The sequence below is a fragment of the Gossypium raimondii genome, chromosome 7, assembly GCF_025698545.1.
Source record: "Gossypium raimondii isolate GPD5lz chromosome 7, ASM2569854v1, whole genome shotgun sequence".
Taxonomy (NCBI): Eukaryota; Viridiplantae; Streptophyta; class Magnoliopsida; order Malvales; family Malvaceae; genus Gossypium; species Gossypium raimondii.
Genome location: NC_068571.1, coordinates 36,202,902 through 36,274,990, shown reverse-complemented (window position 1 = coordinate 36,274,990; position 72,089 = coordinate 36,202,902). Strand labels below are relative to the sequence as shown.

The 72,089-nt window shown below is 33.0% G+C and overlaps 4 protein-coding genes across 6 annotated transcripts in view; 3 read left to right on the top strand and 1 right to left on the bottom strand.

Annotated features, from left to right (window-relative positions):
- Positions 1 to 5,045: 5,045 nt before the first annotated feature.
- LOC105793810 (ABC transporter F family member 4) lies at positions 5,046 to 9,111 on the bottom strand. The gene is made up of 2 exons (XM_012622658.2): positions 8,898 to 9,111; positions 5,046 to 7,531 (listed from the first exon to the last, which is right to left on the bottom strand). Exon 2 carries the CDS (start codon positions 7,518 to 7,520, stop codon positions 5,370 to 5,372), a length of 2,151 nt encoding a protein of 716 aa, XP_012478112.1. The 5' UTR covers positions 7,521 to 7,531; positions 8,898 to 9,111; the 3' UTR covers positions 5,046 to 5,369.
- A 16,599-nt stretch (positions 9,112 to 25,710) lies between these two features.
- LOC105793818 (hypothetical protein) lies at positions 25,711 to 28,833 on the top strand. 2 transcript variants are annotated; one of them, XM_012622677.2, is made up of 4 exons: positions 25,711 to 25,906; positions 26,243 to 26,341; positions 27,526 to 28,149; positions 28,357 to 28,833. In XM_012622677.2, exons 3-4 carry the CDS (start codon positions 27,570 to 27,572, stop codon positions 28,479 to 28,481), a joined length of 705 nt encoding a protein of 234 aa, XP_012478131.1. In that variant the 5' UTR covers positions 25,711 to 25,906; positions 26,243 to 26,341; positions 27,526 to 27,569; the 3' UTR covers positions 28,482 to 28,833. The 2 variants fall into 2 exon arrangements, with proteins under 2 accessions (XP_012478131.1, XP_012478122.1); XM_012622668.2 differs by lacking the exon at positions 26,243 to 26,341.
- A 26,551-nt stretch (positions 28,834 to 55,384) lies between these two features.
- On the top strand, positions 55,385 to 56,095 carry LOC105762190 (spindle pole body component 110-like). The gene is made up of 2 exons (XM_012580088.1): positions 55,385 to 55,652; positions 55,752 to 56,095. The coding sequence occupies exons 1-2, from the start codon at positions 55,385 to 55,387 to the stop codon at positions 56,093 to 56,095; spliced, it is 612 nt and encodes a 203-aa protein (XP_012435542.1).
- A 15,225-nt stretch (positions 56,096 to 71,320) lies between these two features.
- The window catches only part of LOC105793828 (nonsense-mediated mRNA decay factor SMG7), a 6,507-nt gene continuing 5,738 nt past the window's right edge, over positions 71,321 to 72,089 (top strand). The window contains exon 1 of one of the 2 annotated variants that reach the window (XM_012622699.2): positions 71,321 to 71,495. The gene's annotated coding sequence lies outside the window, so the exon portion shown is untranslated. The remainder of the gene's footprint in view (positions 71,496 to 72,089) is intronic. The other variant, XM_012622687.2, reaches the window with a different exon arrangement.

The following is a 72,089-nucleotide window of genomic DNA, read 5'->3' as shown; positions in this document are numbered from 1 at the left end:
AGTACCTACACCCTTCGCCGCAGAGGTGCTAGCCCTTTTGCAAGTAGTACAGGTGGGATTAGATCTAAGACTCCGACAAGTAGTCATCGAAGGAGATTCACTCAGTATTGTACGATGAGTTCAGGCATCAAAAGAGGATCAGTCAGTGTTGTGTTCATACATACAAGATATATAAATACTAAGCAGAATATTTAAAGAGTGTCAGTTTCAGAAAATCTCTAGATCTGGTAACGGAGTTGCACATGAACTTACAAGAGTAAAAATGGAGAGTCTAAGGAACACTGACCTAGAGAACTGATTATCGAGGAATGCACTATTGGCACTGGAGGAAGATGAGAGGAAACTGGCAACGCTTGAAAGAGAAGAAAGGCCTGAAAGGCATGGACACGAAAAAATGAAATGCCAAGGAGCAATCGAAGAAAATATTCACCGAAAGAGTGGTTGCTGAAGGGGTAATATGAAAAATAGGGCATGTGAAATGACAGAAGAGAGGAACTTGAAAGGGATACTGAAAAAGGAAGAGGTAGTCAATGTAAGAGTCTTGGGAATTGATAGTGGGTAATCAAGCATCTAGAAAATGGTAGAGGCTACCTCAGGTAAGATTTTGGGCATTGGGGGTAACGAAATGGGGCCTGGTGGGTTTAGCTGATTTTTAGTTATTGGGTCAGGTTAGGTGTAACAGCCCGTTTACAGTAAAATCAGAACAATAGTTTCTGGACCACAAATCTGAAGTCAAAAAAAATTGTTTTTATTATTATTTTATGTTCTAATATATGATGGAAATATAGTATAAAAATTTCGTTAAGAAATTTCACCGTTTACATACCTAATTTGATGAAAAGGACTAAATTGCATTAAGTGCAAAAGTTGAGTTCTAATAGCTAAAGGTATTAAATAGCTATAGAATTTTAAATTGGAGGTCCTTCTATAGTAAATAGACCATTAAAATGCTTAGTGGTTAAGCATGAATAGTCATCATTGGAAATTTCATGAAACATTAAGGTTAATTTTGGAAATTATCAATTAAAGTGATATTAAATAAAATAAAAAAAATCTATTATCATCATCTACCACCAAATAAAAAAAAAAAGAGAAAACCTAGCCATGGAAGCTTGAGATATTAGCAAAATTGTTTTTGCTTAATTAGGTATGTATTCTTGTCCCGTTTTTGATGATTTCTATGTTTCCAAGATCGTAGTAGCTTAATTTAGCTAGCTCGGGGATTAATTTGCAAAACTGATAAAGTAGTAGGGTTTTTTCCATTAATGATTATGCTTGAATTTTGAAGCTTTATGATAGAAAATGAAAGATTGTTATTAGATAAACAATTTTTGTAAAGAGAATTTTGATGAAATTATCAATTAGGGATTAAATTGAAAAAGATGATAAATTTATGGTAAAATTGTGAAATTGTGAATTATGTGGGCTGCTATTAATATGTATAAAAACTTACTAGGCTTGTGTAAGGATTAAATTGCATGTAAGTCATTTTTCGAGCCTATGGACTAAATTGTAATAAATTAAAAGTATAAGGGCAAAATAGTAATTTTTCCAAAAATGTGTGTTGGACTAAATTGAATATGAATTATATTGAATTGAGTTAAATTCATTCGTATAGATCCGGTTAGACCTAATACGGAGTTAGATCGAAGCAAAGGAAAAATATCGGATCAGTCGCCTTCGTATCTACATAAACTTGTCGAGGTAAGTTCGTGTAATTAAATTGTATATTAATATGTGTTAAATTGAATTATTATTTGTGAATTGTACAATGTTGAATTATTATTTGTGAATTGTACAATTTCCATGAATAAATACCGTTTGTATATTTGATGATTACCGAGTCCCGTGTGAACCTTATGAAATTCGTAGGATACAAATGACATGTCATTAGGGTTACCGATTTGGTTGGGGTCTTGCATGTGTTGCGGACACACCAGAGCTCGTATGAGCTTCCCGTTATACAACTCGCATGAGCTTCCCATTATTTAGCTCACATGAGCTTCCCGTTATTCAGCTCGGAGGAGCTTCCCGTTTACAGCTCGTATGAGCATACATGAATATGAATTGACGGATTACAGTTCAGTACACCTTGTGTGTATGACCCGTGTATCCAACGATATTCTAAATGGTTCAACGGGCACAGTTCTGTTATGAAATCATATGAGTTTGATATAAACTATTACCAGTATATAAATGAAATATGATTATTTGATGAATTCAACCATGTGTGTTGGATTTTATATGTGATTTTCATGGCTAATATGTTGGTGATCATGTGTTTAGGCTTTTGGCCAAATTGTTTGAGATATGCTATGTTTACTTTCCAATTACATGGATATATGGTAAGTTAAATTTTGTATTATACGAACTTACTAAGCTTAAATGCTTACCCTGTGTTATTTTCCATGTTTTATAGTAATTCGGAAGCTCATTTAGATCGGAAGCTCATTTTGGTTAGAAGCTGGCCGGTGCTATTTTACACTATCCATCGACTCTTTTGGTACTTTCAATAAATTAATTCCGGTTATAATGACATGTATAGGATATTTTAGCCAATGTTGATATATGAATGTTTTGTTGAGACAAACCATTTGAATGTCTTGTGTTTAATATATTTTGATGTGTTTTGTAACATATTTAATGTGTGTTTGATATGAACATTATATGATGTGAAATGTTTGAAATTTTTGTCTATTTATTTTGTAAACTCCAATAATGCTCCGTAACCTTATTCTGGCGACGGATTTAGGTTAAGGGTGTTACATTAGGAATGATTTTTCTTAGGAATAGTAGATCAAATTTTTGTAGGCTTAGTTTATTTCTTTTCTTTGTACAAAACTTCTAACCAGGACCATTTTTTAATACAAAGTCTTAGATTCTATTTCATCCACAAATTTCTAACCAGGACCATTTTTTAATTGTCACTGTCAATCATTGTCAGGGCTTCATGCAATTTCATCCACAAATTTCTCATAACCTCCTCTTTCCTATTTTCTATGTTGTACGAAATTTATCTTGATTTGGTTTTAAATGATGGGGTAAAATTGAAAAGGAATTATATGTTATTTGTTATTGAATGGAATAATATGAATATCAACTAAAGAATTCGTTGAGTCAAATTACAGAATAATTATTCCCTTAGGATGAATTGACTACTCATACCAACCAAAAGTACTGTAAATTTCAATGACATTAATCACTAAAACTTAAGTGGCCAATACAGATACACACTAATAATTGGATTAATAGTTATTTTAGAAAAAAATCATTAATTTTTATTATTTATTATTTTGCCAAAAGAAAATGGTTATGTTTAGGGGTGAGCATTCGATCGAATCGAATCGAAAATTTTTGAGTTAATCGAGTTTTCGAATCTCATTTTATCATCCTAACTTTATTTGAAGTTTTCTTGAATCGAGTCGAGTGAGATGGAATTCAAATCGAATCGAATATATTTGTTCGAGTGAAATTTTAAAAAATAATTTTGGGTCCTTGTAACCATTGTCACCCATCGTAATAAAATTTATCCACCTTAATCAAATTTTTTATTAACTTTCATCACCTCATAATTTATTTATTAATTTTTTATATACTAGTTAGCTTCTTTGCTTACTTAGTTGTTTCAATTATCTTGATTCTTGTCACTATATATTTTGGAATTAAAAATATATTAAATATAAAATATGATTTTTAATAAAAATTATTTTAAAAATAAAATGTGAAATTGATACCAATATAAAATTTTAACACGAATATTTTATGTCATAATTAATAATTCAATTTTAATATAAATATTCAATATGACTAAACAATTCAATAATATAAATAATATAAAATGTGAAATTTAATTTAATAATATAAATAGTAGATATAAATAAAATTATTACTATTTATGTTTAGTGATTTTTTTGGGATAATTTTAATTTTTTATTTGAGAGCAAAGGGTGAGAAGTAAAAGTTTAGGGGAAAAATAAAAAATTTTGGAAAATAAAAGTTTGAGGGGAAGTAAATAGAAGCGTAAAATTTTGAAGGGAAAATATAAAAAAAAAATTGGAGGGGAGAGGGTTTGGGATAGATGGGAGGTGGGATGGGAAGGAAATAAAAGTTTTAAGGGAAAAGTGAGAGGGAGTAAAAATTTTGGAGGAAAATAAAATGTTTTGAGGGCTTTTGAGAGTAAAATTTTGAGAAAAAGTAAATGAGAGAGTAAAATTTTGATGAAAAATAGATTTTGGGTAGATTGGGGGGTTGGGAGGGAAGGAGAGGGGAGTAAAAGTTTTGGGAGAAAATGGGAAGGAGTAAAAATTTTGAAAGAAAAGTAAAAAGATTTGAGAGTTTGGGGTAAAATGATAAAATATTATAGTTTGATATTCGAATTATTCGAATTATTCGAGTTATTCGAATTCGAAAACTCAACTCGATTCGAACTCGAAATTCGAAAAAAAAATTCGAGTTGATTCGAATAACTCGATTAACTCGAATAACTCAATTCGTTTAACTCGAAATTCGAATTTTTTTCAATTTTTTCGAGTCAAATCGAGTTTTACTCACCCCTAATTATGTTGTTATGTTGGTGGTTTAGTGAGTATGACATAAGGCAGTACTTTATTGTTTTATCGTGAATGAAAATCAAGGCCAATAGAAGGTTTAGAATTGATAAGCAGTAAGCAGGAACTGTGAGAGTTATAGTTGTAATACAAGTATTTTAACCCCAGATCTATGTATCTATATTCAGTGTAACCTACCCAAATTCGGCTTTTTTCTTTTGAAACAAATCTGAAAAACCTAGTGTAACCAAAATGGCATGCAAATGCAGCGCAAACTTTCTATACCAGTTCGAGCTTCTCCTTGTCAAGAAGCTGTTAGCCTAGTTGAACATGCATGTTACAGATTCAAAGCATTCTATGACAAAAATTCAAGCATCCTAAATATGCATTGCCACTCCATTCTTTACCCACAAAATGCAAAATAGGTAACCAGAATAATGAACCTCCATCCCAACATCAGACAACGAATTTTGACCTACAAACTTATAGAACAGGAAATGACAAGACAGTAAATTGTGCTACATTGTCTGCAAAAAAATACGGTTCTAACATCCCAAAAAGGAATCTCAGAGCAACATCAACTATACAGTCCAATAAAATTTTGTAACTGCTACCAAGCTTGCACTTTTCCTAGTGTACAATGTCATATTCATAGGTAAACAAGCTTGGAATTTCAAATAGATCCGCAATACAGAGAGGTACACTCACATGTTTTTCTAGAAAAAGAAATATAAAGAAAATGTGCAGGTTTCAATGCATTTATACGTCTTAATATATAAAAAAATATTATGGGGGAACTCGATACCTAATTCAACTGCCGCATCATTCATCAACCTCCGCTCTAATCTCTCTTTGGAGCTCGTCTTTGTAGTCTTCGAAAGTACCAGGGAAAGTGTTCACCGTCCCATTATCTACCACCCAAATTTGACTCTTCTCTTCATCCTCGCAGACACGTGATATCAGCCTAGAGTCGTGACTTACGAGGACAACTCCACCAGTAAACTCATCCAATGCATCAGCTAGGGCATCTATGCTTTGCATATCCAAATGGTTTGTGGGCTCATCCAATAGCAATATATGAGGCTTTGACATGGAAATCGAAGTGAAAACAACTCGAGCTTTCTGGCCTCCAGATAATTTTGCAATTGGAGTGAGGTGATTATGGCTGGGAAGTCCAAATTTCCCCAGCTTGGCCCGAACAGCCTCCTGCTTGCTGAGTCCCTCTTGATCTGGATGAAGACGAAGAAGATACTGCACAGGTGTCTCCTCCATTGTTAGCAGATCAACAAAGTGTTGAGAATACCTCCCAATCCTCAACTTCTGACTCCTTCGCACTTCACCCTCTGTTGGAACTAAATCACCAGCAATAAGATTCAAGAGAGTAGATTTACCAGCTCCATTAGGCCCAACAATGGCAACCCGAGTTCCCATATCAATACCCAAATCAACGTCTGAGAGCCTGAAATCCTCCCGATTAGGATAACTGAAGCTTACATTCATTATCTGCAAAAGAGGCGGCGTCAGTTCCGTAGGCTCAGGGAAGTGGAACTCCACACTGTAATCCCTCCACTTCTTCGGGGCCTCAGCTGGACGATCATCCTCATCGATCTTGCCCTTTCCCTTGTTCTTTGCTGCTTCTTTTGCTGCCGCAAACTTAGCTCGATCTTTTACCTTCTCCTGCTGAACTCGATTCCCTGACCTTTTAGCAGCTTTTACCTGCTTCTCATAAATTTCAAACTTCTTATTCATCTCTTTACGACGCTGCTCATACCCTGATTCAAAGTCATCAAAGTTTCCACGGTAGAACTGGAGCTTCATATCATGGAGATGAATAATTTCAGTGCAAACTGTATTGAGAAAATCTCGATCATGAGAAACAACCACCAATGTTTTCTTCCACCGATATAAATATTCCTCCAGCCAAAGTACAGCCCTAAGGTCAAGATGGTTAGTGGGCTCATCCAACAACAGAAGTGTTGGTTGTACAAAAAGTGCCCTGGCCAAAGATATTCTCATCCTCCATCCACCACTAAATGATCGTGTCGGACGACCTTGCATTGCTTTGGTGAAACCCAACCCAGCAAGAATCTTAGATGCCTGAGCTTCAGCAGCATCTGAACCCAAAATCTGCAACTTTTCATACAGTTCTGCAAGCCTTTCTCCTGCATCATCTCCATTGAGGTCATTTTCATCCTCTCCATTAGAAGCAGAAGAATTTTGCAAAGCTGCAACTTCTTCCCGTAGCCTAATTAACTCTTCATTCGCAGAAACAACAGCCTGAAGGGCAGTTCTATCATCACCAACCACTTCCTGTTCAACCAAGAGCACATCAATATTTTTTGGAACTGGAATCTTCCTCCAAGCAAGAAGCTTTAACAAGGTAGACTTCCCCATCCCATTTGGTCCAACCAAACCATATCTTTTACCATGGGATATCTTAACCGAGGCATTCTTAAGAAGTTCTTTCCCACGAGCTGATACAGAGAAATTGTCTATGGTTATATCTTTGACATTAGCATCTGCATCATCCTCACCATCAAGGACAGAAGCCCGACTACCAATAACCACAGTGAAAGCATCATGATCATCTTTAAGGGCCTCTTGTTTTGCCAGCTCAGCAGCTTGGGTAGCAAGCATTTCCTTTTTCTCACGCTTCTTCAATTCCTTTTCACTTATGGAGGTATCAAGTGGCTTCAAGCTCTGCCTTTCTTGTCTGTTAGATTGAGTTTGTTCTTCCCCGGAGGGGAACTCATCCTCCTCATCTGATGGTGGGAGATCGATCCCATCAGTGTAAGATGAAACCTTTGGACCCTTTGCCTTGGGTTTAGTAGAAGTAGCCTTTTTTGGTTTCTCAGGTTTCTGGTCCATGCTAGCAAGCATAGCTGAAACAGAAAGTTTCTCTTTCTTCACATCTTTGCTGCCACCCTTAACTTTTGCGGCAGCACCACTCTCCTCTTGCTTTTTCTTTCCCATTGCAATAAACTCTGCTCATATAAAATGAATTAAAAAAAACCATTTAAACTCCATTAGTTGCTTTGTTGTTGTTTTAACACATCTTATTGGCTTTTTGTGCCTCAGAAGTTGGTGAAAAGGAAAAGCAATTAATAACAAATGAAATCATATTAGATTAGAACTGAATAAAATGTTTCTATACATATGAATCCAGCATCATATCATAATTTATTATTGTGGGGTTGCTATTCTCTTTCTTACTAGTACGACTTATGATGCTTCAATAGAAGTACAATGGCCAAAATTGGATTTTCATAATTCAAACACTATGAACTAGATCCTGTCATTTATTATCGAGTTACTAAAGGAATCATAGGTCCTTCAAAACTTAATGAGTAATTTTTTTCTTTTATGTTCTAGCAGGTTGAAAAAATTTCTCTAAAATATTTATTCCTATAATGATTATAAATCAGATTTGAATCATTCAAATTCTATAATCTTAATCTTCTTATTTACAATTGAGCTAATATAGAATCAGAGGTCCTTCAAAACTCTTGTTAATGGTAATCTTTATTTTTGTGAAGGTTAATTTTAAAAAATTCTTTAAAATCGTTATACTGGTAACTAGTATAAATAGTATTTTCTTTTCATCATTCAATGTCTCAATGAGGCCTTGGCTCAATGGCAAAATTAAGACCTTGGGAGCTTTGAGGTCTCAGGTTCGAGTTTCACTCTCTGATCAAATTTATTCTAGTTAGTTTGAATTGAGTAAGTTGTTTTGTTATTTATTCAGTTCAGTGCTTATAATGTTTGATTCTATTGAGATTGTTGTACCTTGCTATAATTTAATCTTATTAATTACTGTTAAGTTGCTATAAGAATCATAAGCCCTACATAACTTATGGGTAATCCCCTTTTTTGGTTCCAGAAGGTTGATTAATAAGTATCTATAGGAATTCGTACATCCTAATTAGCATCAACAATTGTAAAACATCCTCACTGATGCGAACGGATTAATTAAATTTTCTTGAAGATGAACCACAAACAGGAAACGTACATCTAAAGGTTAAAATCAAAGTGTCAAAGTATTAGATCGCACAATTAAGAAGGGGAAAGAAAAAGAACAATTACGGACTACAAAAAACTAATCTAAAATCAAAGTCAGCTTAGATTCAAACCTTTCAGAATTGATCATAGTTTAGGAAGTACTAGAAACGATTATACCACATTATCTCAAACTATAATATTTTTTTTCTGAGCAACCCAAACAAATTTTCAATCAACATAATTAAAAAAATGAATCGATTCAAGAATATGAATTAGAAAATTCGATTAACGCAGAAAATCTCATGCATAAACAAAAGAAAATATATGAATGAATACAGAGAAAAAAATCACCTGAATTAAATATCTATTAGCTGAACCGAAGAAGGAAAACAGAAATTGAATCTTCAAAATCGAAAGTGATTAAAAATCAAAAGAGATGCCAAGAGAGCTTTGAAAATAATAGAATGAAAGCAGTGGGAAAAAATTGATCGATAATAGGGTTTCTCTGTAGGAGAAAGAGAATTTCTTTTCTTCTCTTTTCTTTTTTGCCCACTTAAATAAAATCGTAGCCGCCCTTTCGGTTTTCAGCCAAAAAAATAAATGATAAATGGATAAAAATAAAAAAGTAAAAATTTGTATCGAACAGAAAATCTAAAAAGTGAGGCCCAAACTTGATAAGTTTAGTTGACAGTTAGGCCCAAATTTAAATTTCTCTCTTTTAGTACTTTTTGTTAGGGGTGTTCATTCGGTTAACCGACCCGAAATAACATTAACCGAATTAACCGACCTTTCAAAATCTTTAACCGTTAACCGAACTGAAATTTTTTCGGTTAATTCGGTCGGTTAACCAAATTAACCGAAAATTATATTTTTTTTTATTTTTGGTTAAAAATTAACCGAATTAACCGAATTAACCGAATTAACCGAATTACCCGAATTAACCGAATTACCCGAATTACCCGAATTAACCAAATTAACCAAATTGAATCACTACATAATTAAATTATTTTTAGACTTTTAGACTTTAGTTTTAGTCTTAGTTTTAAAATTTTATTTTTATTTATTAAATTATTTGTAATTTAATTTTATGATTGGGTTGGGTTGGGTTGAATACTTGAGTTTAGATTGGGTTTAGGTGAATAGTGGGCCTATTTATATATTATAATTTTATTTATTAATTTTTTCGTTAATCAAAAAATTCGGTTAACCGACCGGTTTCGAACCGAATTAACCGTTAACCGAAAGATCAAAAAATAATTAACCGACCCCCGACCGAAAAAATTCAGTTAACCGACGGATTAACCGAATTCGGTCGGTTAACCGAATTTTTTCGGTTTCACCCGAATTTTGCACACCCCTACTTTTTGTTGTTCTTTTGTGCCTTTTAAGATGGTTAAATTCTGCCATTAATCTATGTACTTTGTGAGAGTCGTGGATTTAATCCCTATATTTAAATTTTGTCATTCTTAGTTTATTTATTTTTAAAATTTTTAAATTTTAATATTTACCAAACGATAGTTATTAAATTCATTAAGTTCTACTAACTCCAAAATCTAATGCAGTAAACATATTATGTATAATGCTATGCCACTTGTTATTTCCACATATTACTCTTTAAAATTCAATTAATGGATTAAAATTGTCATTTGCATCAAGACCAAAATTTCAAAATTCAAAAACATAAGGACTTAGAAAGATCCAATTGGAGAATTGGATTAAATCTACAACTATATGCATAGTACAAGACTAATAACCGAATTTAATCAAACGTATTTAATTACTAATATTTGGTTCAAGACTAAAATTTCAAAATTCACTAAAGTATAGGGACTAAAATTAATCATTTCAAAAATTACAAGAACTAAAATTAATCAAATCAAAGTATAGAGACTAAATCCATAACTTTTGTAAAGTATAGAGACTAATAACATAATTTAACCTTTTAAGATCTATTGTTTTCTCTTTTGGGTAAGACCAAGCCATTATAAAACTTAGGGTAAATTACACCAACAGTTACTCAACTTTGGGGTAGCTGAAAAAATAGTCACTCATGTTTCAATTTAGTCACTCAACTTTCGAAAAATAACAAAACAGTCACTACTAACCATTTTCTGTTACGACTATAACGGAGCTACCATTTTCTATTACAAACTTAATGGAAATGCCATTTTCCATCCCTCTCCCTCTTCCCCACCATCCCTCCCCTTATCACAAGCTCCTTTACATTTTTGCAGACCTCCCCACCCTTACCCTCTCCCCCTTTTCCCTTTATTCCTTCTTCGCCATCATCCCCAAGGAAAATGAACCCCAAGAAGGCAACAATATAAAGCGTGGCCACAAAAATACTTAAGGGATTGAACATGGCCACAAAGATCGACCCTTTACATCGTATGCACCATGCTTGCACACTGAATGTTACCAGATTTCGAAATAAAGCCTAAAACGAAATTGGTCTCAGTTACTAAGCTTTAATTTGCCAAAATGAAAAAGGTAACATGGGGAGTTGAAGTCTTCTTACTGAGTAGACTATAGAAATGAGCTCGATATCAGGACTCAACATCCAAGCTTTTGGGTCTCTTTCAAAAATCAAAGTAACCAATGCAGATTGAATGTTCCCAAAGAGGCAATATAAGAAAACCAGTGTTATCTCCGATGGATACCCTTTTAGAACCGCAACCTTCAAATTTAGTAGGGAAAGTATCAGTTTGAAGTAGTCAAAGCATTGTCGATTATGAAATAGCATAAAAGTGGTCTTGCAAAAAACCCAGTTTTATAACGTAATTTTTTCAGCAATAAAGGAATTATTGAACTCTGTTTAGATTTAATTGCATACCCAGCAATGCTTAAGTAGAAAATTTTGCACAAAAAAGATAAAGTAATTGGTGGCCGCTTTTTCCTACATATAAGGAAGTCCCAAAATAGAAATAAATATAATTAATTGCTCATCCATGGATCTAATTAATAGATAGATGAGAACCTTGTGAAGAAAAAAACTGCTGAAAGAAGAATGAGAGAAGCTAGAGCATTTGAGTATACGACAAGGACAAAGTGGCTCATTCCTTCGGACATGGCAGCTTTGCTGAGGGTGAGAGGGATGATGGTGAAGAAGTAATAAGGGGAAGAGGGGGGAGGGCGAAGGTGGGGAGGTCTGCAAAAAAGTAAAGAGGCTTGTGGTAAAAGGATGGATGGTGGAGAAGAGGGAGAGGGATGGAAAATGGCATTTTCTGTTAAGTTTGTAAAGGAAAATGGTAGCTTCATTACAAACGTAACAGAAAATGGATAGTGGTGACTGTTTTGTTATTTTTTAAAAGTTGAGTGACTGAATTGAAACCTGAGTGATTGTTTTCTCAACTACCCCAAATTGAGTAATTGTTGGTGTAATTTAACCTAAAACTTAAATTCTCTTATATGTAACACCAAATCACCTTCAATAATGTTCCAGATACTAGTAAGTGGATTATAAAATATTTATCTTTCGCTCGATAGTGATACTGAAATTCGCATTGAAATTTTTTGCATAGTTTGATTCAAGGGGAAGCCAAATTTAATATTGGAGGGGCCAAAGGTAAAAGTTTGTTTAAAAAAAGTTAAAATGATTTTAACTATAAATATGCCACTTAGTTAAAAGGGGGCCAAAGCCACTGTTGCCCCATCTAGCTACGCCTCTGGTCTGATCCAAAAAAAAAACATGAAATATAATCACCTTCTATTGCCTTTTGAACAACTCATTGATGTTCTTTTTTTCAAGAGTTAACCCATTTCATCATCTTTATCATTCTATATATGTACCATAACTTCACTTTTATGTTATTTACTCTAAAAGTCATATCGTTATAAATTGACCATTATAAATTCATCCTCTTTTTATCTATTAGTGTTACACAATATCTTTTTGTCAAATCCAATGATTAGTTCCAATTTCGCATCAAGTAATTCTATATATTTGTGAAAATCATATTATTCTAAAGATCTTGAATTATCATTTATGTATTTTTTTATTTTGGTTTACATAATATCATGATCTTGAAAATTTACATGTGGCATTATGAGCAAAGTTAAAGAATTTGAAAAAATATATATATGAAAGTTATTGAAAACTTAAATTTTTAATCTTAAAATATATTAATTACAACTTGGGTTATTCTAAAAATGGTTTAATAATAAATGATTGATTATTCTTGTATTATATGAAACTAGTATTGACCCATTGCATCGCTCTAATAATAGTTGATATATTTTGTATTTAAAAGAAATTGAAAGTAGAAGAATAAAAAAAGAACTATAAAAGGAAAATAATAGTCATGTTATATTAGAAATAAAGTTTTAAAGCTAGGAAACAATAGCCATATTGCATTACATAATGTTTTATAGCGGTTGTTGACAAAAGGAGTAGAAACATTGAAAAAAAATGGGCATTGTAGTTATTTACATATACCATGCAACAAAGACTTCTAAAAGTGATTAGGAGTAAAAAGCTTTAGTTTTTTTATGATGATTAAGGAAATAGGTTATATATCCTTCACAGTTCAAACTTTGTTGTATATGCTTCTTCTAAGTATTCTTCTTGTATTTTGACAAAAAGTTGAAGACTTGGCAATGAAGATGTAGTCCAAGATTTCCTACATCCCCAGGTATTTTGAAATTTAAGCATGTTTAATTTTTTTTATTAGCCTTTTTTGAATGAATGAGTTATTGGAAAGTTTAAGATAAGTGAATGGATACCAAAGTCCCTACTAATATTAAGACGACATCAAGTGTAAGCAATTTTGATGGTGATAAAGAAAGTAAGACCAAGTGCAAGCAAATGGATGGAAAAAAGTATGTGAAACTTGGAACAATAGGAGTTTTACCTTATTTGGATGCAAAATTAGTATTTTGTTTAGATGTGTGCATTTTTTATTCAATATTCTTTTCATCTTGCTCTTGAGCAACATTGGTGCTTTGCTTATAAGTGTACATTTTCTATTTAGGATTCACTTCATCTTGTTCTTGAGTTGTTGTGGGTGTGGGTGAAGGTTTTGTTTGGTCTTCTATCATTTTTATTGTAGGACCATTTTGTTTGTTGGCTTCTCTTTTGAGCTTTGTTTCATTACAATTAAAGAGTTTGGAATTTGTAATCCCAAAACAGTATATCGAAACATGCTGGTATCGGTATATATCAATACCAAGACAAAAATAGTACACCCATCGGTACGATACTGTCTACCTTGCTAAAAATGCTTATCTCTCATTCCTAAATGCTTTTTATAGTGACATGACAATTGAACCAACAAAAAACCTATAGCTCCTAAAAAGATCCTAACAATGATGGAAATGTCATCTCTAGAACTAAAATTGTCATAGGTTCATTGTTAATGCATTCTATAGTGACGAGGTAACTATAGCAACATGAAAATGTTACTTAGGGTGATAGGAATTCATATCGATCAATAGTCACCTAAAAGGTAACTGTAGCAGCAAAAAAAATTCTAGTTAAAAGTAGAAATTTGTTGCTATAAATATTAGCTATATTGATGTGCCATTAACCTGATCTAAAAACTATTGTAGTGACAAATTTTAAGTAAAAAAGGTTCGTACACTAATGCTAAAATTTAGTAGACATAAAAGTAACAATTACAATTTAAGAACATATGAATTCTACTTTTTAACTTAAAATTTGTCACTACAATAGTTTTTAGAATAGGTTAATGTCACATTACTATAGCTAATATTTATAGCGGCATATTTCTATTTTTTTAATTTTTTTTGTTGCTACAATTACCTTTTTACGGTGATTTAATTATTTGTCAATAAGAATTCTTGTCACTGTAGGTCATATTTTCATGTTGCTATAGTTACCTCGTCACTCTAAAATGCATTAGCAATGTACCCATGACAATTTTAGCCCTAGAGGTAACAATCATGTTACTATAAAAAGCATTTAACAAAGCGAGATCAACATTTTTAGCAAGGTAGACAGTATTGTACTGATGGGTGTACTATTTTTGTCTTGGTATTGGTACATACAGGTACCAACATGTGGTATATTGTTTTGAGTTTATCGATGTTTTTAAATATTTTTGCGTATATATATATTTATAGTCTAATTTTTAATTTCTTGATATATTATATATACATATTTATAGTCTAATTTTAGTTTCTTAATATATTATACATGCATATTATATATTTTTTCGTATATAAAATTGTCATATAAAATATAAGAAAAATAACAAAGAGTGATAAAAACTATGTTTGCCATTTAAATTTATTTTTGTGACAAATAATATGTAAACTTTTATATATTATAAATATGACAAATATATACTTGTCAAAAATAAAACCTATTAGTAATAATGATATAATGATGAAAAATTATTTTAATAATAATTTGTCACAAATGAGAATTTATTTTATTAAGGTGTCACGAAAACATTTTTCACCAAATTATTTTTAGATGTAAATTTTTGCCAAACATATAATGACATAAACCTACGATGTTTTTAAAATTTTCATATAAGATGTATCATCAATTATTAAACATGATGATTATATGTTTTATTACGCTTATAGTATATTCTATGACGTTATTTTAAGTGTCACATAGAAAATTTGTCACTAATTAATAAATTTGTTGTAGTGTAATATTCATTAATTTTAATATAATAACATTAAAAGTTAGGGTAAATTACACCAATAGTCACTCAACTTTGGGGTAACTGACAAAACAGTCACTTAGGTTTCAATTCAGTCACTTAACTTTCGAACAATAACAAAATAGTCACCACTAATCATTTTTTATTACATAGGTAACGGAGCTACCATTTTCCGTGATTCTGAAAGGGTATCCATCGGAGATAACATTGGTTTCCTTATATTGCCTTTTTGGGACCATTCAATCTACATTGGTTACTTTGATTATTGAAAGAGACCCAAACGCTTGGATGTTGAGTGATGATATCGAGCCCATTTCTATAGTCTACTCAGTAAGTAGACTGCAACTCCCCATGTTAGCTTTTTCATTTTGGAAAATCAAAGCTTAGTAACTAAAACCAATTTTGTTTCAGGCTTTAGTTGGAAATGTGGTAACATTCGGCGTGAAAGCATGGTGCATACGGCGAAAAGGGTCAGTCTTTGTGGCCATATTTAAGCCCTTAAGCATCTTCGTGGCCATGCTTTATATTGCTACCTTCTTGGGGTTCATTTTCCTTAGGGATGATGGTGAAGAAGGAATAGGGGAAAAGGGGGAGAGGGCAAGGGTGGGAAGGTCTGCAAAAATGTAAAGGGGCTTGTGATAGAGGGAGGGATGGTGGGGAAGAGGGAGAGGGATGGAAAATGGTTAGAGGTGACTATTTTGCTATTTTTCGAAAGTTGAGTGACTGAATTGAAACCTAAGTGACTGTTTTGTCAGCTATCCCAAAGTTGAGTGACTGTTGGTGTAATTTACCCTAAAAGTTAATTCAATTAAGTAAAATCTTAAAATAAAGAGATAATTTATTTAAAATAAACTTTTTATTTAACATATAAAAAATTATGAAGGAAAAAGTTAAACAAAAAGGCATGGAATAACTTAAAATAATTAAAAGTGTAACATCCATTGCTCGACCTGATCGCCAGGTTCAAGCTATGAAATGCTACATTTGTTGTTGGAGCAACAACAGTCAAATATACAGAAATCAATCAATCATCCATGCGATTAAACATTATTCATATTCAATTTACGCTTAACAATCAATTTTGAGTTTTAATCAAGCTTATGAAAGCTCTTTTGTCAACCCGATCATGAATTAGGACCAAATTGCAAAGTTTTAGAAATTTAGGGTTGGCGTCGTAACATTTTCAAAAAGTGAGCCACGTCACGACCTTAGGCCACTCGACATCGCGACATCACTTACTTTCGGTTGATGTTGAGACGAGAAAGGTTGGTCGTCAAAATGTGACCCCTATTTTTGGCAAAAATGCACAATTTGGTACCTAAATCAAAGCTTCCAACCATACCTATCAATATGTTCATCAAATTTTCACTTCCATTTGACTCAAAACCTACCAAAACACACCAATCAAGTTCAAATATTCACATTCAACTTCTTATCCAACATATAATACTTATTACTCAATTAGATTTAAACTTTACAAAGTCACGAACCAAACACCAATCAAGTCATTCAATTACCAAACTTCACCTACGCCAAACCATATTGAAACATGCCATTACACTTTCATTAAAAACACTTATGTAATATATACACCTATGGCTTATATGTCTTAAGCATAAGCTTAAACAATCAATAATAAATCACATATCTCGTCTATTCAACATTTAAGTCTATTTGATCTCATTTACCATCCAACTTTGTCAACCATCTTTAGCCATACTCAACTATTGCATACATATACAATTCAATCATCAAACCTTCATAACCTTGTCAATGGACTAAATTAAGCATTCACCAACACAAATCTCAAGCATGAAAATCAAACATACTATTTTCAACTAGGCATTAACTTAATTCATTCACATGTTATAACCAACATTCAAAATCATCATAATATACCATATTCATTACAAGTTCAAATCATCAAGACTTTTAGAAATTAAGGTAAAACTAAGAAACTTATACACATGTCACAATCCTTGACTCAAAATGATCAAATAACTATCGATTTGATAATAGTGTAAGCTTCGAGACAGTCCGGCTTGACGTGTTTTGCAAGGTGACGATATACAAGGAAAAGGGAAAACAAACTAGGTAATCATATAAGATTCTTAGTAAGTTCATAGGTATTAAACAAAACTTAGCTTATATTTTATCTAAATACAACAAACTACCATAACTTGGCATAGTTTGGCTAGACATCACAATTCAAAACATCAACAAGGTGATCATTAACTTATAATCAAATCATATGATATCACAAGTACTTAACATGCCATTTCATGTCACATTAGGTAATAATCTCAAATTCATACTCAATCAAAGGATGTTACAGTCACATGTATATATATCAAAGGCAATACTCCAATCAATTTTTCTTACACAATTCATTCAATAACATCCCATTTGAATATCAAGTTCATTTCATCCCATTTCAATTTCTCAATTTCATGTAAACTGATTTGCCCAATGAACCCTAGTAAATGAGCTTGGATACAAAGGTATCTACACTACACTAGTTGCTCATTCGAGCTGAATATATATACATGTCAAGTTACCCATTTGGGCTAAACCTTTAAAACGACTCATCAGGTTACTCGTCCGAGCTAAACATGTGTCACACATATCTGGGAATCCGCAACAAATGATGGATCTTGGTAACACCTGTAATCAATCTCATACAAGCGCGCACTAGACCCTATTGGCATGCCAATGGTATCCTAACATTTACTAAGTTCACACGGGCATCTTTTACACATATAAATATCACTTTTCAATTTAGTCCAATTCTAGCCTGATTGTACCAATTCACAACCAAACACACACACACACACACACACACACACAATTAAAACACTTAACAAACTAAGCAAATAAATACCATATGAACTTACCTGATCAAAACACCAAACAAGTTGATTCTTTAGGGACTAATCAACAATTTTGGCTTTTTCTCGATTACCTCCAGTTTGATCCAATTCTTAATCTATACAATTGTTCCATACAATCCATCAATACCAAACATTTAGATATTATGCCATGACATCTATGGACCTATGAAATCTCAGTTTTCAATACCCCTAAAGTTTTGCATTTTATTTAATTTAGTCTCTAAATTCGAAATAGTCATAACTTTCAATTTTGAGCCTCGATTTAAAAATCAACTTCAATTTCATTCATCAGGGACCCTATACTTTCTATTTATACTAAAATTTCACAACAATTTTGCATTTTATTCACTTTAGTTCTTATGTACAAAACTAACAAATAAATGTTACAATCTAATCTTTTTTCATAATTTAAGATTAAATCTATCAATTTAACACCAAATTATTTAAGAAATCAACAATGACAACTTTAAAAAATTTAACAGCTTTTACAAATTGGTATATGGGCTAGTTAAATCAAGCTCACATGACCTCAAAAACATAAAAAAATATAAGAAAAAGACTTAAAATTGCTTACAGATCAAGGGTCGAATGCTTTGAGCTTCAAAAATGATTTTTACTTAGGTTTTTAAGCTTAAATGATGGAAAAGAAGAAAGAAACATGACAAATTTGCACTAATTCACCTTTTATACTTGGATTAAATCTTAATTAACCTAAATTAATTAATTAAACCGTAATCACCATTAATAAAAATAGTGGAAGTTAACATCATCATCCACTATTTGATGTAACAAAATGGTTTATTTACCATTTTGAGCCATTGAATAATTTCAATTTAAGTCCCTAAGTCTTTGACCAATTAAAACCTATAACAATTGGACTTTTACAATTTAGTCCCTACACCTAAATTAATTATTAACTCAACAAAATTATCAGACCAAACTCTAATATATTGTTATAAAAACTCCGTAAATATTCATATTTAATATTTAAAAACTCGATTTACGAAAATGGGATTCCAAAATCACCTTTTCTAGCACCACTAAAAATTGAGTTATCACAAAAAGGCAAGAAGTGAAAGAGTAACTTACCCAAATTGTAAATAAGTGCTTCAAATGAAAACTTAAATGTGTCAAAAAAAACTCGAAAGTTAACATGACTTTTTTTTCCTTTTTTGGAATAACTTTTGCAGGCTATGCAATGTAATAGATAGTAAAGGATATATTGAAAGATAGAAATAGTAAAGTATGCCCAAGTAAAAAGGTAAGAAGAGCTCTAGTGAAAAGGAGTAATCAATATGGTAACACAATAAGTTTACAATAAACATTGCTAGTAATATGGTATGAAGTTGATGAAGTAGCGAGTATATTATTAGTTCTTAGTAAATATGATACCTACCTAGAATATCGGGTTCTATTAAACCAAGAATGAAAAAGACGTAATAGAAATGGTAAGGAACTACTAAATGTTGGAAACATATATAACTAATTGAGATTTAGTAATGTTATTTTAATGCAATGTAACACAATTAGGTTTGGCAAAATTTAAAGACAAACTTAGCTTAGCTTTGATTTTTTTTTTTTTGTTATCATAAGTGATTTATGAGTAAGATTTGAATTCAAGTAATCAAATTTTAGGAAGTGCACCTTGTTATTGTTGGTTTGTACATTGAGTAACTCAACTATTATTACAAAATTTTTTCGCATTTGTTAAGTCCACGCTTGTTGATGATTTTCTTTTTGAGGAAGGAATTTCACTTCAATTGGATCATCTTTTAAACTAATTTGATGATGGCAAGGTAAAGTTATGAATAACAACATATAAAAGTGAAATAATTTGTAAAATTTTTATTAAAATATATCGTTGTTTGAGCTTATTTGATTCAAGAATATCATGGTCTAGGTAAACTTTAGTGGTTGAGTTTGGGGCAATGTTTGTCACCTAATTTCATTGAATAATTATTTAGTATATAAAGTTGGATGTGGTTAGAAAATGTAAAATAATGAAATTGAACAAAATGTACTCATGTACTTTTTCACCAATAACCTTGCACATATAAGGACTTGTGTGAAAATTGAACATCGATAATGAAAATGAAACGCAAAGAAAATGAGAAAATAGAACACACAAAATTTTACTTGAAAACCCTTTCGAAAAAAAAAACCACGGGCAGAGGAGAAGAAAATTTACTATGTCGAATTCGAATGATACAAGGGGAGTATAGACTATGCCTATTTATAGGTTTGTAAAATCATATTCTAATCAAAGTCTAATAGAAGTAATGTACTAAGGTTAAAACACTCCTGGTTGCGACCCCAATCCAATATTTTGCTTATTAGGGGATCTACGATGGGTTGCGGCCTTCACCCTCGCAAATCCCCCTATCTTGCCATTTGTATTTTATTTTAACAAGAATTTGGGTCACACAACTTTAATAACTTGAGGCTTCAAGTCATTGATAAGTAAGGTAGAGTATTAGTTGGAATATTCGGAAATTGTTTTTCTAAAATGTTAATTTTAATTTTGTTTGTCTCATACCTCCCATCTTGAATGAAAAAAGTCATGTTTCCTACATCATTAGCTTTGTTACTCAAATCTTATTTTTGTAACAAGTGTAATGGACGAAATGATCTTAATAACATCTATATAAAAAAATTAATTATATTACTTGAATTATGTTACCAATATTATATAAGGGAGGGTAATGAATGTTGTTGAAGAAAACTTGTTAAATACTTGTCATACTTAATACGTTCATACATAGAGCTATGAGGTAAAGTAAAAATAGTGTTGAGAGAACAAACTTGTATCTTTATGAAGTTTGTGAAGTTGGGTTGCTCTAGTTAGATGTATGTTGTAATCTTTGATGAATGCATTATAGTTGAACTTGTTTTTCACTTGGAATCTACTAATAAACTGGATACAACCTTCTTTTATTAGTGGGGCAAATATAAGTGCATCAAAACCTTTAATATAGAAATGCATGTCATTGTTTTGCAATGAAGCATTAAAGATATGCAAGTGAAAATTAATAATAATTATTTCAAAAATTATTTTATAAGTTTAATAATATAGAAATAGTTTTTATTTCCATAACCTTGAAATACCTATGTGTTAATACCCACAAATTCACACTGAGTATTTTGTTTGGTTTGGAAGGATTGTATTTCTCCCAAAGCATGACCACTATAATTTTGATTTGTTTTGGTTATTGTAACACCGTTCGCTAGACTCGATCGTTGGGCCCGAGTTATAGGATGCCACATGTAACACCTCAATTTTTTAGCCGAACGATCAACCAAATGAGGATGCTACTCATAGACTGAAATGAACTTAATATGCTACCGTGTGATTCCCACGACAAGGTAACACTTCTTCATAGGCATAACACCCAACCTAAACATCACAATACAAAGCTTGTAAGACAAACACTAAATATTTGAGTTTAGGAACTCACCAACAAGAATACCTGGAAGCGGATACCACCTTCCCCTGTTTAGTTTCTCCTTTGTCGCTCGATCCTTCTCCTTTGTTATCAGCGGCTTGCCAAAATCTCCATTACTCAAGCTAAAATGTTTATTTCTACCCACATGCAGACTGTTCATCTATTCCCTTTTCTATCGCTTGCAAAACAAACTAGAGAAGAAATGGAAGAAGGATCGTGAATCCTCCCTGAGAGAATGAAAGAGTCCCCCTTTTATACCCCTCCTTCTGCTTTCCTCTCTAGAACCCAGTAAACATTATAAAATTTTATAACTTCACCATTATGTTTTCCATTAGAAAATCGTGTACTTACATCTCAACCATTCGATTCCACTTCAAATATTCCCCAACCAGCCACATAAGTATCCTCTGATTACTCTAAGGCCACTTCAACCCAAATATTTACAGCTTGATACTAAATAATTGCCATAGGGAAAATAAAATAATAATAAAAAGAAACTAAGTAACCCAGGAACTTCAATTATCCAGATTTTATTTCTAGATTGGGGTGTGACAGTTATTTTGAAGGTTGAAGTTAACTAAAGAATTCATAACTCATGGTTGGCTACGAGTAAATTAAACTATAAAGAATGGTGTGAACTAAATAGTTTCAAAGATTTCTTTCAAATTCGGAAGTTGAGGAAGTAACAATAATGCTATGAAAAAAAACCACTGACATGATCATATAATGGAATCATATAAGATCAAAAGAAAGTATTACCATGGAGAGTAAATCAAATTGGAATATATCCTTAATATCGAAATTCAGTAACACTTCATCTATTTATTAAGACAAAACTAAAAGAAAGGCAACCAAGTGATGGCAAGGTAATGGGATAACAAAACGAACCTAATTAAATTGCTTTTGTATAGTGAAAAAGCATGTGATTTTGAAATAGATAAACCGAAGATATCAAGATGTAGGTAGGAAAGAAGAAATCACTGCAGAATAAGATATTCTTTTACAGTTTTAGTTTGTGAAACTGTAGTGGATAGTAGTCATTCACAAAAATATAATAATCAAATTATTTGGCCGTTCTCATTATTTCTTTAAGTCGATAACAGTCACTTGTTTATCTTCTAATATGCCAAATCAAGATCTAAAACAATTAAATGGAACTTGATTTGTTCCTCTATTAAAAAAGCTTAATCCATTAAAAAATAACAAATAAGGCATACGAATCAAGTGAAATAGTTACAAAATAATACATAAATGCAAAACAATATATAAATACTCAAAATATTGAATTTGCTTTGCAAATCGAGATAAGCAAACAATAAATTATATCTTAATTCTCCTCTAAACAAATTTTACATTATACTGAATTATCATCCTCAAGAATCTTTTTTACTAGGTTAGTTACTTTAATATTTTTACTCTCATTTTAGTAAAATTATGACAAATTCATTTTTATTATACCTTGATCTAACATATTGAACAACTATTGAACCTTTTTTTACGAACAATTGAATCTTATTACAATAATTTATTTATATATGGTTCATCAATGGTTTGTTTTAGTGAATTTTATATTTATTTAATAAAAATTGATATTAAAAGAAAATTGATATTTGCAAGAAAATTTGAGCAATGCCAAAAGCAATGCTTACTAGTGCGAACTGCTTCACACATTGGGTATGAAAAAGGGAAAGGAAGATGTAGCCTGGGTACACTCAGTTTGCATGCTTGATGATCTCCTAAAAGGTAAGTTCCCCAAATTGAACTGAATCACATCACAAATCTTTCGTAGGAGAGTGACCATCTTCTTGGTGATTATATTCCTCTAGATGTTGGGAATCCAATTCTCGGTAGCAATGGCAAACATGCCAGCATATGTAGGCTCCAAAGTGGAGGCTTATAATTCGGTTGCTTGTGGCCAAGTGAGATGAACACCATTAGTGTACAAGGCAACTAATTATAGCAGATCACTTTCTCAAGTATAACATCAATGCCTCTATCCCAAAAGCTCCTCTCACCAATATTATGTTCTTCTATGAAAATTTTCTTGGTAAAGAGCAAATACTTGTTGGTACAAGTTGTGGAGAAAAAAGTTTGGTTCTTCTTCTTTATTGGGGGAAGGTTCTACAGGCTTGGCTGCTCTTTTCCCTAAGACGGTCTTTGCTTTGGGAGAGAGAGGGATGTTAGGCCTTTTTCTTCTCATTGGAGCAGAAGGGAACAAAGGAGATTTCCCTTTATTTGGAGTCGTTTTTTCCTTTTGAAGCTTTATAGCTCTGCTTGATTTCCTTGGTGAGCATTGATCGTGTATTTCGATGTCCAACTGCATTAGCACCGGTGTTTGGACCAATGGTCACTCCTGTAATCACAAGTTTTCCCTCAGCCTCAACATTCTTAGATGTTTCTTTAGCAGTGGGGTTCTCATCAATAACAAGATTAGCAATATGTTCGGTAATATTTGTCACAAAATCACTGACCAGGGACGATGGGCTAGTGTCAACTTCATTCAGAGGAGGATCGATAGCAGGAGAATATTCAGGATTACCTTGTTGAATGATCGCTTGAATGAGTGATTTAATGCTATCTACAGACATTTGCACATGCTCAGGAACAAGTGGATTCGCTAAAAGATCATTGATTTCAGAAATTGCCTTCTCAACATCTGTAGAAGGCTCAGTATCAATGTTAGGGTTCACAGATCCTTTCTCTCTTTCCATTGGAACTTCTTTATTAGTGGATTCTACAATAATCTCAACTTGATCATCACCAGGAATAGGATTGGATGATTGGGACTTCGTTTTAGGTGATAGCACTTGACTAATGCCAACAATAGTGCCAAATAGTTGTTGCACTGGAGTCTCAGCAGTTGTCACATGTTGCTGGGATGACTCATTAGTCTATTGGGTTTGTTGGGACTTTTCATAGGAGGTGATTTTAACATGAGCCATTGAGAAGAAACAAGAATTTCAAGAAACAGGAGGGATTGAGAGCAAAAACAACTAAGAAATCAAGAAGTTTAAGGAGTTAGGTTACTAGAAAATCGAAGAGTAGTAGTTATGTTAAGTTGTAACTCAACCAAGAGTAGCTAAAGTCAAGATTGAAATGTATGAAATTAGAATGTTTAAAATCCAATTTAAATGAATGAAAAAGAAATTGACAGAAGAAAGGAAAACCACAATTAATCTGTAATGGAGAAGTAAACAATCCAATAATATAGATGAAGCAAATGGACAAATCTTAAAATTATACACTAATTTGATTCAATATGTAATTTGATTATGGATTTTAATTTAGTGCAATTATATACATGAAATTTTAATTGTGGTTCAAATGTAGATATAAAGCTTTAATTTTAATTCAATCGTACACATTTTAAACAATAAGTACATTAATTTATTTTCATACTTGATAAATATAATTGTTTGTATATGTAATATATAAAATAAAATTATGCTATATCAATAATTATATTAAGAATTTATGAGAATTAGAACAAATCGAAATTGCATACATAAAATAGCACAAAATTAAAATTTATGTATACAATTGTAAATTAAACTAAAACTTGTGTATAATTTTAAGATTTAATCTTAAAGTAAACCACCTAGATTTTATATTTGATGTCTGTTTTCACTTAAAAGCTAAAACAAAAATAATGTTACTTTGTCGGGTAAAATCGTGAAACGAGAAACTCAAAAAGTTTAAAGAGAAGCTAGCCCATGATATTCAAAGACCTTTAAAGAGAGGCCAACCCGAATAATTTAATATTTTTATTTTTATTTTTCAAAGTATCTGTCGAAACAAGTCTAATAACTACTCTTCCATATTAAGAGAATAAATGTTAGTCACGAGTTTTAAAATGATCACTAATTAAGGTAAAAAAAAAACATTTTTCATCTCACCTAATATAAGAAATATAAACACACAAACTTATTTTAACCCAAACACAAAAAATATAAACAGGTGTCAAGCTCTCATACCCATGGGGACACTTTTAATAAATTTTGAAAACAAAAAAAATACAATTATTTAAAATTTTAAATAATTTGATAGGTTGAGTAAATTATTAAAATTTGAAAGGAAGAGCAAACGCATGAACAAAACACAGGTGATGTAATTCACATATGATTCGAGCAGTTAAAAGAGCCACGTCATTTAATTTCATAATAATTTGAGCCACGTTTTCATATCGAAAATTCTAGCCCTCCGTCATTCGGGCATTTCCCAGTTTATACCAGAACCCCCATCTCTCTCTCTCTCTCTCTCTTTCTTATCTTGTTTTCGCTGTCTCCTTATTCAGGTATTCCCGCGACCAAACCCTAAGCTCCCTTCCCTTCTTCTATATCTTCTCTATTTCCTTTCCCCATCAGCCTTCTCCCCAGATCCACCTTTCTCTGGTTAGTTCCTTTTTCCTTTTTATTTTGTTTCCGATTTTATTCTTTCTTTATTCTGCTGACCTTGCGGGATTCAAATTGATGTAATTATCATCATCATCTTCTTATTCAGATCCGATGCTTTTTCCTTTTGGTTGCAAAATCAAAATTATTATTATTTTAGAAATAATTGATAGATAAAAAAAGGAAAGATAATCCTGAATTTGTTACTATAAAACAATCATTATCTAAGAAACTGTTTGTTTTCTTGGATTTTCTTAACCTTCTCCTCCGGTAGCAGCATTATACACCTGTATAGTATCTTTATAGATTCCAGTCTATATAAAACGTAATTAGCAGATTTATGTCTTCCCGACGTTCCCTCGCTTAAAGCAGCTCTCTTTCTTGGAAGTTGTCTTTCCTTCTAATCAACTCTCAAAACTCGGAATTCTTTTCGCGGTAATTCTTTTATGGTAGTACGTTTAAATTCAACGTCCTTTATGAATTTCCTGATCAAGTTTGATTGTCAATTTGTTTGGAAGACTATGCTTTTTGACTGAATTAACCTCTTGAAATTTTGCCTTTTTAATATTGCATATAAATTGAAAATTAAATTTTATGTAAAAAAACAAGAGTAAAGTTCCGATAAAATATTCTTTTATAAAGAAAAAAAAAGACGGTGGAAGAAAGACGAGCTGATATGGAAATACATCCAATGGAATCTTTACATATCATATAATTTGTGCCGGCTCTACCCATCCCTAATCCACGTAAATTTTCTCCAGAAACTTCTTTCTCGTCTGCCTTCCCCTGTTTTACTTTTTCAATTCCTCTTCCCCTTTCCCTGTAACGTATTTCTTTTGTTAATTCTAATTATTTTTACCTTATAGTTATTTTTGTATGTTCAGTTCCCGAGAAAACCCGGAAGAAAGAGGGAGAAATTTTTTTATTGCTCTTCTTCTTTCTATGATTTTTTTTTGGTGTACATTCTAAGTTAATAACCTTATAATTTAGCTTAGGGTGAATAAATTTGATTTATTTTCGACATCGCAAAAGTGAATTTAATTTAGGTAAAATAAGCATTTCTTTGATCCTAGGATAGGAATTTAGCTGTTATGAGAGAATAATGAAATTAAACAAGAAAGTACACGACAGCGATAAATTTATTTTTTTGAATCGATTAATAAATTCCAAAAAATTGAGTGATTCATGTATGTGGTATGTTAAACACGTGAATTCTATTTTCACATTGTTTCAAACGCATCTTAGGAGGTAAAATAATGGTCAAGTATCAACACAATTTAGCTGTCTTACTGCTAAGTTAAAATTTTGATTTCTTTACCGTTTGTTCTATTTTCTTGAAGGATTTGGTGTTTACTTAGGGAATGTTTGTATTTCTTTTTTTTTTAATCTATGGCATTTTCCTTTGCTTTTAAATTTCTGGAATCGCAATTGATTATTTGTGTTGTTAAGCAAAATTTTTATGCTGAAAGCATTGAAACCATCTAGCTCATGTTATGTGAATTGTCGATACTGCTTTGGTGCCATTAATTGAAGAGAACTCTTTCAGAATTTAAAAAAACTGTTATGCTTATGTGTTTCAAAATGAAATTACATTTCTCGATATAATCTTGTTTTATCAGGTGGCTAAGATCTGTAGCATGGTGGCATCTTTTGTTTGCTAACAATGAACTTTGGATTCCTTAGCTTTCCATGGTTTGGAGTTGATCCCAAAAGGGATTCGGATTTGACTTTTGCTTCCACAAGTGCTTCCATAGAGCCTAAACAGAAAGCTAGTTTTGAGATCAGGCTGTGGGGATGGACTCTAGTTTCAGTACCTCCTAAGGCAGTGAATGGTAATGATAGAATTCGCACTCCAACTACTATAAACAAAGGATTAAAAAGGCGTGCACAAGAAAATTCAGTTTTTGAGCCTCCCACACCTATCCGGTTTAGGCCATATGTTTGCAAGGTTCCATGGCATACAGGTGCTAGAGCATTCCTTTCGCAGTTATTTCCACGTTATGGGCATTATTGTGGTCCTAATTGGTCAAGTGGGAAAGATGGTGGATCCCTTATTTGGGATAGGAGGCCAATTGATTGGTTAGATTTTTGCTGCTATTGTCATGATATTGGTTATGACACTCATGATCAAGAAAAGCTTCTGAAAGCTGATTTAGCATTTCTAGAATGCTTGGAGAGACCTCATATGAGCACAAAAGGTGATCCGTATATCGCTCAACTTTACAAGACAATGTGCACCACAGGTATGCCTAGTATTCATTTTGCTATTATATATTTTTATGTATGTGTATATGTATTGTATATGTTTGTTCTCTATTTACTGCTTCCCTTCCCTTGTTTTTGAGGCTAAACATGCAATGAGAAAGGTGAAGATATTGACTTGAGTCTGGTCTTTTTGACTGTGTTGAGTTGGTATGTTCGTTCTAAGTGCTTTACTCATTCAATGGCAGGTCTCAAAAATATACTAATCCCATACAGAAGGCACCTTGTTAAGCTACAATACGGGCAACCTCTAATTGATTTTAGATGGATAAATAATATGAAAAGGAGAAGTTGGAATTTTCAGAAAACTTGAAAGCAGATCATGCAACCTTGGTGAGCAAGTTATTCAGATGGCCCTATGTAGAATGACAGTAGCTGGATTTTTTAACAATGTTTGTCCTATCCTATGGTCAATTGATGTTGACTTTCGAGTGTCAGCAGCTTGGAGCAACTTATTATCATGGTCTTTGTTGGAAACATGCAACCCTGATCTTATTTGAATTTCAAACAAATGTTGTATGATGTAAATAATTATCGCTGCATGTGTATGCTATTTCAAACTGTGAATATTATGCAATTGTCTTTGATAATAGCATATGCCATCAATCCGCACATGTTTATTGGCTGTAAATATATAGTTTGGGTATGGCTATTAAATTTTCTCATTGGGGTCCTTTTTCAGTTATTAATCCTTTTTCATCTGTAGCTATGTTATTGACTATTGATTGCCCAAAGTTTTACTTGGATAGTTTCCCTCTTATTCAGGAACTCGTATCCAAGTCTACGTATATATTACCCCCCCCGGTTGTATTTGGAATAGAATAATTATCATTATGAGATTGGCTATAATTTTGTACATGCATTTCTTTATTTTCTTATTCCTCCTTGTTTTTAAGTTTGAGGCCTTAATTATAATCTTGAGATTACAGAAGCATTAAGAGTAGGTTTTCTTTGTGGTGGTTTTACGATTAGCTTGTACTTTGTATGCTATTGTGTTGGCTTTAAGAATAGTACTAGTTTCCCTACTTTAACAAGGGTGTTTCATTGTTTCCATCAGTAAGTACTTATTCCCAGTATCTTGCAGAGCTTAGACTTTAGTGGTTGTTTATAAGGTTTGCTAGTCCCTAGTTTAGACATTAGGGATTGTTGAGGAGTTTGGCCCTCAGTTCACCAGTTTTTTTACATGGATAAATCTTCTCTTATCTTTTTCCCTTGTGTAATAACTCCTGACATATGCTTTTGGCCTTGGAAACCTATTTGGAAGGCAGCTCTTTTTCATGCACTCGAATACAAGATGGCTAAAATGATAGCTACATCAACTATCTAACATATGTCAATCTTAGTGAAAATATTTTGTGTAATACTCAATTTTAGCCCGGGCCCAAAATCATAGATAAATAAACACCAAATTAAAACAAAATAAAATAAACCAAATAAATATCAAGTTTATTACAATAGTAGGCCCGATTAATTTACCCAAACCCAAAACACATTAGACCACCTAGCCCAACTAACTAAACCCCAACTCGTTTTAACCCAAATCACTAGCCCAAAATCAGACCCGAATACCCCTAGCCCAAAATCAAAACAAATAGAAACCCTAGGGTTTCGGAAATGGCACGAGCGCCGCAACAGTGACCTCCAGCACCGCTCTCCTTAGCCACGCACACCTCCGTACCGCCACGCCATTGCGACTGAACGTACTGCACAAAAACAAACAAAGGCAGTAGAGAACAAACCAATTGGATATTTTTTTTTATTTTTTTTTGATTTTATTCGATTTCTTTTTCGAGTTCTTTGAAAAAATGAGAATATAAGAACCGAAAGAATTTTTGTATTTCTCCTTACGCGCATGCTGAATACAAAAAGTTTGAAATATAGAAGGTGGTTCATTTTTTTGGTCTTCTTTTATTTTTCCTTTTTTCCTTTTCAACGCTTATTTGATTCGTGATTTATAAGGGAAATAATAGAAAGAAATTAAAAGAGGGGAGAAAATACCTCGTCGTCGAATCCCCTGTTCTCTCTGTCGCCGTTGGAGCTTGAGCAGGGGTTCAGAGATCTGTTTGAAGGATCGATGAGCAGAGCGGCACAGCCATGTATAGAAGGGCCTAGGGTTTCTTCTTTTAACTTTTGTTTTAAAAATAAAGAAAAGGGGTTGCTGATTAGGTTAACAGGGCGTTTGTAGTGCATTGAAACGGCGCCATTTAAAGGCCTGTGACCCGCGCAGTGACCCGACCCGAGGGAAGGATCCGCGCGCTTTGGGTCTGATGGGATTATTGCGCAACGAGCCCCTCCGCATTTGCTTTCATTTTAATTCAATTTTTATTCGTTGTTAATTGTTATCTTATATTTAGTTCCAATTTCAATTAGATCCATGATTAAACGACATCGTTTCGATGATTGAGTTTAAGTTCCTGAATTTATGCGCTTAATTGCTTTAATAACCCTTTTGATGTTAAATAGTTTCCAATTCAGTCGTTTGCTTATTTATTTCAAATCAACCCTTAGAATTTTGTTTGGGTTCAAAATAGATCCATCCCCATTAAATTAATAAGTTTATTATTATTGATATCATTTAAGGTTATTATAATTATTAGTTTTTTGTATATACCTACTAACCTATTTTTCCTACCATTTTTTATTATTTAATATTATTTCATGAATTCATTACTTAATTTTATAAATATTTTTTATATGCTATCTTAGCATAATTTATACATGTTTTCTCTGTTCGTGTATGTATAGATATATACAATTAGTTTCAAAATTTTTCCATAGTATTATCTTATATTTTTATATATGTATAAATAATATGCTTTTAATATGCGTATCTATATATATAATAACATACTATTAATTACAAATGTTTTTGTCATGCACGAAAGTCTTGTTTTTTTATTTGCTATTTTATTTTACTTATTTTAATTTATATATATATATATATATATATTATTACTATATACTGTTATTTACCTTAGGTTTTATTTATACAAACAAAATGTCGATATTAATTTTAAGTTATTCACTTTTATTTTATTTTTATTTTTTATAAATTTTCCATTAAAATCCATTTAAACAATTTTTGTTTTTTAACATTATTATCAAATTTTCTTTTGCAAATCTTCATATTATCTATTTTTTTTCTTTTGTATCCTGAGATATTTTTAAAAAATTAGTTACTAATTTATTGGATGCTTGATTATTGATATTGATGTTTGTATAATATGATTTTGCCTATTACTTGCTTGATTGCTTCTAGTTTAAGCTTAGATGATTTTTTTTTTGTATATATTGCTATTCAATTATATTGTTTGTAAGGATTGGTTTTCATTAAAGCATTATAATCATTTTATGTCAAAATTTTTAAAAAAGCTTGATGTTCGTAAGTTCACGAGAGAATCGTGCCCTAACTTACTGGGCTTCAATTTTTCTCGATGAATTTAGATAATCAAGTGTTCGTTTTATTAAAACCATACAATTGTTAAAATAAAGTTCTTAAGATTACAAAATATTGGATCCTAACTTACTGGATACGACATTTTGTTGTCTCGATTTTAAAATAAAGGCAATGTTTGCGGTTTAAGAATTTCGAGAAGTTGAACCCTAACTAAGTGGATTCTGATTTCTCGATTGACTTAAACAATCAATTAACCTTCTTTAAACGCATGATTTTCTTAAAAAAGAAAATATTTAATTTCGAAGCTTGAATTGTAACACTCTAACTCACTGAGTGCGACAATTTATTTGAAACAAGTGAGCCTATCATTCAATCTAGTTTATTCAAGTTTTCATTTCAAAGGATCGTATTTTAAAATCTTTTCAAGTTTCGACACTAAGACATTAAACAATCAATTCGGTACCAATTTTTGGCGTTTTGAGGGTGTTAACCCTTCCTCATGCGTAATCAACTCCCGAATCTACTTCCTCAAAATTTCGCTGACTAAAATCGTTTTCAAGTTGATCCGATTACACCTCCAATAAAAATCGGTGGCGACTCCCATTTCAATTTTTGAAAGTCGATCCCCGTTTTTTTAAATACATTTTAAAAATGGTTTCGACATTTTGGTTCTAAGAATTGCATGATTTACTGACTGGCTCGATGATAATGTGCAACTCTAGCTATAATTGGACACTATATAAAAGAACAAGTATATCCCTACAAGCTATAACTTTGCTCCTCTTAGTTCGAACACAATAACGTGTTATACGCTCATTTATACGGTTTTTGTTGAGATAGTGAACCATACTCGAATCTTCATTAGCTTGTTATACAGGGTGCTGGTGGAGATAAGTAGGACACTCTCTGCATGTTTTCAGCTTTACTATTTGCATTTTGTTGGACTAGTATGTTTGCATTCGAAATGTACTGGCTTTGTGCTTTTTGCGACCCTGCTTAGCACAAGCATGACTTTTAGCATTCATCTTAAAAATCTATATACTTTTGATTTTGACTAGATAATTATAAGATGCCCCTAGGCTGTGCAGTTCAGTTTGTTGAATTGTTTCTGGGCTTGATCTATACAGGGTAGAGATCACCAAGAATGACCTGCAACATTGGATCGCGAACAAGGTAGCACTGCCTTTCTTGAAACCGATTGTAGGGTAGAGGAATCATTGGAAAGAAGAAACCAAACTTTAATCGTTGATTGGCACTAGAACAAGATGTATATCTTTCTTACTAATTTGACACTTATTTTTCCTCAGTGTTGATGCTTTTATTACGCGCCTGTTCACACTTTCTTGGTCTTTTTGCTTCACTGCAGGATTAGCTTATAGACTCTTTAGTTTGATGTTGCAGCCTTGCAGATGTTAGATTTCTGAACTTTCTTAGACCAGTTTGAAAGTGAAGAGTTTTAAAATTGTGTGGACACCATGACCCAATGGTTCATGCAGTCGAAAATCTCTCTTTTATTTAACTTTTTTTTAAAGATAAACTACACTTAAGATCACTAAACTAGTAAGTTTACATTTTTGTTATTTAACTTAAAAAAAATTACAAAATGACCATTAAACTATTCGAAAGTTTTCATTTAAATCACTAAATTATGCGAAAGTTTTTATTCAAGTTATTGGGTTGTTAACTTTTATTTTTAAGATCTGACCAATGAGATCCAAACGACAATTCGATGATCGATATGATGGGTTAGTACCCATCAACAAGTAAAAGAACATATATTAGATTTAAGTCAGTTTTATGGCTAGCATTGGAGATTGGAGATCGAAGAAGAAAATTAGATTTTGGTTTATAGATTCGTGATGTTTAAAGTTGTTTTATGAAGAAAAACTTAACTATAGAAGAGAAAGGGAAGGATAATTTTCAATTGGTGCAAGCGATGCGAATTGAGAATGACATACAATAACGCTTTTTACAGTCCAGTAATTTAAATGAAATTTTTTTAATAATTTAGTAATTATTTTGTAACTTTTTAAAGTTAAGTGACCAAAATATGAATTTACTAATAGTTTAGTGATCTTGGGTGTCATTTATTTATTTTTAAATGAATTCAAGATTCATTTGGCACTAAGGTGGAAAGTAGCTGAATATACATACAAGGGCCTTAAACCCAACATCAATAAGCACTAATAAACTCGAAAACCAAAGATGATTTAGAACAAAACAATAACAAGAACAACAAAAGTAACAATTTAAAACAACAATTAAGCAACAGTGTGAAGTTGCTTGAAAACCTCTTCTAACAATGAATGGATATGCAAGTATTTCATTTTCGTAGGTGGTAAGTTGAGTTTAAGGTCATGCCAATGAGGGGCCATTCATACGCTCAAGCAGGTGTATTGACAATACTTAACTATAATCTTTGGACAAGATGGAACTTTAAGTATATTCATTTGAAGATATTGTGCAACTATCTACCTAATAGTGTAAATAAGGAAGCACAACATTGCTAAGGAGGTATTATCATCGTCCATTGGACTAAAAGCCCTCATGGGCATAACATAGAGCAATGTGAGCAGGTACTATAGTAACACCTCTAAAATTCTGATATCATTATTGTTACTATTTTGAGAAATATGTAGGAAATTTTTGAGAAAATAAATTAGGATTAATTTGTAAATTAGAGAAGGTATTTAAGCATAGGAGAAATTTTTAAAAGTGATGTGAAATAAATTTTTTATGTGGGTATAATTAAATTGCCATGTAATAAAAAGAAAAATGACTAAAATGTAATTTTATTATAAAAATGATTTTAGTGATAAAGTAAATATGATGACTAATGAAGGGAAAAGTGGGCTTTTATAGGAGAAAGAATATTTAAAATTTCAAAATGTATATATAAGGGAAGCATTCTCGCCATTAAGTTTAAAAGAAAAACTAGAGATTTTTATTAGCCAAAAGATGGCCCTTGATTTTGACCAAGGTAAGGCTAATAAAAGAAGAGATGGAAGTTTTTTTTCTTTCATTTTCTCTTCAAACCCAATTTCCACTCATAACATTAGCTTCTTTCGTAGAAATGTTGTAGAATTCAAGTTTGTCTTTTTTTTTTCATCATTAAATTTATAGTTTTCAAGTTGGATAAGTGAAAAAAATGTTGTAGAAAACTTTCTTTTAAACTTATTTTCATCTTCTTTTTCCTCGTTAAACTTAAGGTTTTCAAGTTGGATAAGCGAGAAAATGTTGTAGAAAATCCTCTTTAAACTTATTTTCATCTTCTTTTCATCATTAAACTTAAAGTTTTCAAGTTGAATAAGTGATAATTTCAAACTAGTGACAAAATTAAAAAAAAGGTAAAAAGCATATTTTCATAATCGCTATCATGTTTACTTAAAGTTGTTATAAAATAAAAATTATGTGAGCATTTATCTTGACATTTTTATGTATATAATTTTGAAAAGAAAGAGAAGGATCTTGAGAAAAGTGCTCTAAGCAAAAGAAATGAGAATGTAGTAAGGTAGAAATGACAGAAGAAAGCTTTGTCACATTTTGTCTAGCCAATGAGTGTTAAGTATTGAATGAGTTCATACTAACCTTATGACTAATATATGTTAGGGAAATCTAAAATATTTAAGTTTAATGAAAAATATAATGCTTAGAATATACTTGTTATAATGTGGTTTGAATAATTATAAAGAGAAAAGAGTGGTAACACACTTTGTTAGATTTTTACTTATTATGAATTAGGAATAAATTCTATATGAAAATAAAACAAATTATTTGTTATTAAATGAAATTTGATTAACAAAAGAAACAAATGAATGAAAATGTTATTAAACAAACTTTATAATGCTGATAATTGGATAAATAAATCCCATCAAGGTAACACATGTTATCTGCAACACAACAACAATTGTGTCTGCAGAAAAATTTTCTCAAAATTGTAGAAATCAAATTACAAAAAGAGATTTATTTGCTTAAACAGCTAAATCAATCTTGTTTTAAACAGATCAAATGGAAAGGGAGTCTAGATTATGGATTAAGAGAAAATCAGACTTTAGTAAGGATGACTCAAGCTAACAGGCAGCAACTTTGGAGTCAAATTTAAAAATTTTCTACAATTTTTATTCTTAATAATAAATTATGAAGTTTGTATAGGTAAAAGATCGTTGAGTCTAGTTTTTAAAACATCAAAAGAATCTTGATTTTGAATTCTATAGATTGATATATAAATAATTTAGTGACTGCTATATTGCTAGACTGTTAGGATCTATGCCCTAAGTGTAGTTTATTTGCGATTTGTACTTTTAATTTTTTGAACAATTTTGTTTAATAAAATTCAATTATTCACATTAATAACATTTGTATTTGTCCTTAACAGTTTTTGTACGTAAAACAAAATGCAAACAAATATTGTCTCACTAATTACTTAATGATTAACTAATACTAAGTTGCATTTTGAGGTTGGATCATAATGCGATAAGACAACTTATATTAGTAGGTAATCTAAAAGGCTTATAGTCCGATGAACTGAAATTGAGCAAATCAGTTAAATGACTATTATGTCGTTTATCAAGTCTAATAAGGGAGATACCTTATCTATGGTATCGGAGCTGTTGACTGCCAAAAGATAAAGACATAGATGTGATTTTCTGGATTAACAATACATCGATCATGACCCAAGTCAAATTAATCATAGATTCGCTCATAGATTAATTCACTTGTGATATTCAGAGTGTGGTTAACTCAATCTTGATTAAGTGAATGACTATGTGTACATGACTTGTATGCTTTGATGTATTGAAAGCCCGAGTTCAAAAAATTAAACAACCGAAAGATGGTATATTGGGTATGAGACTTTTGCATGACATAACTTCATTTACAATAGTGGAATTCATATCTCAATAAAGGGTTAATGGTATTCTCTCATTGGGCATTACATGATAGATGAAAAAATAACATGACCATAGGTCATTCGTCTAGGACGAATCATTTAATTACTATTTGTTAGTAATTGACTTTTTTCATAAAAGAATATGTAATGGTTATCATGAGATAAACTAGGATCATATTATGTAAATGAATTTATCTCAAAGAGATAAAGGATATCATATGAGGGTAATATACTTATGACAAGATCATTGCACAAGTATCAAAAAGTTGTTTTCATAATTAATAGATGAAAAGTCTCAACTTAATTACAAATTATTTTAATGCTAATTATATGTGTCCAATCGGTCCCTCCGCAAGCTCGACATAATCCAAAATGGATTGCATGTAGAATCGATATTATAAAATGAATGAAGACGATGATTGAGAAAAATAAATCGCATGTATCACCATCTACAGTGAATGCGTTTTCTTGTTAAGTACAAAAGATAAATTAGAAATTAAATTAATTTCTTGAATTATTATTTAATTAATTGAAATTTGAATTAAAAATTAAATTAATTAGTCATTATTTATTGAACGAGGTAATTAAAATTGGGTTAAGAAAATAATTTAATTGATAAATTAATTAAATAAATAATATTTTGAGAAATAAAAAAAAATTAGTTATTGGGTTTGTTAATTATATGAGTTGGTTAAAAGTCTAGATATCACATATATTTGTACCAATACACAAGACAAGTCTGAGAGCCCGTCCCAAGTGAAAGGGGCGACAAACCCTAGTGCTTATTAAGGTGTGTCACCACCCCTAGTGTTTCATGAGTAAGAAATTGTATTCTTATTAAAATTTATTGTTTAATTACTCCTTATTCAAGTAAAATTCTTGTAACTTTTTCCTATAAATAGAACTATGGGATGAGCCAAAGACACTAGTTATTCATAGTTTAAGCGTCATTACTCTGTCAAAAAATAATGAGGATTTATTTACAGAAAGATTTTACTTTCTTGAAAGTTCAAAGTTTTTGGTTTCCCATAAAGAAAATTAATTTCCCATTGAAAATTAATTAAAGTTATTGTTTTGTGTGATCGATTCATGAAACTAGAGCCCACAATCTAAGAAAGCCGATGTTCGAGGATATCGGAGAAGATCATTTGGTAGAAAACTAGGAAACGACCTAGACCATATCACTCAAAGCCTATGTACTAATTCAGTCTAATGTTTATTACTATAAATACCACAAGGCTTGATTTTTAGAAAAAAAATTAAACTTCTATGGTGCTTCAAACATTGTTTCCTAAATAGCTTTTTTCAACAATTGATATCAGAGCCAAGTTATCTATGTTTATAGTATAACTCAGATACCATATTTACTTCTCTCTCTCTGTCATAGTTTGATTAAAATAAGATAAGAATCGACATTCTTAAATTGTATGCATGTTTTGGATTATTGTATATGTGGATGAATTTATAGTTTTATTTATAGTTGTTATAAAGTAATATTACCAAAAGTTGTGGTTCCTAAAAATGGATCGGTTGTATTTAGGCTTTTCAAAATTTTGGGTCTGTAATTAGATCTTGAACTATCATATCTATAGAGGAATTATTTTATTTTTATAAAATTAAAAAAATTCATGTGAGTCGAAAACAGGCTAGGTAATTTTTGTGCCCTTGAACTTTTCAGCGGAACCCAAAAAAGTGAGGCGACTGACAACCTAACTGAAACTAAAAAATGAACAAAACATGACGAGCAACCGAGGGTGGTGACCAGCGTGTGGTGGTGTGGATGTAACTACTCGAAAAGTCGTATGACACATGACAACCACTTTGAGTGGCCGAGGCATCGCGCCTTGACCAAGCGCGAGGCATGAGGGAGTGATGGGGCCTCATTCCCTAGTAGACGCACTTGCACTGAGGAGGGGTGGGGCATCGCTACCCCAACAGCTCAATGCTATCAGCATTTGTGGCCAAGGGAATCACACTGCAAGCATGTTGTTTAGCGCAACAACCAAGCAGGAAAGAGAGTCAGGTGGGTCTAGGGTCTTCTACCCTAACCGATCGCCTTTTGCCGATGAAATTGGCAACAACTACCAAGGCCAATTAAGTAGTCAGATGATAGCGTATAAAGTGGCTGCCACATCGAGCAACAACGTGAAATAGGCGCAAGGGCATATACTTGAAATGGTTCAACTGGTAATACTAGACAACGGTGGCGTAGGCAATAATGAATTTTGTTCTCGAGTTCATTTTTTTTGTTTCAGATTTATTTTTGGCGAACAAGTTCTTTTAGGGAAAGATCAAGGATATTTGGCTTTTACCCAAGAAAACCTAAAGAATGCTTTAGGGAAAATATCGTATTTTTATATGTTGATATTATATGATATAAGCATGTCATATAGTTTAGGAAAAAAATGTCACTTGTACTTGTCATAGCATGTATAACCATTCATGACTAAAACCTATTAGAAACATTGCATCTTTTTTTTTTTTTTTACAATATTGAGTGGGAGCTTGTCCATAAACCAGACCTACATTCTCTATCCATGGTTTCTATGTGATAGCATAATAATACTTCGAGTCAATTTTATTTGAACCACGCCCTACATTAAGTATTATTATGTGGGTTCACAAGGGAGACTTCCTTTAAAAGGACGACTAGTCATATATAGTACTCATTGAGATTGTTCCATGATGAATCATAAAAGACTATATATTTATGATGGTTGTTGAGTTGATGGTTATACACTTAATATTATTCTAATTAAGTAACTTCTCATGAAGCTCTAGTTAAGTTAGAATAATGGTCAAACGTGAAGCGATTATTAATATGTGTAAATGCCTAAGGAATTAGGTTCATGTATTAATTGGATGAAAATCCATGTTCTTACTAGTTGTTTAAGAGTAACCTACAGTAACTTAACTCAATGGGTGTAGGAATTATCTTTGCAACGACTTACAATGTTTTCAAGGTTTAATGCAAGATGCATGCATCATCTTTAATTCACATCGTATGTTGCAAAACAAGTTTTTTATATATTTTCTTAATGCAGAGATAATTAATGAATAATAATTTTATTTTATTTTTCGAAAAATAACACCAACTCTATTGATCAATATCGTAACTAATAACAATCTGAATGGAAATAACTATAAAGAACGGAAGAGGTATCTTCACATTATTCTAAGTTGTGAAAAACACAAAACATGCATTGATACTAAGTGTCCTAGTGTAAACCAACTTGAGGCTATAACTCGTTTGAAGGATTCAAACCTTAACCAAAACAAACTCAAACTTACGTAAACTTTACACAAAACTTCATTTCATCATTGTAACATATAATCTCACATTTCAAATGCCAACAAAACACACATTCAATACATCACTACCTGACATGATTAGCACAGATAAACACATATAATCATGTATAATAATCTATTAGTCAAGCATCAAAATCCATCATTTAAAATATCTTGAGTCAAGTTACCCAAAATATACCAAAACCATTAAAGTAGACATTAAACCACAAGGCTCAACCCAGGTACATGTCATTAACTATACTTACATACAAAAAGGTATAAACTTGTTTCGAGTTGAGCTAGGTTACTAACCTTCGATGTTTTGCAACTTTGATCTACTAAAACTCAAACTCTAAGTTAAAATGGCCAACAAACTCAAACTCACTCTAAGATCATGAGAATGGTATGTTTGAATGCTAGACATGTTATTCTTGAGACTAGAATTCGTTGGAAGGATCCAAACCTTAACCAAAACAAACTCAAAGTTACCTAAGCTTTACACCAAACTTTGTTTTATCATTGTAACATATAATCACACATTTCAAACGCCAATAAAACACACATTCAATACATCACCACCTAACAAAGTGATTAGCATAGATAAACACATATAATCATGCATAATAATATATTAGCTAGGCATCAAAATCCATTATTTAAAATATTATGAGTCAAGCTGGCTAAAATATACCAAAACCATCAAAGTAGACATTAAACCACAAGGCTCAACCCAGGTACATGCCATTAACTATAATTACATACTAAAAGGATTAGACTTGTTCTGAGTTAAGCTAGGTTACTAACCTTGGATGCTTTGCAACTTTGATCTACTAAAACTCATACAAGGCCTGCGCACGGAAACAAAAACAACCATACATTGAGTAATGTATATTAGTGGTGTCATCATAATTCAAAGACAATATAGCTAATACCATTAAATTAAACCAAAAATTTGAAGAACATTATTTGACAAACTAACAACTTTAATTTTAACCATATTAATAGCATAAGCTTTCAAATTATTCAACTACTAAGTCACCTTCCGAGTATTCATTTTACACAATCATTTATTAGTAATATCGACACACCCTCAGGGTATTAAGGTCTCAAAACATATCATATATATAAATATTATTTTTCTTATTAAAATATAATCAATTATTCCTCATATAAATCACATTCATTTAATTAGTTTAGCCCTTATTAACTGACTCAATTTTGAGGATGGATACACGAATTGATACACCAACACACCGGACACACCGAAGTGCTAGTCAAGTATGAGTGCATTGATCCCACCAGCCACACTAGTATAAAATGCATATAACGTTGAATATAACATGCATAAAGCGCTAAAACTCCCACCCATCAAAAAGATCTTATGACAAACCAACTATACCCCTAATTCTATCCGACACTATTAATAAGGATATTTTCTTTTCTAATAATCATTTACTCATATTGAATTACTATTAATTTCACAACTTCATAAGTAACACACATGTATTCATTTTAACATTTATAAACCAATGCAATATAGATAATATCATATTAACTTAATGTAAACATATTATTTCTTATTCGACATAATTCGATAAAATCAAACATTCAAGTTTATATGTACCTTCGATCATGCTTACCATTAACATTATTTAACTATGACAATTAGCATGGCATTAACACAATCGTAAATATATGTTTTACATTTCTATATATCACTTTTGTATTAATTAATAATATAATACAAGTAATGATACAATAATATAACCATCATATATATACATTATATATATCCAACCATTTTCAATATAGATAGCATTGTATTATCCTAATGCAAACATTTATATACATAGCTTGACTTAATTCGATTTCGTAACACCCCTTACTCGACCCGGTCGCCTAGTCCAAGCTACAGGATGCCACATCCATTGCCGAAGCAACTACAGTTAATTATACACCATTCAACCATTTACACATGAAAATTAATATATTGTACAATCATACCATGTTGCAAAATTAATCATACCATGCTTACAAAAGCGTTTTTGCTAGCCTGAGGTTGAATTAAGACCAAATTGTAAAGTTTTCAAATTTTTGAGCCGACGTCGCAACATCATGGTTTCCACGTCATGACATCGTTAATTAGTGAGTTATGTCGTAACCTCAGACAACTCAACGTCGCGATGCCACTCACTATCAGTCTATGTCGCGATGTTGGGGATTTATGGCCGCGACGTTGCCCTTATTTTGGCAACGAACACATTGGTATATTTTTCATGCTTTCAAACAAATACCTCTATGTTTTCATACATCTTTACATAATCAAAACCCCATAATTCCATGCTAATTATACCAATTCAAGCTTATGAAAATTTAAAACAAAACATTCAATATAATACAAAAACAAATATTCATCATTTAAGCATATTCAACCTTTTATCAACTAGCCATACCAAATTATTTCATTTTCCCATTCAAACATACCATACTTATGCAATTTGGTAGCCAAGCACTTAAATGACCCCAACATGAATCAAACAAAACATACACTAAGCAATATCTCATGTTTAACATTCAAACATACCATTCCCAAACCATTTATCAACTTAGCTACCCCAACTACCTCACCTTGCAACCTTTAACGTGCCAAATCATACAAGTTAAAGATCATCATTCATGCTAGCATTAGACATAAACTATATCATGCATCAAATAAGTCACAATGAAATCTTATTACACAAGATCAACCATAATCACAATTGCCACATAATTAACCATCCAAAAATGACCATTTGCACACTAAGGTGTCTTTATATACATGCCACAATATTTAGACTCAAAATGAATATGATTCTACCATCTTATTGATAGCGTGTGCTTCACGCTGATCCAGCTCAGCAAGTTTCTCAAGGTGATGATCTACAAGTAGGGAAAACAACTAGAGTAAGCATATAAATGTTTAATAAGTTCAAATAGAAAATACTATGCTTACCTTTTTCGTACACAAGCATGTTAGCTACCTTAGTTTTGGCATAAATTTGGCTAGGACATGACACTTAAAATAATAAGTGAGAATAAGTATCCATGTTCATTAGACAATATAAGCAAACTCAAAACATACCAATTCATATTACTCTCACATAACTTATCTCAATGACATATTCCATCATACTTCATTTTTAATTTCATATTTCATTACCAAACTATAAAACCATAACAATTCCATACAATTCACTTCAATGTTATATCAAATTATTTTATCCAATCCATTTCACTACATTCTCAAATTTCATATTTCAATTATAATGTTTCGCCTGATGGAACTCTAGTAAAATGGACTCAGATACACAGGTAAACTACACTACACCAGGTAGCTCGTAAGAGCTTAAACTACAACACACCAGGGCACCAAAATGCAAAGCTCGTATGCATCAAGTGCATATTCATATGCAAATACATCCCTCCTTTTAAAGTATGCCCAAAGACCAATCATGAGATGATTGTAATCACATGCTCGTTTTTACATTGTTTGTTAATATAAGATATTTTCATTGTTATTTCAATTTCTTTTTCTGTGTGTGTAAATAAATTAATTAATAATAAAGTCTTAAAAATAATATGATTATTCTTAAAAGGTTCTTAGTCAAGTATTATTGTGTAACGCCCTGACTTATTTATTCCTATTTCTGTAAATATCTAACACAAATATGTATTTGCTTCAGTGGTTAAGTGTTTTGGGTGTGTGTATGAGATCTTGGGTTCAAGTCCCACATTTGATAATTTTGTTATTTTTTATCCAAGTTTTACTCTTGTTGAGTGGGCTTATATAAAATTATTTGTTAACCCATATCAGAATGAGCCTGCTGGTTTGAGCGATAAGAAGTTAGTGTGTTGGGGGTCTTATGTTCAAGTCCATGCGTTAGCAAGGATGTTATTTTTGCTCGGTTGTGTGTTAGTGTTTTGGCGGAGTTGGGATTCTAGGGTAGTTAGGTGTGACTTAGTAGGGAGTTGGGATTTTAAAATAGATTTTATTTTATTTCTATTTTTTTCCCAAAATTTCCCTCATCTCTTTTGACTTTTTTTTCTTTGATTGGGAGAATTCTTTCTTTTTTCCTTGCTTTTGAAATTTTGTCAAAGTCTTATCAATTAATTTCAATTTTTTAGTTCTTCGGTGTTCTTTTTGCGTTTCTGGTAAGTGTGATAAGTGTGGTTACTATTTTGGGTTAGGGAATCATTGATTAATGGGGTTCATTTTGTGTTTAGGAGAAAATTAAGAGGCTGGGGGCTTCCAATTGATGCTGTAGTTGTACGAAATCACTGTTGTTCAATTGAATGTAAGGGTTTTTATGGTTTGAAGGATTGTCTGTTTTAAGGTACTTCGGATTGGTATCGGTTTAAGCGGCTAATACAGTGATTTATTGGTTAATTTTAGGTGCTGGTGGTCTTGGGAGTGTTTTCGCATCAAAATTGAACCAGGTGTATTCCGAAAACGCAAAAAGTAAGCTTCGACGAAAGTTAAAAAACCTTACTGCCGATGACACACGGGTGTGTGCTGAGCCGTGTGGTTAGCCGTGTGTGGGACACGACCGTGTGTTTGACGATGGCATGGCTATGCGCAAGACACGGTTGTGTGATGGAGTGGGTGTGGCCTTGTGGGCCACACAGGCTAGGCCAAATTGGGTGTGTGGGTTTTGGGCCAGGCTGTGTGGGCCACACAGGTGAGGCCAATCTGGACATGTGGGCCACACAGGCGTGTAGGCCCACACGGGTAAGCCACATGGGCATGTGGGCCCATAATTCTAAAATTTTCCTCAGGGTTACACGGGTTATTCCGATAGACTGTAGGCCTATTGTAGGGTCAGTAAGGGCTAACCAAACCCTAGATAATGTGATTTGTTATTCTGATAGTATGCTTTGAGTAGGACACTGTTATGCAAATTTGATTATTTTGCCAGATGTATATCTGATATTTGTATGCAAGCATGTTAAGCATGATATTCTATATCTGTAATCTATAAATATGTTTGGGGTGGGAATTGTATATGTGGAGGAAGTGTTCTATATGGCGACCTTCCCCTCTATTCTGACAGCTTGGCTACATCTTATTTGATATGTGTCGTAATGGCACGATATGGTGTGTAGGGATGGGTGGGTGTTTTTAACCCCACATGGTGTGATGGGATGGTTGAAGTTGGTGTGTAGAGGATAGGGGTAGGATTTTGTATATCTAATCTGTATATCTGATTCTGTCATCTGTATCTGTAATGGATATGAGTCCGAATCTGTTTCTGACTGTATATGAGATTTCTGTATATTTGCATGTCTATTTCTGTTGAGTTACACACTGAGTTTACGTAAACTCACATATATTTGTCTGCTCTATTCAGGTAATCCACAGACTTAGGCGGATCGATGCAACAGAGACTCAGTGGTTACCACTCGATCGAGTACTGAATATACTTAGCAATTTATGGCTTTTATTTAAAATTCCAGATTTAATTGAGAGTTTGTAATTTCTGGGACTCTCTAGACTGTATGATTTTTAACTGTTAGTTTTGGTTTCGTTTGCTTGTTTATTTGCATGGTTTGTCAAAATGCTTTATGAAAATGACGGTTTTACGCAAACAAAGGTTTTTTTTTCTAAAAATATGAACTGGATTTCCAAAATATAACGGTTTTGTTAGACTTTCGCTGTAAATCGTGTCTTGGCAAATGAAATAATTAAATAACGCAAACAAAGGTCTAACAGTCGTTTCGAGAATTCTCTAAGAAAGGTTCAAGAGAATTTTTTTTGTTCGTTCTTCGACTATGTGGACTACGTAGAGGCTAAGACGACTTTTTTGTGGCTTGGAATCTACATCACGTAACGGAATCATATCGAATAAAAGGTATATCTTCGACCCTATTTTAACCCGATTCGTTCCTCGTACATGGATCCATGGTTGATGATCGCCAGAATAATTTTTTCATTACACCACAGGGTGTACCGGTGAACCAATAGTGGTATTAGAGCCTCTTGTACGATATAGATTCAGGATTAAATTGATTGGTTGGTGCGATTGTATGATATACATATTGTATGATTTGATTTACTCGATCTGATTTATGTATATTTGATACATGTAATCTATTTAATAAACCTTGTATGATTAATCTGTTAAGTTTATGTGATAATGTATTTCTTTCAATCACTGATTAAATGTTAATCATTGATTTTGATGCCTATTGGGTCTAATTTATTATTTGTTAAAGAGTTAACTAATCTTTCTTGGGGCAATGGGGTTTTTGTTACTCGAAGTTAATAGTTAACTTACTGGTAACACTCAAAATATGAACAAAAGTTGTTCCAGTAAAAAGACTCATAAATAGAAATGTTGAAAATATTATGTTTTTTATAAAAATTATCAAATGGTGATGTTTTTCCACCTCTTCACCCCCGCAGAGGGATCTGCGCCTTGACCTCTATGCGTAGGCGACATTAATTATAGGGACATTTTTGTTATTCACATTAACAAACAATTGAATAAAAAAACATATCATATGTTGTATGATATGATTGATTTGCACGGTGGTTGAAAATGCATAGTTATAGCCTGATAGCCCATTTGATTTATTATTTACAAATGTTGTAATTTTATAAATATGGCATGCGGGTCGTGCCTTTCTATTGTTTTTATTTTTCTTCTCATCTTATTCCCTCGTATGTAAAACGAGTTTCTATAATTGTAAATTGTGCGAAATAGAGGAGATGAAGGTTGAGCTACCTAAAGTGGAAAAGAAGTTTGAGAAGCGACTTGCATCCTTAAGATACCTTTCGGTTCTCCCACTGGCTTGGGAGGAACCACTTTAGTTTTATAGGCTATAACTATTGCATTCATTTACTGTTTTATTTTATTCATGTATGTGATACAATGAATGATGTGTTAGCATGCATATTATAGGAAATTAATACGATCAATTAATGGAATAATTGAACTAATGTTAACTATTAATGGTGAGATAAATTTTTTAAAATACCCTCAAGAAAATAGTAAATTAAGATTGCCTTCCAATATTTACCCTCGCTAAAGTCACGATCGATACGTGGGTTCTGCTAAACCGAAGTACTTATTTCTATCTTGGTAAAACACGAAGAATAAGCAAGTGATATTCGTCAGTTATAATATTGGTTAATAACTTAACTAGATTACTCTAATAAGATTAGAAACCTAGAGGCAAAAGATTTGGATAATCATGAGATGATTGGAACAATAGTTGTCCACCAAATAAGGAGTTATATATGATATAATTAGCAAGTATTGCTTACCTAAATAACTATAATCTTGAGATTAAAGCCAAAGCTGATTTAAAAGGAGGTGAAATATGAATCCTTCCCCACTAAAAAACTTTAGAGAATAGATTTTCCAAAATTAAATGAGGATTATTAATTTTGAAAAAAGCAGTGGGAACATCTTTTAATAAAGTTCTTTTAATGATTACAATAAACTTGGTAAATTTACTCATGAGTATGTTTTATTATTGTAGATTTATTATGAGTATGTTTTATTATTGTAAATTTATTATGACAAAAAACTCAAACTCTTTATCATTGTGATCTGTCCTTGAGAAGGACAAGTTAAATGGCTTGAACTTCCTTGACTGAGTTCGTAACTTGAGGTTTGTCCTCAAACAAGAACGAAAATTGTATGTCATTGAAGAACCAATTCCTAATGAACCAACAACTAATGCCTTTAGAGCTGACAAGGATGCTTATAAGAAACATCTTGATGACATGTTAGACATAAGATGTCTAATGCTTGCCACCGTGACTCTTGAGCTTCAAAAGCAACATGAGGATATGGTTGCTTATGATATGATCTAGCACATCAAAGAATTATATGAGGGGAAATCACATTAAGAGAGGTACAAGACCTCTAAAGTTTTGTTTTGATGCAAAATGGTGGAGGGGACTCGTGTGGAAACACACATTCTCAAGATGATAGGCTAAATTGAAAGCCTTGAAAAACTTGGATTCCTTCTAGGTGAGGAATTGGCCACCGATGTTATCATGTAATTGTTGCCGGATAGTTTTAGCCAATTTATCATTAATTTCAATATGAATGAAATTTATAAGACTTTGCCATAGTTACTCAACATGTTGAGAATTGCTAAAAGTAACATGAAAAAGACTATACCCAAGCCCATTCTGATGGTTTGCATGGAAAAGGGCAAAAGAAAGCTTAATGCTAAGGCAAAACCTAAGGACAATGGTAAGACCAAACCCAACAAAGGAAAGACTGCATTGAAACCTAAATGAGGAATTTTTAAGGAAGGAAAATGTTTCCATTGCGGTAAGACCGGACATTGGAAAAGGAACTACCCAATCTATCTTGAAGATGTTAAGAAGGCAAAGGAGAACAGAACATTCACTTCAGGTATTTATGTTATTAATATTAATTTATCAATGTCTACTTCTTGGGTATTAGATATTGGTTGTAGTTCTCATATTTGTACCTCTGTATAGAGACTACAAAGGAGTAGGAATCTGGCTAAATATGTGGACCTACGAGTTGGAAATAGAGTAAGAGCTGTTGCATTAACTGTAAGAACATGTATTTTATCCTTGCCCAATAGACTTGATTTGTGTTTAGAGGATTGTTATTTTGTGTCCAGATTGACTAGAAACATTATTTCAATTTCTTGTTTAGACAAAACTAGTTTTGAAATAATTACTAAGAATAATTGTTGTTCATTTTATCTCGATAATGTTTTCTATGGTTTGACACAATTAGTAAATGGCCTCTACATTTTAGATCAAGATATGCTCATTTATAACATCTATACTAAAAGATCAAAAATAAATGACTCTAATCAAACTTATCTTTGGCATTGTCGACTAGGTCATATAAGTGAGAAGTGCATATCAAAGCTCTATAAAGATGGATTTTTGGATTTTTTTTTTGTTTTCGAACAATTTGATATATGTGAGTTTTTCTTGTTGGGTAAAATGACTAAAGCCCTTTTTAATAGTACAAGTGAGCGTGCTAGTGATTTGTTGGGCTTAATACATAGTGATGTATGTGTTGGATCTGGTGCCCTAAGTGTAGTATTTTTATCAATGTACACTTAAGCCCTTAAGCTTACATTTTTTGTCAAATCACCCTAAAATGGATGAAAAAATTATCATTTTTTAACTTTCCTATGTGACATACATGTCAATTGCTACGCGGATGACACGTTAACAGTTAATTAGTTTTTAAAATTTTAAAAATTAAAAAAATCAAAAAAATATTTTAAAAATTAAAAACCATTAAAATTATTTAAAAAGTATAAAAATATTTTTTATACTTTTTAAAATTTTGGAAAATTAATTAAATGTTAACATGTCATCCACGTGGCAATCCACATGTATGCCATGCCAGCAAAGTTAACAAACATTAGCTTTTCCATTTATTTTGGGGTGATTTGACAAAAACAAAAGTTTAAGGGCTAAAAAAGGCGAAAAAATAAATGGAGGGCTAAAATGACTTTTTTTGTAAAGTTGGAGGGACAAAAAATCATTATGCTAAAATTTTAAGTCATAACTTTAACAAAATTAAAATTGGATTGAAAAATAATTTAATTAAAAAACTAATTAAATTAATTAATTAAATACTATTTGGGGAAATAGAAAAAGTAATTATTGGCTTTGTTAATTACATGAGTTGATTAAAAGTCCAGATATCACATATAATTGTACCAGTACACAAGACAGACTCGAGAGCCCATCCCAAATGAAAGGGGTGACAAACCATGGTGCTTATTAGGGTGTGCATCGCCCCTAGTGTTTCCTGAATAAAAAATTATTTTTCTTAAAATATTATTATTTAATCACTCTTCATTCAAGTAAAACTCTTGTAATTTTTTTCCTATAAATAGGAAGTATGAGATGACCCAAAGACACACCAGATATTTATATTTTAAATGTCATTAATCTGTCAAAAAATAGTGGAAATTTATTTATAGAATAAATTCTATTTTCTAAAAAGCTAAAGTTTTTGGTTTCCCATAGAGAAAATTAATTTCCCACTAAAAATTAAGTGAAGTTCTCGTTTTGTATAGCTGGTTCATGAAGTTAGAGTCCACACTTTAAGAAAGGCGAGGTTCAAGGATAGTAGAGAAGATTGTTTGGTAGAAAGCCAAGAAACGACCTAGACCACCTTACTTAAGTACTAATTCAATCTAGGATTTATTATTATAAATACCATAAGACTTTATTTTTAGAAAAAAAATTTAACTTTTATTGTACTTCAAGCACTATTTTTTAAATAAAATTTTCTAACATAGACAACATTATTTTAAAGGGTTAAGTTGTTTAAATTGATTATGAAATGATAGAAATGAGATGTTAATATGCCAAGGTTGTTTGCGATAAATAGATATTATGTTGTTGTGGGCTTGATAAAGACACAATATTGGGAAATGAAATGATTTGAGATGATGCTATAAATAAATTGGTGACTATTGACAATATTTTCAATGAACACTGCTTTGTGATGATATATATTTATATATGTAAATATTGATAATGATAATGTATAAATGACCAATAATATGCAATTGTCCTTGTAAATTTGGTAAAATGATTAGGATACAATTGATATATCATTAAGAATTAGTTTACTCACATAGAATTGGAGATTATCATATGGAATTGGGGGTTAAGATTTTATGCCTTATAGCATAGCACTTGAGTGCATATTGATAGGCCCTTATTATGTATTTGTTTGGGTGTATTGGTGGTGCAAATATGATTGGTGTATTATTGGGTAATTCTGTGTATCTAACTCACATTCAACTAACATTTAGTAAGGGTTAAGAAATGAAATCACAATAGTATTTAATTAAATAATTATGATATGAAAAAATTGAAGATAGAGGTTGAAGTGTAATTCTCATGTGCATAATAAGAAAAGAAACCTAAAGATTAATAACTATAATTGGAATTTGAATGAATGAAATAATGAATGAATCATGCTTAACTATCAATATCCTTTTCAATATATTTAATAAATATCATGAAACTGAGTTCTTAAGTAATTATATTTATGTTTTTATTCTTCACGTTTATGTTTAAAATTGGGATCACTATAGTTTAAATATGTATTTCTAACCTTGCTGTAATACCCGATTTTTGCCCCGGGTACAAATAATAAAAGGGCCCAAATGAAACTGCCCAATTACAACAAAATCCAGACCCGATTAAACTACAGAGGCCCAAATTAGTGGTCCAAAATAGTCAGAAACCCTAGGGTTTCTAAGGATTTCTATGGCCGCCTCATACTACTCGCGCCGCAACCACGTCCTCCATGCGAACGGGATTTCGCAATCTTCACCTGCAAACACAAGAAAGGAAAGAAAATCAAATCAAATCAAATCAAATCAAGCATATTTCTTTTATTATTTCTTTATTTCATTCGGCTATAAAATAGCCATTACAATACTGTAAACGGGATCCCGGATTCGAAATCAATAAAAAAACACGATTTTGTTACAACACAAGCAGAGAATCAAACGAAACCTAAGGTTGATATATATTCTATTCTGTTATTCATTTATTTATTATTATTATTTTATATATACTATTACAAAAAAAAATAAAAGAGGAGAAACGTACCAACGTTAGGGTCTGTCACGCCGTTAGGGTGGTCGAGGTTCGTCCCCGAGGATAGACGATTGGGAAACCGAAGGGTTTCCTAGGCTTTTGAGATCTTTTTGTTGATATTTTGACGGATTTGGACCCAGATTTGGGCTTAGGGGAGTCTAAAGAGCCCAGGAGGGTATTTTTGAAACCCTTTTTTTGACGAGGAAGAGGAGAGCATTTTTGAAACCCTTTTTTTGAAGTTTTTTTTTAAGAATGAAAAATGAAATTTTTTTAATTAAGTTTTGGCTTACATAGCCTACTGAAAACGGCACCATTTGGAAGGGTGGGATCCGCGTGTCGACCCGACCCGGACCCAGGATCCGCGTGTTTTTATGCGGAGGGGTAAATTGCACTTTTAGCCCCTCCGCCTTTTAATATCTTTACAATTAAGTTTTTTTATTTTTAAATTTACCCTTTTATTCATTTTAAAATTCAATTCGATCCTGATTGGACGACGCCGTTTAGGAAAGTAGGAAAAATTTCCCTTCCGGTCCCTCCATGTAATACGCGCGTTCAATTTGGTCCTTCAGTCTCCATTTATTTACAGATTTGCCTCAGAATTTTTATTTACAGTTCAAATTAGTCCTTTTTCATTTTCTTTATTTTTTTATTAATTATTTTTTATTCTTTTCATATTTAATTATTTTTTAAAATATATGTATATATATATTTTTTACATACGCATATTTATTTTTGTAGTATAATATAATTATTTTTATTTTATTTTATTCATATGTAAATTTTTTATAATCTATATGTGTATACATTTATTACTTATAGATGTGCCTACGCCACAGATAATTTTTTTTTTTTAAAAACAAATATTTTTTATTTATATATATACGTATTTATTTATTATTTAGTTTTTAAATGCTCAAATATATATAATTTTAAACAACTATTTTATAATATATATATATATATATGTTTATATATTTTCTTTATTTTCAAAAATATATTGTATATATATAAATTCTATAACCTAAAATTTATTTGTAAATTATATGTATATTTTAATCTTCATAATTTCCATGTATATATTATATGTCTTCTGATCTTTATTTATTTTGTTTGCTTTCGTCATTCGTTGTATAATTGTGTTTACATTTAATATTTTGCATGTCATGGATTATTATTTTTATTTCGTTTATTTATTTGTTTATATTATTTTTATGCCATTGATGTATTTATTATTGTTGTATTTATTATTTTAGCATTTGTGCGTATAATATAACGTTACATCATCTTTTACTCAAATTTAAAAATAGAAAATTTTCAAAATTGAGATAATGCTCGTATTTAGGATTTTCAAGGAAATTGAGCCCTAACGTATTGGGTTCCGATTTTCTTCGTTAAATCTAACAATCAAGCATTTCTCTTTAATTAAAAATAAGAACTCATTATTGGGAATTCAACACGTTGTGTCCTAACGTATTGGATGTGATGCATTGATTTCTCGAAATGAAGATTTTTTCTAAAAAATAATAAAGGAAATACTCCGAGTTTGGGATTTTGGAGGAATTGTGCCCTAATGTATTGGGCCGCGATTTCTTAAATCTTGAATAAATGAATATTCTTTTAAATTTTTATTACACGAGTATTCTGGCCTCATTCATTTTTTGAGGAAATTAGAATGTCGTGCCCTAACGCATTGGGTGTGGCATTTTCTTTCTCTGAAATGATAAGGGTCTTAATACGTAACGTTTAAGAGTTTTTGCTAAGGATTATATTTTTCAAATTTTCGACATTAAGACATTAATTAATTAACTAGGTACCAATTTTTGGGCGTAATGAGGGTGCTAATCCTTCCTTATATGTAATCGACTCCCGAACCCGTTTTTCTAAAATTCGTAGACCAAAGTCGTTTTTAGGTGACCCAATCACACCTTAATAAAAGATTGGTGGCGACTCCCAATTTTCATTTTTTAAAGTTGACAACTAATTTTTGTTTTTTTCCAAAAATAAAAAATGGTTTCGACAGCTTGGCGACTCCACTGGGGACAAAACATTTTTTTAAAAAAAATAAGAGAGTCGAGCCGCAAAGTTGATTAATTTTTATCTTATAATCGAAAAATGGAATTCATTTTAAAAATCATCTTGCATTCATGCTTAATTGATTTAAGTACTTTAAATTATTTTGCATTATACATGTACTGGATAATTTTTACCCTCTAAGTGGGAGTGAGAAGTTATTCCTTCGTGAGGTTTTCACCTTCGTATAGGATAGTGGATCGCTTTCGGGATACATCGGTACCTATGCCTTCATGAGATTTTCATCTCCGTATAGTCATAGGGAAAATGTGTCCCTCTGAACTGAACTTAATCTATATGAGCCTATAATGGGTGAAGATCAAGGAATCTGCTGGTTCGGGTACCTTTACTTTAGAGCCAAACCGCATATAATGAGCCTTAGGAGCTTGCCTTAGGTAGAACTACACTAAACCCTAGTAGATGTCCTAATAAACGTTTTACTCTTCCTTGATTATATGCTTATATTTGATACTGACTTTTGTGATTTATTTTGTTTGCATGACATGGCATTTCATTTTATCATAAAAGGCGTCAGTTCAGATTCAGTTGCTAGATAGAAAGCTTGACATGGAAAAAGGGTTTCTTGATAAAGTGGAGGACAATGCGGCTGTCCGAACTTGGTCTGAAAAAACGCAGCAAGAAAAGGGCGATAGCCTGGCCGATGTGTATGTATCGGAATTATGGGATTTTACTCGCATCAGTGTAACTCAAAACAATTTGCAAGAGTTGAAAGAAATCTCGGATCAGTGGAATAATGAGGTTAGACAGTTATTTTATGACAATTATGGGGATTTGCCTTATTTTCTTGATGTGAAGGTAGACAAGCATTTGTTTCGAGCCCTTGCCCAGTTTTGGAATCCCATTTACAGTTGTTTCACGTTTGGGAATGTCGATTTGGTGCCTACGATAGAAGAATATGTGGCTTTACTCCGATGTTCAAAGTTTCAAGTGGACAGGGTCTACTCGAGAGCGGTAAATGTGCCAACCTTTTCAAAGAAGCTGATAGGTATAACAGGGATGAGTGAGCAGTGGGTTGCTTGACGGATTAAGTAAAAGGGGGATAGTAAATGCGTTCCTTGGAGAAGTTTGAAAGATGCAATTCTAACACATCCAGATGTGAGAAATATGTTAGATGTCTTTGCTTTAAGTATATATGGCTTGGTTGTCTTCCTCAAGGCCTTGGGGTATGTGGATGAAGCAGTCAACGATTTATTTGACTGACTTGATAAGAAGGTTACACCGATTCCGGTAATTTTGGCGGAAACCTTCAGGTCATTGAGTGCATGCCGAAAAACAGGTGAGGGCAGATTTATTGGATGTGTACAGCTTCTACTTGTATGGTTTCACAGTCACTTTTGGAGGGTGGATAAGGTTTCGTATCAGGTTTTCTCTGAAAAATATTCACCACTAAAGGAGATAGTAGCTACGCCGATGAGGGATGACATTTCAGAGGAGAAGTGGATGACGATTCTTCAAAGTCTTCAGGAGGAAGATGTTGAGTTGAGAGCTCCTTAGTTACCTCCAGATGAGATCCTGTATAGGTGTGGAAATTTCGATTGGGTTCCACTACTTGGGATTTGGGGAGCTAGTGGATATGCCCAGTTGTTGGTACTGAGACAGTATAGATCAAGACAATTTATACCTGCAACCCAAGGGATAGCTGATTGTGAATTTTCATACAAAGATGATGGTTATAGAAAGAAGTTTCAAGAGATGTCTAGCGCGTGGAAACAAACTCGTCGAATGAAGGGGTTAGCTGTGGGTCCGATGAAAACTCTTGAGTATAATGAATGGTGGGGTAAGAGAATCAACGACAATATACCCAAAGTAAATCAATAGGGTCGCCAGCCAATAGAGGAGCATTTGCGAGTTATTCCTTCTGAGTTGGAAATCATAAGACGAGATTTTGAGAGAAGAAATGTGGATTTAGAAAAAAAGATAGAGCAAATGGAGGATGAAAAGACGAACTTGAGGTTGGACATAGACGTTCAGAAGTTTGAAACTGAGAAATTAAGGAAAGAGAAAAATAAGGCTGATGAGGAGCTGGGTAGTCTGAAGACGAATTATAAAAAGTTGCGTCTGTTAATGAGAACTGTCGGGCTAGGAAAAACGTCAGAACAGTGGCAAGCAGAAATTCGAGAAGAAAAGGACAAAGCCGATAGATGGGAACAGAAATTCCAAGAAATGCATAGACGAAACGAGGCTTTAGAAAAGAGTTTGTCAGAAAGCCAAAAAGAAAAAAGCGAGTTAAAGGATAGGGTGATCGTGTTGGAAAGATCTCTTCGTCAATATCGAAATCGAAGTTCCTCAATAGAGTTGAAAGCAAGCTTGAGCAAGATAGAGGAAATAAAGCAAAGAATCGAAGAGCTAGAAACGGCGTTGCAAAATTGTGAAAACCAGATCAAGCATTTGGAAGCAAATGAAAATCATAATAAGGAACAACTACACTACTTTCAAAACCAAGTTAGGAGCAAAGATCATATTATGGAGGAAGCTGTAGTCCAGATCCGAGAAGTAGCTGATCATGTACAAGCTTTGGCAGTACAAGCAGACATGCTGAGTGTGAAGTATGAATTAGAATCAGATCGGGGGCAAGAGTTAGTTGTGTTACTTAGGAAGATTAGAATGCTGAGCAACAGGGCAAAGCTTTATTTGTAATTCACTTTATGTAAAGAAATTTGCTTTCTAGTAAAGTATCCTTATATGGAATTGAATCAAAATTTACGTCTTTTTTTTGCATTCATGCATTGCATTACTTCATATGCATTTAAAAATATTAAAAGATTCTAATTAATTTACATCACTCCTCAGTTAATCTGGAAACCAACCGGCCTACTAAACACCGCTACGGTACTCGATCAAAAACTAAGGATATGGATCAAATGATGGAAAAGCTAGAATAGTCCCAAAAGGAAATGCAGGAGTAGCTTCAAAAGCTAATGAATGAGCGGGAAAAATGATAGACAAAATGATGGAATCTCAAGGGAGTATGATGACCCTAGTTAACTCAATGGTTCAACAAGAGAACTGATAAAGGAAAAGGCTCTGTGCTCAATGTTGAAGAAGGAGACAATGAGGGACCTGTCTATCCTCCAGACTTTACCTCCAAGCAAGTTGAGATATACCCACGTAGGTCCTCTGTTACCATTAATCCTCAGCAATTTCAGGGCGACGCTGCAACGCTAATGAATCTCCAGGCAGGATCAGGCTCTAACCCCGGAGCCGACCTTGTTAATCCTGCTATCCCTAATTTCATGAGACGACTGGAAAGGAGAAAATGAATGACGAGTTGCCAAAACAGTTAGAGGAGAAGTACAAATGGCTGGAAGAGAAATTTAGAGCGATGGAATGTGTGGAGAGCTACTATGGGATGGATGCTAAAGAATTGAGCCTGGTCCCAGATTTAGTACTCCCTTACAAGTTCAAAATGCCAGAGTTTGAGAAGTACAATGGAACTAGTAGCCCCGAAGCTCATATTACCATGTTCTGCAGACGAATGACCGGTTACGTCAATAATGACCAACTCTTGATACATTGCTTCCAGGATAGCCTCACAGGGGCAGCATCTAAGTGGTACAATCAATTGAACCATACCCAGATTAATTCATGGAGAGATCTGGCACAGGCGTTCATAAAGCAGTACAGCCATGTGACTGACATGGTACCTGATAGGATCACTCTGCAGAATATGGAAAAGAAACCAGGCGAAAGTTTTAGGCAATACGCACAGAGATGGAGGGAGGTTGCCGTACAAGTTCAGCCATCTCTTCTAGAAAGAGAGATGACGATGCTTTTCGTTAACACCTTGAAGGCCCCATTTATTACACACATGTTAGGAAGTGCTACTAAAAGCTTTTCTGACATAGTTATGAATGGCAAAATGATAGAAAATGCTATCAGAAGCGAGAAGATAGATGCAGGAGAAAGTAGTAGAAGGTCAGCCTCGAAGAAGAAGGAAAATGAGGTCAACAATTCAAGTTCATATTCAAAGACAATTATGGTAAATTAGCTGGGAAAAGTGGCTGTTAACCAACAAGGATCATCAAAACGAGGATCCGATACAAGGAAAAATATGAAGAAGCTTCAATTTACGCCGATTCTGATGTCGTATAGGGAATTATATCAGAACCTATTTAATGCACACGTGGTTTCCCCTTACCACTTGAAACCTCTGCAGCCTCCGTACCCCAAGTGGTATGATGCAAACGCACAATGCGATTATCACGCAAGAATCGCGGGGCATTTTATAGAATATTGTACGGTGTTTAAGAAGCTGGTAGAAAGACTCATAAGCATGGGTATTGTTAAAGTGGATGATTCGCCCAGTACAGAGAATCCGTTACCTAATCATAATGAAAATGGAGTGAACATGATAGGAGGTAACATGGGTAGGAAAATCAAAGAGGATATCGCAGAAGTGAAGATTCCTTTGAGATGGATCTGGAAGAAGATGGTAGAAAGAGGGTTGCTGGTAGTGGATTCAAAAAGAATCTTTGAAGAGAAGGAAAACTATTGTGAGTTCCATCATGAGGAGGGACATGAGATTCAAGAATGCATAGAATTCAGAGCCTTGGTTCAAGACCTGATGGATAACAAGGAAATGAAGTTCTATGAAGAAGCTTAGGAGGAGGGGAGTATTTGCATATCTGAATCCGCAAAGGTTCCAAGAGTAACTCAGCCTGTGGTCATCATCTTACGGCCAAGGAATGATGAAGTGAGAGTGCCAGTAATGCCAAGAGTCATAATAAAGAAACCTGCAACCTTTTCTTACCAAGATAGTAGGAAGGTTCCGTGGAACTATGAGTGCAATACAAGTGTCCCTGGAATGGAGACTACAAAGAACCAGGATGTGACTGCCGATCCAGAACATGTGAAAGGAAGGTCTATAATAGTGGAATAAGAGGGGAAATAGCTAAACCTGTGTTGTCTATCAACGAGCCAGTGAAGGAGGAAGAAGCCGTGGAATTTTTTAAATTTTTGAAGCACAGCGAGTACAATGTTGTCGAACAGTTGCATAATCAACTGGCTCGCATATCCGTACTAATCTTGCTATTGAATTCAGAAGTACACTGAAGTGCGTTGGTGATGATGTTAAATGAGACCTATGTGGCCGATGATATTTCCATCAACAAGTTAGATCGGTTGGTCAATAATATCAGTGCTGATAATTTCATATTCTTCAATGATGATGAAATACCTCCTAGGGGCGTGGGATCTACTAAGGCTTTGCATATCACTGCAAGATGCAAGGGGCATATTTTGCCAGGAGTGTTGATTGATAATGGATCAGCTTTGAACGTGTTGCAATTATTCACACTCAACAGGCTTCCTATAGACAGTTCGCACATGAAAACATGCCAAAATATGGTGAGGGCGTTTGATGGTACAGAAAGAAAGGTTATGGGAAGAATTGAGATACCCCTACTGATTGGCCCAACAGTTTATGAAGTAGATTTTATTGTGATGGATATCAAACCTTCTTACAATTGTTTATTAGGAAGATCATAGATACATTCGGTGAGGGCAGTACCGTCATCATTACATCAGAAGCTAAAGCTAGTGTCAGAAGGTCGGCTAGTGACAATCAACGCCGAAAAGGATATAATAGCAGCTGTATCTAATGAGATGCCGTACGTGGAGACTAATGATGAGTCAGTAGAATGCTCATTTCGATCTTTGGAGTTTGTAAACGCTGTATTTATGCCTGAAGGAAGCAAAATTTTGGTGCCTAAATTATCCAAAACTACAAAGATGGGTTTGCAGTTGTTGGTAGGAAAATGAGCTTTACCGGGAAAAGGGCTGGGGAGATATCTTCAATGGAGGATAGAGGTGCCAGTACTGAAAGGAAAGCAAGATCACTTTGGCTTAGGATACAAGCCAGACAGGGGACAGAGAAAGAAGGAGCTAGAAAAAAGACAGGAAAGAATAAGGGTGCGTCTAAGTGGGGAGGAAACCAAATGGGAGCCAATGATAATTCCACACGTATCCAAAACCTTTGTATCTGGAGGAGTTATTCATGCTGAGAGAAAGATGCCTGTTGAGGAAAGCATTGAAGAGACGTTGGGAAATATGCACATCAATGACATTCATGAGCATGAGAATAAAGAGAGGGGCTGGTTAGATATTCGTCCTTATGAGCCTGAGAGTGTTCTAGACAATTGGACTGCGGAAGAAATACCTAAAGTCTTTAGAACTGTCTCAGAGTAATATTCAGAACAAATTTGTTGTTTTAGCCTAGAAATAACAAGAACTCTTTTGTGAAATAGGCTTATGTTTGAATATCATTATTTTAATAAAACATCTTTGCAATCGTTTCGAGCAAATATTATTTCATTCTTTCCATACAAGTAAATATATTCTTTCATTTATAATCATTGCACAAGTAATTGTACATAAATTTATACATTCTTTTGTAACCATATTAGGTCCCTGTATATCAACGACGTGAATGACGCTGCTACGAACTCAGAGTGTCCTTTTGAACGAAACATGTGTTTAGAGGGATTGCACGACTTTGAAGGTGATGAAGATTGTGGTTTATCTCTGGACTTGTTTAGGATGGTAGAACAAGAGGAAAAACAAATCCTACCTCACAAAGAATCAGTAGAAGTTGTGAGCTTGGAAGAAGGGAAAGAGGTGAAAATTGGAACTGAGATTTCTGCAAAGACAAGACGAGACCTCATTGAATTACTCCGAGAGTTCAAAGACGTCTTCGCATGGTCATACCAGAATATGCCTAGATTGAGCACTGACATCGTGATACATCACCTACCTATAAGGGAGGATTGTAAGCCAGTTCAACAGAAGCTCAGAAGAATGAGGCCTGATATTGTGCTTAAAATAAAAGAGGAGGTCAAGAAGCAGTTTGATGCTGGATTTTTACAAGAGGTCAAATATTCTGAATGGGTAGCCAACATTGTTCCAGTTCCTAAAAAAGATGGAAAAGTACGAATGTGCGTGGATTACAGAGATCTGAACAACGCAAGCCTAAAAGATAATTTCCCACTGCCGCATATCGATACTTTGGTTGACAATACGGCGGGATATTCATTGTTTTTATTCATGGATGGTTTCTCATGATACAATCAGATAAAGATGCACCCTGAAGATATGGGAAAGACTACATTTATTACTTTGTGGGGAACATTTTGCTACAAAGTAATGCCATTCGGATTAAAGAATACGGGAGCAACATATCAGAGAGCCATGGTAGCCTTGTTCCATGACATGATGCATAAAGAGATTGAGGTATATGTTGATGATATGATTGCCAAATCTAGAACAGAGGATAAGCATGTGCCGATCCTGAGAAAATTGTTCTTAAGACTAAGAAAGTTTCAGCTCAAGCTCAATCTGACAAAATGCACTTTTGGGACCAGGTCAGGAAAGTTATTGGGCTTCATAGTCAGTGAAAGAGGAATCGAGATTGACCTAGACAAAGTCAAGGCAATACGAGATTTACCACCACCACGTACTCAGAAAGAAGTTTGAGGTTTCTTAGGAAGACTAAATTACATTGCTCGGTTCATTTCACAGTTGACCGAGAAATGTGATCCCACATTTCGCCTTTTGAAGAAACATACTCCAAGGGTTTGGAATGAAGAATGCCAGTGAGCTTTTGAAAAGATAAAGCAGTACCTATCCAATACTCCAGTTCTGTCACCACCTAGCCCAGATAGACCATTGATTTTGTATTTAACGGTGTTCGACAACTCCATGGGATGCGTACTGGGTCAACATGATGCGACTGGAAAGAAGGAAAAGGTGATTTACTATCTCAGCAAGAAATTCACTGATTGTGAGATGAGATATTCGCCTATCGAAAAATTATGTTGCGCCCTGATTTGGACGACCAAGAGGTTGAGGCAATACTTACTCTATCATACGACTTGGCTAATTTTAAAATTAGACCCTTTGAAGTATAAGATGGAGTCAACAACATTGAATGGAAGAATGGCTAGATGGCAAATCTTGCTCTCTGAGTTTGATATCGTATATGTAAGTAAGAAGGCCATCAAGGGGAGTGCGATAGCAGATTTCTTAGCTAGCAGAGCTTTAGAAGATTATGAGCCTCTAGATTTCGATTTCCCATATGAAGATTTGATGTATGTGGCAAATTCTGAAGAGAATCCCCAAGAAAATCATCATTGGAGATTAAACTTTGATGGAGTATCGAATGCGTTAGGCAATGGGATTGGGGCAGTCCTGGTGTCTCCAAATGGAGATTATCATCCTTTCACCAGTAAATTGGACTTTGATTGCACTAAAAACATGGCTGAGTATGAAGCTTGCATCATGGGTATACGGGCAGCCATAGAACGGAAAATTAAGACATTAGAAGTGTACGGAGACTCAGCATTGGTGATATACCAACTAAGAGGGGAATGGGAGACAAGAGACCCTAAGTTGATTCGTTATCGGAGATTGGTTCTGGAATTGATTGAAGAATTCGACAACATTACCTTTTGTTATCTCCCACGGGAGGAAAATCAGATGGCTGATGCTCTTGCTACTTTAGCTTCCATGATTAAAGTGAATCAGTTAGAGGATATGAAGCCTATTCAAATTAGTATTTATGAGATCCCGGCCCACTGTTACAGCATTGAAGAAATGGTGAATGATAATCGTCCCTGGTACCAAGATATATTGCTATATGTGAAGAATCGCGAATATCCTGATCAGGCAACGGAGAATGATAAGAGGACATTGAGGAGACTAGCTATTGATTATGTCTTAGATGGAGAGATCCTATACAAAAAGGGAAATGATCGAGTACTGTTGAGGTGTGTGGACACTGTAGAAGCTAAAGAAATTTTAGAAGAAGTCCATGAGGGTGTTTGTGCTACGCACACTAATGGATTTACAATGGCTAGACAGATCATGAGATTTGGATATTACTAGGCCACCATGGAAGGAGATTGCATCAATCATGCCAAGAAATGTCATAAATGCCAAATTTACGGGGATAAAATACACGCACCTCCTTCACCTCTTCATGTTATGACTTCTGCATGGTCTTACTCCATGTGGGGTATGGACATCATTGGACCAATATCACCGAAGGCTTCTACTGAACATCGTTTCATTTTTGTGGTTATTGACTATTTCACTAAGTGGGTAGAAGCAGCCTTATATGCTAATGTCACAAAGTCAGCAGTCAGTAAGTTTTTGAAGAAATGGATCATATGTCGATAAGGAATGCCTGAAAGAATCATATCTGACAATGCGCTGAATCTGAATAGCAGCACAATAGCGGAAGTCTGTAGTCAGTTCAACATTAGACACCATAATTCGTCACCGTATCGTCCAAAAATGAATGGAGCAGTAAAGGCAGCAAACAAAAATATTAAGAAGATTGTGGCGAAGATGCTGAAACTTACAAGGATTGGCATGAGAAGTTATCATTCGCTCTTCTGGCTTACCGAACATCTGTCAGGACTTCTACTGGGGCAACACATTTTTCTTTGGTTTATGGAATGGAGGCAGTTTTACCTAGTGAGGTTGAAATTCCTTCTCTCCGGGTATTGGCTGAGCTAAAGTTGGATGAGGCCGAATGGATCCAATCTCGGTATGATCAGTTGAACTTGATTGAAGAGAAAAGACTAAAAACTATTCGTCATGGTCAAATGTATCAAAAGCGAATGATGCGAGCTTATAATAAGAAGGTTCGTCCCAGAGAATTTTATGAGGGGGATTTGGTTTTGAAAAAGATCCTCCCTTTACAAAAAGATTTCAGAGGGAAATGGATGTCGAACTAGGAAGGACCTTATGTTGTGAATAAGGCTTTTTCTGGAGGCGCTTTGATTTTGAGTGAAATAGATGGCAAAAATCTTCCGAATCCTGTAAATTCAAATTCGGTCAAGAAATATTTCACTTGAAGGAAGGAATGAGTCAAAGTGAAAACCCACGAAGGGCACTCTGATTTCCTAAAAAGAAGAAGAAGAAGATGGATAGGCCAAGGTGAAAACCCAAAAAGGGCGCCTTGAGACCAAAGGGGGTTTAAGTTGAAAACCCAAAAAGGGTGGCTTAAACACTGTCAGATTGGGGCATATGGTGATCCTGCTACACTTAAGTCAACAAGAAAAGGATATACGATGTCTTGGGGCATCGACAAAGTACTGTAGATCTCCTAAACACATGTCAAATTTAGAATTGTTCTTGGTTTGCACGGAGAAGTTCAAGCGGCGATATCCAAAAGCACCTAGTCTTCATATTATTTGTACCAAGTTCTTCGATGTTCTTGGATACTTTTTCTTTTCAAGACACTTGCTATCAATAAATTCCTTTTCTATTATTCGAGTTATCTCTTAAATTCATTTCTTAGTCAGTATCTTGATCTTTAAGCAAGTATGTTGCATTAGAATAATGATGGATGGACTAATAAACTTTCACAAAAGAAGTTTTGCATATTACTATTAGAATTTCTAAACCTGAAACAAGACTATTGTCTATAACACACCAAGTTTAAAAGAGAAAGTCTAAGTTAAGATTGTTTTTGGAGTTGGTTGAATATCGAATGAGATGGCAAGAAGTCTTGGAAGTTCTCTTTAGAAAGAAAATCATTCATTTATGCGTGAGCATTTGGTAGGGCACTCGGAGAATAGTGTAAAAGAGTTTCATGATTTGCATCTTTAAATTACGATAGGAGAAGATGGAGAAGAGTCAAACTTTCCTACCCTTGGGTTACAGTAGAAGCAGGATGGTACAAGTTCTACGTCCTAATGGATTGAGCTTTGAAGTTCACAATGGAGGGAAATTTGATTGAATGTTTCTTTGGTGATGTCAGCCAAGCAAAAGGCATTAGCAACAAAACCTTAATAAACTTAAAATAATAACTTGAGTGATAATTCTTAGAAAATGACATTCTGCATTCATTCAAATGTCATTCATACATGTCTAGTTAGGAGCATTGGATTCATTTTGGTCATAACATCCTAATCACTAGGCATAATTAAGTTCATAGAATAGATTTTTACAGGTCATGTTCCCTAGAGAACAGATCGAAAGCCAATGATCCTATCTCCCTGAAGTTGCAGTGGAGTGGATTAAAACAGATCTTATCTCTCTGAAGTTGCAGAGAGCAGAACGCATCTAGTCTTATCTCCCTGAAGTTGCAGTGGAGCAGACTAAGAAAGCAAGTCTTATCCTTCTGAAGTTGCAGAGAGGCAGACTGAAGATGGCAAATCTTATCTCCCTGAAGTTACAGTGGAGCAGGTTAAAGCCGATAATCCTATCTTCCTGAAGTTATAGTGGAGTGGATTAAAACCTTGGATCTTATTTCTCTGAAGTTGTAGAGAGCAAATCGCATCAAGTTTTATCCTCCTGAAGTTGCAGAGAGGCAGACTGAAGATGACAAATCTTATCTCCCTGAAATTACAGTGGAGCAGGTTAAAGCCGATAATCCTATCTTCCTGAAGTTGCAGTGGAGTGGATTAAAACCCTGGATCTTATCTCTCTGAAGTTGCAGAGAGCAGATCGCATCTAGTCTTATCTCCCTAAAGTTGCAGTGGAGCAGACTAAGTAAGCAAGTCTTATCCTCCTAAAGTTGCAGAGAGACAGACTGAAGATGGCAAATCTTATCTCCTTGAAGTTGCAGTGGAGCAGGTTAAAGCCGATAATCCTATCTTCCTGAAGTTGGAGTGGAGTGGATTAAAACCTTGGATCTTATCTCTCTAAAGTTACAGAGAGTAGATTGCATCTAGTCTTATCTCCCTGAAGTTACAGTGGAGCAGACCAAGAAAGCAAGTCTTATACTCCTGAAGTTGCAGAGAGGCAGACTGAAGATGGCAAATCTTATCTCCCTGAAGTTACAGTGGAGTGGATTAAAACCTTGGATATTATCTCTCTAAAGTTGCAGAGAGCAGATTGCATCAAGTCTTATCCTCCTGAAGTTGCAGAGATGCAGACTGAAGATGGCAAGTCTTATCTCCCTGAAGTTGTAGTGGAGCAGGTTAAAGCTGATAATCCTATCTTCCTGAAGTTGCAGTGGAGCAGACTAAGTAAGCAAGTCTTATCCTCCTGAAGTTTCAGAGAGGCAGACTGAAGATGGCAAATCTTATCTCCCTGAAGTTGCAGTGAAGCAGGTTAAAGCCGATAATCCTATCTTCCTGAAGTTGCAGTGGAGTGGATTAAAACCTTAGATCTTATCTCTCTGAAGTTGCAGAGAGTAGATCACATCTAATCTTATCTCCCTGAAGTTACAGTGGAGCTGACTAAGAAAGCAAGTCTTATCCTCCTGAAGTTGCAGAGAGGCAGACTGAAGATGGCAAATCTTATCTCCCTGAAGTTACAGTGGAGTGGATTAAAACCTTGGATCTTATCTCTCTAAAGTTGCAGAGAGCAGATCGCATCAAGTCTTATCCTCCTGAAGTTGCAGAGAGGTAGACTGAAGATGGCAAATCTTATCTCTCTGAAGTTGCAGTGGAGTAGGTTAAAGCCGATAATCCTATCTTCCTGAAGTTGCAGTGGAGTGGATTAAAACCTTGGATCTTATCTCTCTGAAATTGCAGAGAGCAGATCGCATCTAGTCTTATCTCCCTGAAGTTGCAGTGGAGCAGACTAAGTAAGCAAGTCTTATCCTCCGAAGTTGCGAGAGGCGCATCAAGATGGCAAATCTTATCTTCCGGTTGTAGTGGAGCGAGTTAAAGCCGATAATCCTATCTTCCGGTTGCAGTGGAGTGGATTAAAACCTTGGATCTTATCTCTCGGTTATGAAAGCAGATCGCATCAAGTCTTATCCTCCTGAAGTTGCAGTGAGGCAGACTGAAGATGGCAAATCTTATCTGCTTGAAGTTGTAGTGGAGCAGGTTAAAGTCGATAATCCTATCTCCCTGAAGTTGCAGTGGAGCAGATTAAAACCTTTGATCTTATCTATCTGAAGTTGCAGAGAGCAGATCGCATCTAGTCTTATCTCCCTGAAGTTGCAATGGAGCGGATTAGAACCACAAATCTTGGATCTTATCTCTCTGAAGTTGCAGAGAGCAGATCACATCTAGTCTTATCTCCCTGAAGTTGTAGAGGAGTAGATTGAAGCACTAGTTCCTATACCTCTGAAGATGTAGTAGGAAGGGACGTGACTTTTTGAAGAAGAAAAGTACCAAGGTCCAGCATGTCTGGGCAAAATCGGGCATTTTTAAAATCTTTGCTCCGTTCCCGTTACACGACAACGAGAAAAGAGGGGCAGCTGTAATACCCAATTTTCGCCCTGGGTACAAATAATAAACGGGCCCAAATGAAACTACCCAATTACAACAAAACCCAGACCCGATTAAACTACAGAGGCCCAAATTAGTGGCCCAAAATAGTCAGAAACCCTAGGGTTTCTAAGGATTTCTATGGCAGCCTCATACTACTCGCGCCGCAACCACGTCCTCCATGCGAACGAGATCTAAAAAATCTTCACCTGCAAACACAAGAAAGGAAAGAAAATCGAATCAAATCAAATCAAATCAAGCAGATTTCTTTTATTATTTCTCTATTTCATTCGGCTATAAAATAGCCATTACAATAATGTAAACGGGATCCCGAATTCGAAATCAATAAAAAAGCACGATTTTGTTACAACACAAGCGGAGAATCAAACGAAACCTAAGGTTGATATATATTCTATTCTGTTATTCATTTATTTATTATTATTATTATTATTTTATATATACTATTACAAAAAAAATAAAAGAGGAGAAACGTACCAACGTTAGGGTCTGTCACGCCGTTAGGGCGGTTGAGGTTCGTCTCCGAGGATAGACGATTGGGAAACCGAAGGGTTTCCTAGGCTTTTGAGGTCTTTTTGTTGATATTTTGACGAATTTGGACCCAGATTTGGGCTTAGGGGAGTCTAAAGAGCCCAGGAGGGTATTTTCACCTTTCCAGCCACCGCGGACAGTGGTGTCGGCGTCGGAGATCGGTGGCCAGCTCGGTGGCCGATGACCGTCCGATGACCGGGCCCTAGCCGGAGGACAAAGAAGAGGAGAGCATTTTTGAAACCCTTTTTTTGAAGGTTTTTTTAAGAATGAAAAATGAATTTTTTTTAAATTAAGTTTTGGCTTATATAGCCTACTGAAAACGGCACCGTTTGGAAGGGTGGGATCCGCGTGTCGACCCGACCCGGACCCAGGATCCGTGTGTTTTTATGCGGAGGGATAAATTACACTTTTAGCCCCTCCGCCTTTTAATATCTTTACAATTAAGTTTTTTTATTTTAAATTTACCCTTTTATTCATTTTAAAATTCAATTCGATCTGATTGACGACGCCGCTTAGGGAAGTAGGAAAATTTCCTTTCGGTCCCTCCATGTAATACGCTGCTCAATTTGGTCCTTCATCTCCATTTATTTACTGATTTGCCTCGAATTTTTATTTACAGTTCAAATTAGTCCTTTTCATTTTCTTTATTTTTTATTAATTAGTTTTTTATTTTCATATTTAATTATTTTTAAAAATATATGTATATATATATTTTTACATATATATATTTATTTTTGTAGTATAATATAATTATTTTTATTTTATTTTTATTCATATGTAATTTTTTTAATCTATATGTGTATACATTTATTACTTATAGATGTGCCCACGCCACAGTATAATTTTTTCTTTTTTAAAACAAATATTTTTATTTATATATATACGTATTTATTTATTATTTAGTTTTTAAATGCTCAAATATATATATTTTAAACACCTATTTTATAATATATATATATATATATATATGTTTATATATAAATTCTATAACCGAAAATTTATTTGTAAATTATATGTATATTTTAATCTTCATAATTTCCATGTGTATATTATATGTCTTCGATCTTTATTTATTTTGTTTGCTTTCGTCATTCGTTGTATAATTGTGTTTACATTTAATATTTTGCATGTCATGGATTATTGTTTTTATTTCGTTTATTTATTTGTTTATATTATTTTATGCCATTGATGAATTTATTATTGTTCTATTTATTATTTTAGCATTTGTACGTATAATATAACGTTACATCATCTTTTACTCAAATTTAAAAATAGAAAATTTTCAAAATTTAGATAATGCTCGTATTTAGGATTTTCAAGGAAATTGAGCCCTAACGTATTGGGTTCCGATTTTCTTCGTTAAATCTAACAATCAAGCATTTCTCTTTAATAAAAAATAAGAACTCATTATTGGGAATTCAACACGTTGTGTCCTAACGTATTGGATGTGATGCATTGATTTCTCGAAATGAAGATTTTTTCTAAAAAATAATAAAGAAAATACTCCGAGTTTGGGATTTTGGAGGAATTGTGCCCTAACGTATTGGGCCGTGATTTCTTAAATCTTGAATAAATGGATATTCTTTTAAATTTTTATTACACGAGTATTCTGGCCTAATTCATTTTTTGAGGAAATTAGAATGTCGTGCCCTAACGCATTGGGTGTGGCATTTTCTTTCTCTGAAATGATAAGGGTCTTAATATGTAACGTTTAAAAGTTTTTGCTAAGGATTATATTTTTCAAATTTTCGACATTAAGACATTAATTAATTAACTAGGTACCAATTTTTGGGCATAATGAGGGTGCTAATCCTTCCTCATACGTAACCGACTCCCAGACCCATTTTTCTAAAATTCGTAGACCAAAGTCGTTTTTAGGTGACCCAATCACACCTTAATAAAATATTGGTGGCGACTCTCAATTTTCATTTTTTAAAGTTGACAACTAATTTTTGTTTTTTTCCAAAAATAAAAAATGGTTTCGACACTCGTAATTGGTAAAGGTAAGTTAAATGAATTCCTTGAGTACTTACTAAAGATATCTTTGCTTAATACATTATTGTTTCTTGCACATATATTGAAAAAAGAGTTCGAGAAAATCAAGTTCATATTTTGGGATAACATCACCATTGCAAGGCTTGAAAAGTATGAAACTGTATTATATGTACTATTTTAACTTATTAATTGGTATGTATTTAGGAGTTTAAGTTATTTAAATTATGTTATATATACTTTGGTTTCATGATACTTAAAAAGTTTTGAAAGTATGATTTGGTATTAAGATGAGTTTGCTATGAGTGATGGTTGAATGAATGTATTGGTATTGAAGCATTAGTATGAATCATGAGTTTTAAGCATGTCTTGCTATTTATTTTAGTATGTTGTGTAATGGGATTGCATATATGGTAATCTCTTCATGAATGGATGGTTTTGACTTCTTCAAGTGTTTGCATTATTATGTCATTAGTTGGTCGAGTTTTAGTGTAGCTTAGGTCTTGAGACATTCTAGTAGTTAAAATTTAACTTCAATGAGTCTAATGTCTCAAGACAAAAATCCCATGCCTCAAGACATGCAAGTCAATAGCTAAATTTTAACGTCAACAGGATCAAATTTCAAAACATAATTCCAGTGTCTCGAGGTGAGAGTAATGATACATACAAGTAAATCATAAGGTGCAATAGTTAACCTTCTTGTTCCAAAAATCAAGGTTCATGCATGTGATAGATCATTACTATTTATAATATGGATAAAAAATCATAACATGTTAGAGATTGTGTTGGACTTAAATAAAATTGTTTGGTATTTTTATGTAAGTTCAAAATTCAAAATAATTAATCAACAAAATTAAAAATAAATTGCAATCACCAAAAACTAAATAGGTTATAACTTGAAAATATTGTAAACACAAAAAAATTGACATCTATTAAAATAAGAAATAATATTTGATCAGGTATATGACTTTTATGCATTGCCAATAGTAAATAATAATATAATATATCATCATTGAGTAAAAAAGTAGTACAGGATTTATAAATAAATACCAATAACTTTATGGTTTAATATATCATTTGGTACCTAAGTTTGACACTTTTTTAGTGTGATACATGTGTTGTTTTTTGTCCAATCTGGTATTTGTATTTGACAAAAGTTATATATTTTAATATCCAAAGGTAACATCATTAACTTTTTAGTGTTTAATTCAGGTTTTAGAATTGATTTGATAAAAGTTAATTGTTAATATTGTTAGATTTGAATTTTTCATGATTTTATTAATAGAATAAATTTAGTATTAATTGTAAAATTATTTAATTTTACGTTTAATTTGTGTTTATGGCTTAATTTAGTGTTATGAAAGCTAGTTGTTAATATTATTAGTTAATTATAAATTTTCATCAAATCATCTATAAAATTCGGATTAAACGCTAAAAGTTAACATTATTACATTTAGGTACCAAAATGTATAGCTTTTGTCAAATAAGTGAACCGTGTTAGACTTGAAAAGCACACATACCATATTAAAAAAAGTACCAAACTCAAGTGCCAAATTATTTATCAAGTCTAACTTTATTTAAATATAGTTAAATATTAATTAAAATTATTATATTTTTCTCGGATTTTGAATTTAAACTTCTACAGTTTAAAATATATATTAAATATTAAAATATTAAAATTTATATTAAATAAAGTTATTAATATTTATTTATAAATAATTCACTAACAATCAATAAAATATTTATCCATGATCTTAAGACCTTAAGGAATTATTATCCCTAAAATACTCTATTATTAATATGATTGTATTATATTAAATTTCATGTATTTTTTTGCATATTATATTATATTATATTAATATTAATATTTTTAATTTATTATAAATTTAAAATTAATATAATAAAATTCATTTTCAGAAAAGATAAATTTAATATGTATAAACTTTTAACTCTTTTTCTATTTTAAAATTTGAAAATGTAAAATTCATTATATATTTTATTTTTAATTTATTATTAAACAAATTCTTTTAATAAATTTAATTTTTACTAAAACATTTAATTTTATTAGTTTATTTTTTTAGAAAAGTTTAAAATATATGACGAATAACAACTACCTTTATTTTATTTATTATTAACGACTTAACGTTCGTATATTGAAATTGAAATTCTTACACATCCCCTAATTAGACCAAAACTAAATCACCTTCCTTTCTCCGTCTCCCAAAGCTAAACCAAACCCTAACCAATTCTTCATTATTTCTTTCTAATTCGTCGCTTTCCGATGATTTATTTCGAGGTTTATTTTCAGATCTGATCCACCTCAGGTTAGTTCCTTCTTTCTTTTCTGTTTAATGTTTTTAATTTAATTTAATTTTCTCTTGAATTTGCGGAATTGATTGATGTAATGCAATTGTTTGAATTATTTTGTTGTTATCTTCGGTTCAGATGATGTCTCCTTTCCCTTTTTCTTTATTTGTTTGGTTATGACATCAATATTCTTTTGTGATTAATACATTTTATTATTTTCTTTTCAGAAATAATTGAAAAGAAAGAAAAACCTGAATGTGTAAATGTAATACAATCTAAAGAACTATTTCTTTTCTTATCTTTCCTTTCTCTTTGATTTTTTAAAATAAAATTTTAGAGAAACTGGGCAAATATACGTCCGGAACATTTGAGATGATAAGAGAGGTGGGTGATTTTCCGTCGCTTTCTCGGTGACCAAGCGGGAATTTTATTGTTTGGAAGACTTTGCTTTTTGAGTTTCTTATTTCCCCTTTTAATAGTTACTTGATCCTTCTTAAAATAAAATCTCTGCAAATATTACTCTTCTTTATTCATTAATTTATGTACAAATGTTTCACTCTATTAATTCTTTGCAAAAAATTTAACAATGTCTGGGTTTGGTGTCTGTTGGA

Excerpts from the sequence above, each read along its gene's own strand:
- LOC105793818 (XM_012622668.2), top strand. The coding sequence starts at position 27,570 with ATGAACTTTGGATTCCTTAGCTTTCCATGGTTTGGAGTTGATCCCAAA. Across the intron at positions 28,150-28,356 it reads CAAGACAATGTGCACCACAG|GTCTCAAAAATATACTAATC; the intron begins GTATGCCTAGTA and ends ATTCAATGGCAG.
- LOC105793810 (XM_012622658.2), bottom strand. The coding sequence starts at position 7,520 with ATGGGAAAGAAAAAGCAAGAGGAGAGTGGTGCTGCCGCAAAAGTTAAG.
- LOC105762190 (XM_012580088.1), top strand. The coding sequence starts at position 55,385 with ATGGAGGATGAAAAGACGAACTTGAGGTTGGACATAGACGTTCAGAAG. Across the intron at positions 55,653-55,751 it reads AAACGAGGCTTTAGAAAAGA|AGTTGAAAGCAAGCTTGAGC; the intron begins GTTTGTCAGAAA and ends GTTCCTCAATAG.